Raw genomic sequence first — 72,089 nt, 5'->3', positions numbered from 1 at the left:
TACCCCACCATTATGTGCTGCCCCGACTAAGAGTTTCATGCGGAGGCGATAACACCCCCCATTAAGTGCCACTTTGACTCGTATTTCCACCCCTTCAAAATCCGAGTTGGGGAGGCACATAATGGGGGGCTATTATCACCCCCATGAAAGTCAAAGTTGGGGTGGCATGTAATGTGGGGTATTATCGCCACCCCATGAAAGTCTTAGTCGATGGGGTGCATAATGTGGGGGTATTATCGCTGCCCTATGAAAGTCCAAGTCGTGGCAGGACATAATGGGTGGTATTATTGCTGCCCCATGAAAACTCCGAGTCGGGGCTGCATGTATTGTGGGGTATTTCCACCACCCCATGAAAGTCCGAGTCAAGGAGGAATGTAATGTGGGGTATTATTGCCGCCCCATGAAAGTTTGAGTTGGAGCGGCATGGTATGAGGGGTATTATCACCATCCCCTGAAAGTCTGAGTCAGGGTGGCATGTAATGGGGGGAATTATCGCCGCCCCATGAAAGTCTGAGTTGAAGCAATACATAATGGGGGTATTATCACAACCGTATGAAAGTCTGAGTCAGGGTGGCATGTAATGGGGGTATTACCACCCCATTAAAGTCTGAGTCAGGGTGGCATGTAATGGGGGTATTACCACCCCATTAAATTCTGAGTCAGGGCGGCATGTAATGGGAGGTATTATCACCACCCCATGAAAGTCAGAGTCAGGGCGGCACACAATGGGGGAGTATTATCGCCATCCCATGAAAGTCAGAGTCGGGACGGCACGTAATGGGGGGTATTATTGCAGCCCCATGAAAGTCTGAGTCGGGACAGCCCGTATTGAGAGGGTATTATCGGCACTCCATGAAAGTCTGAGTCGGGGCGGCACGTAAAGGGGGTATTATCAAAACCACATGAAAGTCTGAGTTGGGGTGGCACGTAATGGGGGGTATTAAAGCCACATGAAAGTCTGAGTTGGGGCGGCATGTAACAAGGGGTATTACCGCCGCCCCATGAAAGTCCGACTCGGGGCGGCACATAATGGGGGGTATTACCGCCACCTCATGAATGTCCGAGTTGATGCGGCACAGAATGGGGAGGTATTATTGATGCCCCATGAAAGTCCAAGTCAGGTGGCACGTAATGGGGGGTATTATCACCAGCCCATGAAAGTCCAAGTCGGGGCTGCATGTATTGGGGTATTTTTGCCGCCCCATGAAAGTCCGAGTCAGGGCTGAACATAATGTGGGGTATTATCGCCGTCCATGAAAGTTTGAGTTGGAGCAGCATGTTATGGGGGGTATTATCGCCGCCCCATAAAAGTCCAAGTCGGGATGGCACGTAATAGGGGGTATTATCACTGCCCCATGAAAGTCCAAGTTGGGGTAGCACATAATGGGAGGTATTATCGCCGACCCATCAAAGTCTGAGTTGGGGTGGCACGTAATGGGGGGGCTATTATTGCTGCCTCCATGAAAGTCGAGGCCGTACGTAATGCGGGGTATTATCGCCGCCCCATGAAAGTCTGAGTCAATGCGATACATAATGGGGGGTATTATCGCAGCCCCATGAAAGTCTGAGTTGGGGCAGCATGCAATAGGGGGTATTACCACCCCATTAAAGTCTGAGTCGGGGTGGCACATAATGGGGGGTATTATCACCACCCCATGAATGTCTGAATCAGGGCGGCACGTAATGGGGGAGTATTATCGCCGCCCCATGAAAGTCCGAGTCGGGGCGGCACGTAATAGGGGGTATTATCACCGCCACATGAAAGTCCGTGTTGGGGAGGCACGTAGTGGGGAGTATTATTGCCGCGCCATGAAAGTCTGAGTCAGGACGGCACGTAATGTGGGGTATTATCGCCGCCTCATGAAAGTCCAAGTTGGGGCAGCTCATAATGGTGGGATAGTATCACCGACCCATGAAAGTCTGAGTCGGGTTGGCACTTAATGTGAGGGTATTATCACTGCCCCATGAAAGTCCAAGTCGAGGAGGCATGTAAAGGGGGTTCTATCACTGCCTCATAAAAGTCGAGTCAGGGCGGCACATAATGGGGGGTATTATCGCCACCCATTGAAATTCCGAGTCATGGTGACACAAAATGGGGGATATTTTCGCTGCCCCATGAAAGTCTGAGTTGGGATGGCACGTAATGAGGGAGAATTATCGCCACCCCATTAAGTACGAGTCGGGGTGGCATGTAATGGGAGGGAATTATCGCTGCCCCATGAAAGTCCGAGTTGGCGTGGTACGGAATGGGGGGGTATTATCACCACCCAATGAAAGTCCAAGTTGGGGCAGGACATAATGGGGGGTATTATTGCCACCCCATGAAAGTCCGAGTTGGGGCAGGATGTAATGGGGGGGTATTATCACTGCCCCATGAAAGTACTAATTGGTGCGGCACATAATAGCGGGGTATTATCGCCACCCCATGAAAGTCCAGGTCGGGGTGGCATGTAATGGAGGGAATTATCGCCGCCCCATGAAAGTCCAAGTTGGGGTGGCACGCAATGGGGGGTATTATCTCCCCTCGTGAAAGTCCGAGTCAGGGCAGCATGTAATGTGGGTTATTATCGCCACCCCATGAAAGTCTGAGTCAGGGTGGCACATAATGGGGGGTAGCATCACCACCCCATGAAAGTCCGAGTCGGGGCAGCATGTAATGGGGGAGTTGTATCGCCGCCCCATGAAAGTCCGAGCCGGGGCGGCACGTAATGGGGTATTGTCTCTGCCCCATGAAAGTCAGACTCGGGGCAGCACGTAATGGGGGTATTATTGCCACCCCGTGAAAGTCCGGGTCGGGGCAGCATGTAATGCAGGGTATTATCACCACCACATGAAAGTCTGAGTAGGGGTGGCACATAATGGGGGGTAGCATCACCACCCCATGAAAGTCCGAGTCGGGGCGGCACGTAATGGGGGGTGTTATCACTGCCCCATGAAAGTCCGGCTCAGGACTGTACGTAATGGGAGGGTATTATCGGCACCCCATGAAAGTCTGAGTCGGGGCTGCACGTAATGGGGTATTATCACCCCCCCATGAAAGTCCAAGTTTGGGCAGCACGTAATGGGGGTATTACCACCGCCCCATGTAAGTCCGAGACGGGGCGGCACGAAAATGGGAGCATTATCACAGCCCCATGAAAGTCCGAGTAGGGGAGGCACATAATGGGGGTATTATCACCACCCCATGAATGTCTGAGTAGGGGAGGCACATAATGGGGGGGGGTATTATCACTGCCCCATGAATGTCCGAGTCAAGGTGGCATGTAATGGAGAGGTATTATCGATGCCCCATGAAAGTCCAAGCCAGGCCGGCATGTAATGGGGGTATTGTCTCTGCCCCATGAAAGTCAGACTCGGGGCAGCATGTAATGGGGGTATTATTGCCGCCCCATGAAAGTCTGTGTTTGGGCGGTATGTAATGCGGGGGTATTATCGCCTCCCCATGAAAGTCTGAGTCAGGAAGGCATGTAATGTGGGGTATTATCACAGCCCCGTGAAAGTCTGAGTCAGTGCGGCAATTAATTTGAGGGGTATTATCACCACCTCATGAAAGTCCGAGTTGGGGCAGCTCATAACGGTGGGATAGTATCACCGCCCCATGAAAGTCTGAGTCAGGTTGGCACTTAATGGGGGGGGTATTATCACTGTCCCATGAAAGTCCAAGTCGAGGAGGCATGTAAAGGGGGGGGGGTTCTATCACCGCCTCATGAAAGTTGAGTCGGGGCGGCACATAATGGGGGTATTATCACCACCCTTTGAAATTCTGAGTCATGGTGGCACAAAATCGGGGGTATTTTTGCCACCCCATGAAAGTCCGAGTTGGTGCAGTATGTAATGGGGGGTATTATCACCACCCCATGAAAGTCCGAGTTGGGGCAGGACATAATGGGGGGTATTATTGCCGCACCATGAAAGTCCGAGTTGGGGCAGGATATAATGGGTGTATTATCACCGCCCCATGAAAGTATTAATCGGTGCAGCACATAATAGCGGTGTATTATCACCACCCCATGAATGTCCAAGTCAGGGCGGTGTGTAATGGGGGGAATTATTGCCACCCCATGAAAGTCCAAGTTGGGGCGGCACTTAAAGGGGGGTATTATCTTCGCCTTGTGAAAGTCCGAGTCGGGGCAGCATGTAATGTGGGTTATTATCACCACCCCATGAAAGTCTGAGTCGGGGTGGCACATAATGGGGGGTAGCATCACCACCCCATGAAAGTCTGAGTTGGGGCAGCACGTAATGGGGGAGTTTTATCGCCGCCCAATGAATGTCCGAGTTGGGGCAGCACATAATCGGGGGTATTATCACCACCCCATGAAAGTCCAAGTCGGGGCGGCATGTAATAGAGGCTATTATCACCACCCCATGAAAATCCGAGTCAGGGAGGCACGTAATGGGGGTATTATCTCCGCCCTATGAAAGTCCGAGTTGGGGCGGCACATAATGGGGGGTATGATCACCACCTCATGACAGTCTGAGTCGAGAAGGCACATAATGGGAGGGTAGTATCATCGCCCCATGAAAGTACTAATTGGTGTGGCACATAATAGCGGGGTATTTTCGCCACCCCATGAAAGTCCAGGTCGGGGCAGCATGTAATGGGGGGAATTATCGCCACCCCATGAAAATCCAAGTTGGGGCGGCATGTAATGGGGGGTATTATCTCCGCCTCGTGAAAGCCCAAGTCGCAGCAGCATGTAATGTGGGTTATTATCATCACCCCATGAAAGTCTGAGTAGGAGTGATACATAATGGGGGGGGTAGCATCACCACCCCTTGAAAGTCCGAGTCGGGGCGGCACGTAATGGGCGAGTTTTATCGCCACCCCATGAAAGTCCGAGTTGGGGTGGCACATAATCGAGGGTATTATCGCCACCCCATGAAAGTCCGAGTCAGGGCAGCACGTAATGGGGGGTAAAATCACCACCCCATGAAAATCCGAGTCGGGGCGGCACGTAATGGAGGGTATGATCACCACCCTATGACAGTCTTAGTCGAGAAGGCATGTAATGGGAGAGTAGTATCGCCGCCCCATGAAAGTCTGAGTCGGGGCAGCACGTAATGGGGGGTATTATCGCTGCCCCATGAAAGTCCGACTCGGGATGGCACGTAATGGGGGTATTATTGCCACTTCGTTTAAGTTCGAGTCAGGGCAGCATGTAATGTGGGGTATTATCGCCACCCCATGAAAGTCTGAGTAGGAGTGGCACATAATGGGGGGTAGCATCACCACCCCATGAAAGTCCGAGTCAGGGCGGCACGTAATGGGGGTATTATCGCTGCCCCTTGAAAGTCCGGCTCGGAACGGTACATAATGGAAGGGTATTATCGGCACCCCATGAAAGTCTGAGTCGGGGCTGCACATAATGGGGGTATTATCGGCCCCCCATGAAAGTCCAAGTTGGGGCAGCACAGACTGGGGGGTATTATCGGCCCCCCATGAAAGTCCAAGTTGGGGCAGCACAGACTGGGGGGTATTACCACCGCCCCATGAACATCTGACTCAGGGCAGCATGTAATGGGGGTATTGTTGCCGCCCCATGAAAGTATGAGTCAGGGCGGCACATAATGGGGGTATTATCGCCACCCCATGTAAGTCCGAGATGGGGCAGCACGTAAATGGGATTATTATCACAGCACCATGAAAGTCCGAGTAGGGGAGGCACGTAATTGGGGTATTATCACCACCCCATGAATGTCCGAGTAGGGGAGGCACATAATGGGGGGGTATTATCACCGCCCCATGAATGTCCGAGTCAAGGTGGCATGTAATGGAGAGGTATTATCGATGCCCCATGAAAGTCCAAGCCCGGCCGGCACGTAATGGGGGTATTGTCTCTGCCCCATGAAAGTCAGACTCTGGGCAGCACGTAATGGGGGTATTATTGCCGCCCCATGAAAGTCCGTGTTGGGGCGGTATGTAATGCGGGGGTATTATCGTCTCCCCATGAAAGTCTGAGTCGGGACGGCATGTAATGTGGGGTATTATCACAGCCCCATGAAAGTCTGAGTCAGGGCGGCAATTAATTTGAGGGGTATTATCGCCGCCTCATGAAAGTCAGAGTTGGGGCAGCTCCTAATGCTGGGATAGTATCACCGCCCCATGAAAGTCTGAGTCAGGTTGGCACTTAATGGGGGGGTATTATCACTGCCCCATAAAAGTCCAAGTCAAGGAGGCAGGTAAAGGGGGGGGGGTTCTATCACCGCCTCATGAAAGTCAAGTCGGGGCGGTGCATAATGGGGGTATTATTGCCACCCTTTGAAATTCCGAGTTGTGGTGGCACAAAATGGGGGGTATTCTCACTGCCCCATGAAAGTCTGAGTTGGGATGGCACATAATGAGGGGGAATTATTGCCACCCCATAAGGTACGAGTCGGGGTGGCATGTAATGGGAGGCTATTATCGCCGCCCCATGAAAGTCCGAGTTGGGGCAGGATATAATGGGGGGTATTATCGCCACCCCATGAAAGTATTAATCGGTGCAGCACATAATAGCAGGGTATTATCACCACCCCATGAATGTCCCGGTCGGGGGGCGTGTAATGGGGGGAATTATCACCGCCCCATGAAAGTCCAATTTGGGGCGGCACTTAAAGGGGGGTATTATCTCCACCTTGTGAAAGTCCGAGTTGGGGCAGTGTGTAACATGGGTTATTATCACCACCCCATGAAAGTCTGAGTCGGGGTGGCACATAATGGGGGGTAGCATCACCACCCCACCCCATGAAAGTCCGAGTCGGGGCAGCACGTAATGGGGGAGTTTTATTGTCACCCAATGAAAGTCCGAGTTGGGGCAGCACATAATCGGGGGTATTATCACCACCCCATGAAAGTCCAAGTTGGGGCAGCACGTAATAGGGGGTATTATCTCCACCCCATGAAAATCCGAGTCGGGGAGGCACGTAATGGTATTATCTCCGCCCCATGAAAGTCCGAGTTGGGGCGGCACATAATGGGGTGTATGATCACCACCTCATGACAGTCTGAGTCGAGAAGGCACGTAATGGGAGGGTAGAATCGCCACCCCATGAAAGTCCGAGTTGGGACGGCATGTAATGGGGGGTATTTTTGCTGCCCCATGAAAGTCTGACTCAGGACGGCACGTAATGGGAGGGTATTATCAGCACCCCATGAAAGTCTGAGTCAGGGCGGCATGTAATGGGGGGTATTATTGCCCCCCATGAAAGTCCAAGTTGGGGCAGCACATAATGGGGGGTATTACAGCCGCCCCAAGAACATCCGACTCAGGGCAGCATGTAATGGGGGTATTATCACCACCCCATGAATGTCTGAGTAGGGGTGGCACATAACGGGGGGGTATTATCACCGCCCCATGAATGTCCAGGTCAAGGTGGCATGTAATGGAGAGGTATTATCGATGCCCCATGAAAGTCCAAGTCAGGTCGGCACGTAATGGGGGTATTGTCTCTGCCCCGGGAAAGTCAGACTCGGGGCAGCACATAATGGGGGTATTATTGCCGTCCCATGAAAGTCCATGTTGGGGTGGTATGTAATGCAGGGGTATTATCGCCTCCCCATGAAAGTCTGAGTTGGGACGGCACGTAAGGTGGGGTATTATCACAGCCCCATGAAAGTCCGAGTATGGGCAGCAAGTAATGGGGGGTATTATCACCACCTCATGAAAGTCCGAGTCGGGGCGGCATGTAATGGAGGTGTTATCACCACCCCATGAAAGTCCGAGTCAGAGCAGCACTTTACGGGGGTATTATTGCAGCCCCATGAAAGTCTGAGTCGGGGCGGCACATAATGGGGGGTATTATCACTGCTCCATGAAAGTCTGAGTTGGGGCGGCAAGTAATGGGGGTATTAACCCCGCCCCATGAAAGTCCAAGTTGGGGAGGCACGTAATTCGGGGTATTATCGCCGCCCCATGAAAGTCCGAGTCGGGACTGCACGTAATGGGGGTATGATCACCGTGCCATGACAGTCTGAGTCGAGAAGGCACATAATGGGGGGTAGTATCACTGCCCCAGGAATCTATGAGTCGAGGTGGCATGTAATGGGGGTATTATCGCCGCCCCATGAAATTCTGAGTCATTTCAGCATGCAATAGGGGGTATTCTCGCCGCCCCATTAAAGTCTGATTCGGGTCGTCACATGATGGGGGGTATTATCACTGCCCCATGAAAGTCCAAGTCGAGGCGGCACATAATGGGGGGTATTATCTCCGCCCCATGAAAGTCTGAGTCTGGGCGGGACATAATGGGGGGGTAATATCTCTGCTCCATGAAAGTCTGAGTCGGGGCAGCACATAATGAGGGGTATTATTGCCACCCCATGAAAGTTTGAGTCAGAGCAGTACTTTACAGGGGGCATTGTCGCAGCCCCATGAAAGTCTCTGAGTCAGGGTGGCATGTAATGGGGGGGTATTATTGCTGCCCCATGAAAGTCTGAGTTGGGGCGGAAAGTAATGGGGGTATTAACCCCGCCCCATGAAAGTCCAAGTTGGGGTGGCACGTAATGGTATTATCACCACCCCATGAAAGTCCGAGTCGGGGGGCATGTAATGGGGGGTATGATCACCACCCCATGACAGTCTGAGTCAAGAAGGCACGTAATGGGAGGGTAGTATCGCCGCCCCATGAAAGTCCCAGTCGGGGTGGCACATAATGGGGGGTATTATCACTGCCCCATGAAAGTCCAAGTTGGGGAAGCACGTAATAGGGGGTATTATCGCCACCCCATGAAAATCCGAGTCAGGGAGGCACGTAATGGGGGTATTATCTCTGCCCCATGAAAGTCCGAGTTGGGGCGGCATATAATGGGGGGTATGATCACCACCTCATGACAGTCTCAGTCGAGAAGGCACGTAATGGGAGGGTAGTATCGCCACCCCATGAAAGTCGGGGTGGCATGTAATGGGAGTATTTTCGCTGCCCCATGAAAGTCGGACTCGGGACGGCACGTAATGGGAGGGTATTATCAGCACCCCATGAAAGTCTGAGTCAGGGCGGCATGTAATGGGGGGGTATTATTGCCCCCATGAAAGTCCAAGTTGGGGCAGCACATAATGGAGGGGTATTACAGCCGCTCCAAGAACATCCGACTCGGGGCAGCATGTAATGGGGAGTATTATCGCCACCCCATGAATGTCTGAGTAGGGGCGGCACATAATGGGGGGGTATTATCACTGCCCCATGAATGTCCGAGTCAAGGTGGCATGTAATGGAGAGGTATTATCGATGCCCCATGAAAGTCCAAGTCAGGTCGGCACGTAATGGGGTTATTGTCTCTGCCCCGGGAAAGTCAGACTCGGGGCAGCACGTAATGGGGGTATTATTGCCGCCCCATGAAAGTCCATGTTGGGGCGGTATGTAATGCAGAGGTATTATCACCTCCCCATGAAAGTCTGAGTTGGGACGGCACATAATGAGGGGTATTATCACTGCCCCATGAAAGTCTGAGTTGGGGCGGCAAGTAATGGGGGTATTAACCCTGCCCCATGAAAGTCCAAGTTGGGGAGGCACGTAATTGGGGGTATTATCGCCGCCCCATGAAAGTCTGAGTCGAGAAGGCACATAATGGGGGTAGTATCACTGCCCCAGGAATCTACAATTCAGGGTGGCATGTAATGGGGGTATTATCGCTGCCCCATGAAATTTGGAGTAATTTCAGCATGCAATAGGGGGTATTCTCGCCGCCCCATTAAAGTGTGATTTGGGTCGGCACATAATGGGGGGTATTATCACTGCCCCATGAAAGTCCGAGTAGGGGCGGCACATAATGGGGGGGTATTATCTCCGCCCCATGAAAGTCTGAGTCGGGGCAGGACATAATGGGGGGTAATATCTCTGCTCCATGAAAGTCTGAGTCGGGGCAGCACATAATGAGGGGTATTATTGCCACCCCATGAAAGTCTGAGTCGGAGCGGTACTTTACAGGGGGCATTGTCGCAGCCCCATGAAAGTCTCTGAGTCAGGGTGGCATGTAATGGGGGGGATTATCGCTGCCCCATGAAAGTCTGAGTTGGGGCGGAAAGTAATGGGGGTATTAACCCCGTCCCATGAAAGTCCAAGTTGGGGTGGCACGTAATGGGGGTATTATCACCACCCCATGAAAGTCCGAGTCGGGGCGGCATGTAATGGGGGGTATGATCACCACCCCATGACAGTCTGAGTTGAGAAGGCACGTAATGAGAGGGTAGTATTGCTGCCCCATGAAAGTCCCAGTCGGGGTGGCATAATGGGGGGGTATTATCACTGCCCCATGAAAGTCTGACATGGGACGGCACATAATGGGAGGGTATTATCGGCACCCCATGAAAGTCTGAGTGGGGGCAGCACGTGATGGGGGGTATTATCACCCCCCCATGAAAGTCCAAGTTAGGGCAGCACGTAATAGGGGGTATTACCACCGCCCCATGAACATCTGATTCAAGGCAGCATGTAATGGGGGTATTGTTGTCGCCCCATGAAAGTATGAGTCAGGGCGGCACGTAAATGGGAGTATTATCACCGCCCCATGAAAGTCTGAGTAGGGGAGGCAAATAATGGGGGGGTATTATCACCACCCCATGAATGTCCGAGTAGGGCAGGCACATAATGGGGGGGTATTATCACCGCCCCATGAATGTCCGAGTCAAGGTGGCATGTAATGGAGAGGTATTATCGATGACCCATGAAAGTCCAAGCCGGGGTGGCACGTAATGGGGGTATTGTCACTGCCCCATGAAAGTCAGACTCGGGGCAGCACATAATGGGGGTATTATTGCCGCCCCATGAAAGTCCGTGTTGGGGCGGTATGTAATGCGGGGGTATTATCACCTCCCCATGAAAGTCTGAGTCGGGACGGCACGTAATGTGGGGTATTATCACAGCCCCATGAAAGTCTGAGTCAGCGCGGCAATTAATTTGAGGGGTATTATCGCCGCCTTATGAAAGTCTGAGATGGGGCAGCTCATAATAGTGGGATAGTATCACCACCCCATGAAAGTCTGAGTCGGGTTGGCACTTAATCGGGGGGTATTATCACTGCCCCATGAAAGTCCAAGTCAAGGAGGCATGTAAAGGGGGGTCTATCACCACCTCATGAAAGTCGAGTCGGGGCGGCACATAATGGGGGGTATTATCGCCACCCTTTGAAATTCCGAGTTGTGGTGGCACAAAATGGGGGGTATTTTCACTGCCCCATGAAAGTCGGAGTTGGGATGGCACGTAATGAGGGGGAATTATCGCCACCCCATAAAGTATGAGTCGGGGTGGCATGTAATGGGAGGCTATTATCGCCGCCCCATGAAAGTCCGAGTTGGCGCAGTATGTAATGGGGGTATTATCACCACCCCATGAAAGTCCGAGTTGGGGCAAGACATAATGGGGGGTATTATTGCCACCCATTGAAAGTCCGAGTTGGGGTAGGATATAATGGGGGGTATTATCACCGCCCCATGAAAGTACTAATTGGTGCGGCACATAATAGCGGGTATTATCGCTACCCCATGAATGTCCAGGTCGGGGCAGCGTGTAATGGGGGGAATTATCGCCTCCCCATGAAAGTCCAAGTTGGGGTGGCACATAAAGGGGGGTATTATCTCCGCCTTGTGAAAGTCTGAGTTGGGGCAGCATGTAATGTGGGTTATTATCACCAACCCATGAAAGTGAGTCGGGGTGGCACATAATTGGGAGTAGCATCACCACCCCATGAAAGTCCGAGTCGGGGAAGCACGTAATGGGGGAGTTTTATTGCCACCCAATGAAAGTCCGAGTTGGGGCAGCACATAATCGGGGGTATTATCGCCACCCCATGAAAATCCGAGTCGGGGAGGCACATAATGGGGGTGTTATCTCCACCCCATGAAAGTCTGTGTCGGGGCGGCACATAATGGGGGGTATGATCACCACCCCATGACAGTCTGAGTCGAGAAGGCACGTAATGGGAGGGTAGTATCACACCCCATGAAAGTCTGAGTCAGGGCGGCATGTAATGGGGGTATTATTGCCCCCATGAAAGTCCAAGTTGGGGCAGCACGTAATGGGGGGTATTACCACCACCCCATAAACATCTGACTCGGGGCAGCATGTAATGGGGGTATTTTTGCTGCCCCATGAAAGTCCGACTCTGGACAGCACATAATGGGAGGGTATTATCACCACCCCATGAAAGTCTGAGTTAGGGCAGCATGTAATGGGGGTATTATTGTCCCCCATGAAAATCCAAGTCGGGGCGGCATGTAATGGGGGGTATTTTTGCTGCCCCATGAAAGTCCAACTCGGGACAGCACATAATGGGAGGGTATTAGCACCCCATGAAAGTCTAAGTCAGGGCATCATGTAATGGGGGTATTATTGCCCCCCATGAAAGTCCAAGTTGGGGCAGCACATAATGGAGGCTATTACCACCGCCCCATGAATATCCGACTCGGGGCAGCATGTAATGGGGGGTATTGTGCCGCCCCAGGAAAGTATGAGTCAGGGTGGCACATAATGGGGGGTATTATCGCCACCCCATGTAAGTCCGAGATGGGGCGGGATGTAAATGGGAGTATTATCACCGCCCTATGAAAGTCCGAGTAGGGGAGGCACGTAATGGGGGGGTATTATCACCGCCCCATGAATGTCCGAGTCAAGGTGGCATGTAATGGAGAGGTATTATCGATGCCCCATGAAAGTCCAAGCCGGGTCGGCACTTAATGGGGGTACTGTCTCTGCCTCATGAAAGTCAGACTCAGGGCAGCATGTAATTATCACAGCCCCATGAAAGTCCGAGTATGGACGGCACGTAATGGGGGTATTATCATCTCCTCATGAAAGTCTGAGTCGGGGCGGCATGTAATGGGGGGTATTATCACCACCCCATGAAAGTCCGAGTCGGAGCAGCACTTTACGGAGGGTATTATCGCAGCCCCATGAAAGTCTGAGTCGGGGCGGCACATAATGGGGGGTATTATCACTGCCCCATGAAAGTCTGAGTTGGGGCGGCAAGTAATGGGGGTATTAACTCTGCCCCATGAAAGTCCGAGTCAGGACTGCATGTAATGGGGGGTATGATCACCGCACCATGACAGTCTGAGTCGAGAAGGCACATAATAGGGGGTATGATCACCGCACCATGACAGTCTGAGTCGAGAAGGCACATAATAGGGGGTAGTATCGCTGCCCCAGGAATCTGAGTTGGGCTGGCATGTAATGGGGGGTATTATCGCCGCCCCATGAAATTCTGAGTCGTTTCAGCATGCAATGAGGTGTATTATCACCGCCCCATTAAAGTCTGATTCGGGTCGGCATATAGTGGGGGGGGTATTATCACTGCCTCATGAAAGTCCAAGTCGGGGCGGCACATAATGGGGGGGTATTATCTCTGCCCCATGAAAGTCTGAGTCGGGGCGGGATATAATGGGGAGTAATATCTCTGCCCCATGAAAGTCTGAGTTGGGGCAGAACATAATGAGGGGTATTATTGCCACCCCATGAAAGTCTGAGTCGGAGTGGTACTTTATGGGGGGGTATTATTGCAGCCCCATGAAAGTCTCTGAGTCAGGGTGGCATGTAATGGGGGGGTATTATCGTTGCCCCATGAAAGTCTGAGTTGGGGCGGAAAGTAATGGGGGTATTAACCCCGCCCCATGAAAGTCCAAGTTGGGGTGCCATGTAATGGGGGTATTATCGCCACCCCATGAAAGTCCGAGTCTTGGCAGCATGTAATGGGGGGTATGATCACCACCCCATGACAGTCTGAGTTGAGAAGGCACTCAATGGAGGGTAGTATCGCCTCCCCATGAAAGTCCGAGTCGGGGTGGCACGTAATGGGGGTATTATCGCTGCCCCATGAAATACCGACTCGGGACGGCACATAATGGGAGGGTATTATCGGCTCCCCATGAAAGTCTGAGTCGGGGCGGCATGTAATGGGGGTATTATCGCCCCCCATGAAAGTCCAAGTTGGGGCAGCATGTAATGGGGGGTATTATCGCCGCTCCATGTATGTCCGAGTCGGGGCGGCACGTAAATGGGAGTATTATCACTGCCCCATGAAAGTCTGAGTAGGGGAGGCACATAATGGGGGTATTATAACCACCCCATGAATGTCCGAGTAGGGGAGGCACATAACGGGGGTATTATAACCACCCCATGAATGTCCGAGTAGGGGAGGCACATAATAGGGGGGTATTATAACCACCCCATGAATGTCCGAGTAGGGGAGGCACAATGGGGGGGTATTATCGCCATCCCATGAATGTCCAAGTCAAGGTGGCATGTAATGGAGAGGTATTATTGATGACCCATGAAAGTCCAAGCCAGGGTGGCACATAATGGGGGTATTGTCTCTGCCCCATGAAAGTCAGACTCAGGGCAGCACGTAATGGGGGTATTATTGCCACCCCATGAAAGACCGTGTTGGGGCAGTATGTAATGCGGGGGTATTATCGCCTCCCCATGAAAGCATGAGTCAGGACGGCACGTAATGTGGGGTATTATCACAGCCCCATGAAAGTCTGAGTCAGGGCGGCAATTAATTTGAGGGGTATTATCGCAACCTCATGAAAGTCCGAGTTGGGGCAGCTCATAATGGTGGGATAGTATCACCACCCCATGAAAGTCTGAGTCGGGTTGGCACTTAATGTGGGGGTATTATCACTGCCCCATGAAAGTCCAAGTCGAGGAGGCATGTAAAGGGGTTTCTATCACCGCCTCATGAAAGTCGAGTCGGGGCGGCACATAATGGGGGTATTATTGCCACCCTTTGAAATTTCGAGTCATGGTGGCACAAAATGGGGGGTATTTTCACCGCCCCATGAAAGTCTGAGTTGGGATGGCAAGTAATGAGGGGGAATTATCACCACCCCATAAAGTACGAGTCGGGGTGGCATGTAATGGGTGGGTATTATCGCCGCCCCATGAAAGTCCGAGTTGGCGAGGTACATAATGAGGGGTATTATCACCACCCCATGAAAGTCCGAGTTGGGGCAGGACATAATGGGGGGGTATTATTGCCGCCTCATGAAAGTCCGAGTTTAGGCAGGACGTAATGGGGGGTATTATCGCCACCCCATGAAAGTACTAATTGGTGTGGCACATAATAGCGGGGTATTATTACCACCCCATGAAAGTCCAGGTCGGGGCGGAGTATAATGGGGAATTATCGCCGCCCCATGAAAGTCCAAGTTGGGGCAGCACGTAATGGGGAGTATTATCTCCGCCTCGTGAAAGTCCGAGTCAGGGCAGCATGTAATGTTGGTTATTATAACCAACCCATGAAAGTCTGAGTCGGGGTGGCACATAATTGGGAGTAGCATCACCACCCCATGAAAGTCCGAGTCGGGGCAGCACGTAATGGGGGAGTTTTATCGCCACCCAATGAAAGTCTGAGTTGGGCAGCACATAATCGGGGGTATTATCGCCACCCCATGAAAGTCCAAGTCAGGCCGGCACGTAATGGGGGTATTATCGCCACCCCATGAAAATCCGAGTCGGGGAGGCTCGTAATGGGGGTGTTATCTCTGCCCCATGAAAGTCTGAGTCGGGGCGGCACATAATGGGGGTAAGATCACCACCCCATGACAGTCTGAGTCGAAAAGGCACGTAATGGGAGGGTAGTATCACCACCCCATGAAAGTCCGAGTCGGGGTGGCATGTAATGGAGGGTATTTTCGCTGCCCCATGAAAGTCCGACTCGGGTTGGCACATAATGGGAGGGTATTATTGGCACCCCATGAAAGTCTGAGTCAGGGCAGCATGTAATGGGGGGTATTATTTCCCCCATGAAAGTCCACGTTGGGGCAGCACGTAATGGGGGTATTACCGCCGCCCCATGAACATCCAACTCGGGGCAGCATGTAATGGGGGATATTCTGCCGGCCCAGGAAAGTATGAGTCAGGGTGGCACGTAATGGGGGGTATTATCGCCGCCCCATGCAAGTCCGAGACGGAGCGGCACGTAAATGGGAGTATTATCACCGCCCCATGAATGTCCAAGTAGGGGAGGCACATAATGAGGGGATTATTATCACCGCCCCATGAATGTCCGAGTCAAGGTGGCATGTAATGGAGAGGTATTATCGATGCCCCGTGAAAGTCCAAGCCGGGTCGGCGCGTAATGGGGGTATTGTCTCTGCCCCGTGAAAGTCCAAGCCGGGTTGGCGAGTAATGGGGGTATTGTCTCTGCCCCATGAAAGTCAGACTCAGGGCAGCACGTAATGGGGGTATTATTGCTGCCCCATGAAAGTCCGTGTTGGGGCAGTATGTAATGTGGGGGTATTATCACCTCACCATGAAAGTCTGAGTTGGGATTGCACATAATGTGGGGTATTATCACAGCCCCATGAAAGTCCGAGTACGGGCGGCACATAATGGGGGTATTATCACTGCCCCATGAAAGTCTGAGTTTGGGGCGGCAAGTAATGGGGGTATTAACCCTGCCCCATGAAAGTCCAAGTTGGGGAGGCACGTAATTGGGGGTAGTATCGCTGCCCCATGAAAGTCCGAGTCAGGACTGCACGTAATGGGGGGTATGATCACCGCGCCATGACAGTCTGAGTCGAGAAGGCACATCATGGGGGGTAGTATCGCTGCCCCAGGAATCTACGAGTCAGGGTGGCATGTAATGGGGGTATTATCACCGCCCCATGAAATTCTGAGTCGTTTCAGCATGCAATGGGGGGTATTATCGCCGCCCCATTAAAGTCTGATTCGGGTCGGGACATAATGGGGAGGTATTATCACTACCCCATGAAAGTCCGAGTCAGGGCGGCACATAATGGGGGGGGCATTATCTCCACCCCATGAAAGTCTGAGTCGGGACAGGACATAATGGGGGTAATATCTCTGCCCCATGAAAGTCTGAGTCGGGGCAGCACATAATGAGGGGTATTATTGCCACCCCATGAAAGTCTGAGTTGGAGCAGTACTTTACGGGGGGTATTATCGCAGCCCCATGAAAGTCTCTGAGTCAGGGCGGCATGTAATGGGGGGTATTATCGCTGCACCATGAAAGTCTGAGTTGGGGCGGAAAGTAATGGGGGTATTAACCCCGCCCCATGAAAGTCCAAGTTGGGGTGGCATGTAATCAGGGTATTATCGCCGCCCCATGAAGTCCGAGTTGGGGCAGCATGTAATGGGGGGTATGATCACCACCCCATGACAGTCTGAGTCGAGAAGGCACGTAATGGGAGGGTAGTATTGCCGCCCCATGAAAGTCCAAGTCAGGGTGGCACGTAATGGTGGGGTATTATCGCTGCCCCATGAAAGTCCAACTCGGGACGGCACATAATGGGAGGGTATTATCGGCACCCCATGAAAGTCTGAGTCGGGGCAGCACGTAATATTATCGCCCCCCATGAAAGTCCAGGTTGGGGCAGCATGTAATGGGGGGGTATTACCACCACCCCATGAACATCTGACTCAGGGCAGCATGCAATGGGGGTATTGTTGCCGCCCCATGAAAGTATGAGTCAGGGTGGCACGTAATGGGGGGTATTATCGCCGCCCCATGTAAGTCCGAGTTGGGGCGGCACGTAAATGGGAGTATTATCACCGCCCCATGAAAGTCTGAGTAGGGGAGGCACGTAATGGGGGGTATTATCACCACCCCATGAATGTCCGAGTAGGGGAGGTACATAATGGGGGGGTATTATCACTGCCCCATGAATGTCCAAGTCAAGGTGTCATGTAATGGAGAGGTATTATTGATGACCCATGAAAGTCCAAGCCGGGGTAGCACGTAATGGGGGTATTGTCTCTGCCCCATGAAAGTCAGACTCGGGGCAGCACGTAATGGAGGTATTATTGCCACCCCATGAAAGTCTGTGTTGGGGCGGTATGTAATGCGGGGGTATTATTGCCTCCCCATGAAAGTCTGAGTCGGGATGGCATGTAATGTGGGGTATTATCACAGCCCCATGAAAGTCTGAGTCAGGTTGGCAATTAATTTGAGGGGTATTATCGCCGCCTCATGAAAGTCCGAGTTGGGTTGGCACTTAATGTGGGGGTATTATCACTGCCCCATGAAAGTCCAAGTCGAGGAAGCATGTAAAGTGGATTCTATCACCTCCTCATGAAAGTCGAGTCGGGGCGGCACATAATGGGGGGTATTATCGCCACCCTTTGAAATTCCGAGTCGTGGTGGCACAAAATGGGGGGTATTTTCACCGCCCCATGAAAGTCTGAGTTGGGATGGCACGTAATGAGGTGGAATTATCGCCACCCCATAAAGTACGAGTTGGGGTGGCATGTAATGGGAGGGTATTATCGCCACCCCATTAAAGTCCAAGTTGGCACGGTACATAATGGGGGGGTATTATCACCACCCCATGAATGTCCAAGTTGGGGCAGGACATAATGGAGGGGTATTATTGCCGCCCCATGAAAGTCCGAGTTTGGGCAGGACGTAATGGGGGGGTATTATCACAGCCCCATGAAAGTACTAATCGGTGCGGCACATAATAGCTGGGTATTATCACCACCCCATGAAAGTCCAGGTTGGGGCGGCACGTAATGGGGGGTATTATCTCCGCCTCATGAAAGTCCAAGTCGGGGCAGCATGTAATGTGGGTTATTATCACCACCTCATGAAAGTCTGAGTCAGGGTGGCCCATAATGGGGGGTTGCATCACCACCCCATGAAAGTCCGAGTCGGGGCAGCACATAATGGGGGAGTTTTATCGCCACATCATGAAAGTCCAAGTCAGGATGGCATGTAATGGGGGATATTATCGCCACCCCATGAAAATCTGAGTCGGGGAGGCACATAATGGGGGTATTATCGCCATCCCATGAAAGTCCGAGTCGGGGCGGCACGTAATGGGCGGTATGATCACCACCCCATGACAGTCTGAGTCGAGAAGGCACGTAATGGGAGAGTAGTATCGCCGCCCCATGAAAGTCCGAGTCGGGACAGCACGTAATGGGAGGGTATTATTGGCGCCCCATGAAAGTCTGAGTCAGGGCGGCACGTAATGGGGGGGTATTATCGCCGCCCCATGAATGTCCAAGTAGGGGAGGCACATAATGGGGGGTATTATCACCGCCCCATGAATGTCCAAGTAGGGGAGGCACATAATGGGGGGGTATTATCACCGCCCCATGAATGTCCGAGTCAAGGTGGTATGTAATGGAGAGGTATTAATCGATGCACCATGAAAGTCCAAGCCAGGGCGGCACGTAATGGGGGTATTGTCTCTGCACCATGAAAGTCAGACTCGGGGCAGCACGTAATGGGGGTATTATTGCCGCCTCGTGAAAGTCCGAGTCGGGGCAGCATGTAATGTGGGTTATCGCCACCCCATGAAAGTCTGAGTCGGGGTGGCACATAATGGGGAGTAGCATCACCACCCCATGAAAGTCCGAGTTGGGGCAGCATGTAATGGGGGAGTTTTATCGCTGCCCCATGAAAGTCCGAGTTGGGGTGGCACATAATCGGGGGTATTATCACCACCCCATGAAAGTCCGAGTCTGGGTGGCACGTAATGGGGGGGTATTATCGCCACCCCATGAAAATCCGAGTCGGGGCAGCACATAATGGGGGTTATCGCCACCCCATGAAAGTCCGAGTTGGGGCGGTATGTGATGGGAAGATATTATCAGCACCCCATGAAAGTCTGAGTCGGGGCGGCATGTAATGGGGGGTATTATCGCCGCCCAATGAAAGTCCAAGTTGGGGCAGCACGTAATGGGGTATTACCACCTCCCCATGAACGTCTGACTCGGGGCAGCACGTAATGTGGGGTATTGTTGCCACCCCATGAAAGTATGAGTTAGGGTGGCACGTAATGGGGGATATTATCGCTGCCCCATGAAAGTCTGAGTCAGGGCGGCACGTAAATGGGAGTATTATCACCACCCCATGAAAGTCAAAGTACGGGAGGAACGTAATGGGGGTATTATCACCACCCCATGAATGTCCGAGTGGGGGAGGCACGATATGGAGGGGTATTATCGCCACCTCATGAATGTCCGTGTTGGGGCAGTATGTAATGCGGGGGTATTATCACCACTCCATGAAAGTCTGAGTTGGGACGGCACGTAATGTGGGGTATTATCGCAGCCCCATGAAAGTCCGATTCTGGGCAGCACGTAATGGGGGGTATTATCACCACCCCATGAAAGTTCGAGTCCGGGCGACACAATGGGGGGTATGATCACCACCCCATGACAGTCTGAGTCAAGAAGGCACGTAATGGGGGGTAGTATCGCTGCCCCAGGAAACTATGAGTCGGGCAGCATGTAATGGGGGGTATTATCGCCACCCCATGAAATTCCGAATCATTTCAGCATGCAATGGGGGGGGATTCTCGCCGCCCCATTAAAGTCTGATTCGGGTTGGCACGTAATGGGGGGTATTATCGCTGCCCCTTGAAATTCCAAGTCGTTTCAGCAGGCAATAGGGGGTATTCTCGCTGCCCCATTAAAGTCTGATTCGGGTCGCCATGTAATGAGGGGGTATTATCACCACCCTATGAAAGTCCGAGTCGGGGCGACACATAATGGGGGTATTATCTCCACCCCATGAAAGCCCGTGTCGGGGCGGCACATAATGGGGGGTATTATCGCCACCCCGTGAAAGTACGAGTTGGGGTGGCACGTAATGGGGGATATTATCGCTGCCCCATGAAAGTCTGAGTCAGGGTGGCACATAATGGGGGGGTATTATCGCTGCCCCATCAAAGTCCAAGTCGGGAAGCATGTAATGGGGGGTATTATCGTTGTCCCATGAAAGTCCAATTAGGAGCAGCACATAATGGGTGGTATTATCGCCGCCCCATGATAGTCTGAATCGATAATGCACGTAATGGGGAGTATAATTGCTGCCCCACGAAAGTCTGAGTCGGGTCGGCACATAATAGGGGGGTATTATCGCCGCCCGATAAAAGTCCGAGTCGGGGCACCACATAATGGGGGGTATTATCGCCACCCCATGAATGTCTGAGTCGGTGCGGCATATAATGGGGGGTATTATCACCGTCCCATTAAAGTCTCAGTCGGGGAGCCATGTAATGGGGGGTATTATTGCCGCCCCATGAATGTCCGAGTTGGGGCAGCACATAATGGGAGGTATTACCGCCGCACCATGAACGTCCGACTCGGGGCAGCACATAATGGAGGGTATTGATGCTGCCCCATGAAAGTATGAGTCAGGGCAGCACGTAATGGGGGGTATTATCGCTGCCCCATGTAAATCCGAGTCGGGGAGCACGTAAATGGGAGTATTATCACCACCCCAAGAAAGTCCGAGTAGGGGAGGCACATAATGGGGGTATTATCACCACCCCATGAATGTCCAAGTAGGGGAGGCATGATATAGGGGTTATTATCACCACCCCATGAATGTCCGAGTCGGGGCGGCACATAATGGGGGGGTATTATCGCAGCCCCATGAATCTCCGAGTCAAGGTGGCATGTAATGTGGAGGTATTATCGATGCCCCATGAAAGTCCAAGTCGGGGCAGCATGTAATGGGGGGGTATTATCTCTGCCCCATGAAAGTCAGACTCGGGGCAGCACATAATGGTGCTATTATCGCAGCCCCATGAAAGTCTGTGTTGGGGCGGTATGTAATGTGGGGGTATTATCGCCACCCCATGAAAGTCTGAGTCAGGACGGCACGTAATGTGGGATATTATCACAGCCCCATGAAAGTCCGAGTCCGGGCGGCACGTAATGGGGGGTATTATCACCACCCCATGAAAGTCCAAGTCAGGGTGGGACGTAATGGGGGTAATATCTCTGCCCCATGAAAGTCCGAGTCAGGGCGGCATGTACTGGGGGGTATTATCACTGCCCCATGAAAGTCCGAGTCGGGGTGGCACGTAATGGGGGGGCATTATCACTACCCCATGAAAGTCTGAGTTGGGGTGGCAAGTAATGGGGTTATTAACCCCGCCCCATGAAAGTCCAAGTTGGGGAGGCACGTAATGGGGGGTATTATCGCCGCCCCATGAATGTCCGAGTCAGGGTGGCATGTAATGGTGGGTATGATCACCGCCCTGTGACAGTCTGAGTTGAGAAGGCATGTAATGGGGGGTAGTATCGCCGCCCCAGGAAACGAGTTGGGGTGGCATGTAATGGGGGGTATTATCGCCGCCCCATGAAATTCTGAGTCATTTCAGCATGCAATGGGGGGCTATTCTCACTGCCCCATTAAAGTCTGATTCGGGTCAGCACGTAATGGGGGGATATTATCGCTGCCCCATGAAAGTCCGAGTTGGAGTGGCACTTTACGGGGGTATTATCACAGCCCAATGAAAGTCTCTCAGTCGGGGCAGCACGTAATAGGGGGGTATTATCGCTGCCCCATGAAAGTCTGAGTTGGGGTGGTAAGTAATGGGGGTATTAACCCCACCCCATGAAAGTCCAAGTTGAGGAGGCACATAATGGAGGTATTATCACCGCGCCACAAAAGTCCGAATCGGGGCAGCACATAATGGGGGGTATGATCACCACCCCATGACAGTCTGAGTCGAGAAGGCACTTAATGGGGGTAGTATCACTGCCCCAGGAAACTATGAGTCGGGGTGGCATGTAATGGGGGGTATTATAGCCGCCCCATGAAATTCCAAGTAATTTCAGCATGCAATAGGGAGTATTCTTGCTGCCCCATTAAAGTCTGATTTGGGTTGGCACATAATGGGGGTATTATCGCTGCCCCATGAAAGTCCAAGTCGGGGCGGCACATAATGAAGGGTTATTATCTCCGCCCCATAAAAGCCCGAGTCAGGGCGGCACATAATCGGGGGGTATTATCGCCAACCCATGAAAGTCCGAGTTGGGGTGGCACATAATGGGGGATATTATTGTTGCCCCATGAAAGTCCAAGTTGGGGCAACATGTAATGTGGTGGTATTATTGCCGCCCCATGAAAGTCTGAGTCAGGGTGGCACGTAATGGGGGGTATTATTGCCGACCCATGGAAGTTTGAGTCGGGGCGACACGTAATGGGGGTATTATCGCTGCACGTGAAAGTCCCAGTCGGGGAGGCACATAATGGGGGCTATTATCACAGCCCCATGAAAGTCTGAGTCAGGGCGGCACGTAATATGGGGGTATTATCACCGCCTCATGAAAGTCCGAGTTGGGGCAGCACTTAATGGGGGGTATTATCATCACCCCATGAAAGTCCAAGTTAGGGCACCACATAATGGGGTGCATTATTGCCACCCCATGAATGTCTAAGTCGGTGCGGCACGTAATGGGGGGTATTATCACCATCCCATTAAAGTCTCAGTCGGGGAGACATGTAATGGGGGGGTATTATTGCCGCCCCATGAATGTCTGAGTCAGGACGGTATGTAATGGGGGTATTCTCACAGCCCCATGAAAGTCTGAGTGGGGGCAGTTCATAATGGGGGGTATTACTGCCACCCCATGAAAGTCTGAGTCTGGGCGGCATGTAATGGGGGGTATTATCACTGCCCCATGAAAGTCCGAGATGGAGCGGCACATAAGGGGGTATTATCGCCACCCCATGAAAGTCCGAATCGGTGCAGCATGTAATGGGGGGTTATTATAGCCGCCCCATGAAATTCCAAGTCAGGGAAGCACATAATGGGGGGGTATTTTCACCGGCCCATGAAAGTCCAAGTTAGGGTGGCATGTAATGGGGGAGTATTATCGCTGCCCCATGAAAGTTGGAGTCAGGGCGTCATGTAATGGGGGGTATTATCACTGCCCATGAAAATCTGAGTCAGGGCGGCACGTAATGAGGGTGTATTATCGCCACCCCATGAAAGTCTGAGTCAGGCGGCAGGTAATGGGGGGTATTATCACTGCCCAATGAAAGTCCGAGTCCGGGCAACATGTAATGTGGGGGTATTATTGCCTCCCCATGAAAGTCCGAGTCATTGTGGCATGTAATGGGAGGTATCACCACCCCATGAAATTCCGAGTCAGGGAGGCACGTAATGGGGGGTATTATTACCGCCCCATGAAAGTCCAAGTCAGGGCAGCACATAATGGGGGTATTATCGCCGCCTCATTAAAGTCCAAGTCAGGGTGGCACGTAATGAGGGGTTATTAATGCTGCCCCATGAAAGTCTGAGTCGGGGCGGCACAATGCGGGGGTATGATCGCCGCCCCATGAAAGTCCGAGTCGGAACAGCATGTAAATGGGGGTATTATTGACACCTCGTGAAAGTCCCAGTCAGGACAGCACATAATGGGGGGGTATTATCGCCACCCCAAGAAAGTCCGAGTCGGGGCGGCATGTAATGTCTGGGTATTATTGCTGCCCCATGAAAGTCTGTGTCAGGGCATCACATAATGGGGGGTATTATCGCCGCCCCATGAGAGTCCGAGTCAGGGCGGCATGTAATAGGGAGGTATTATCGCCGCCCCATGAGAGTCTGAGTCAGGGCGGCATGTAATAGGGAGGTATTATCGCCACCCTATGAAAGTACGAGTCAGGGAGGCACGTAATGAGGAGGTATTATCGCCACCCCATGAAAGTCTGTGTCAGGGTGGCACGTAATGGGGGGTATTATTGTCGCATCATGAAAGTCCTATTCAGGGCAGCACCTAATGGGGGATATTATTGCTGCCCCTTGAAAGTCTGAGTCAGGGCAGTATGTAATGGGGGGTATTATCACTGCCCCATGTAAGTCTGAGTCAGGGCGGCACATAATGGGGGGTACTATTGCTGCCCCATGAATGTCCAAGTCAGGGCGGCATGTAATGGGGGGGTATTATCACCGCCCCATGAAAGTCCAAGTTGGGGCGGCACATAATGGGGGTATTATCGCAGCCCCATGAAAGTCCGAGTCTGGACGGCACGTAATGGGGAAGTATCACCACCCTATGAAAGTACGAGTCGGGGTGGGACGTAATGGGGGTAATATCTCCGCCCCCTGAAAGTTCGAGTCGGGGTGGCACGTAATGGAGGGAATTATTGCTACCCCATGAAAGTCTGAGTCAGAGAGGCAGTTTACAGGGGGTATTATAGCAGCCCCATGAAAGTCTGAGTCAGGGCGGCATGTAATGCAGGGGTATTATCGCTGCCCCATGAAAATCTGAGTCAGGGCGGCACGTAATGGGGGGTATGATCGCCGCCCCATGACAGTCTGAGTCAAGAAGGCACATAATGGGAGGTAGTATCACTGCCCCAGGAAACTATGAGTCGGGGCGGCATGTAATGGGGGGTATTATCACTGCTCCATGAAATTCTGAGTCATTTCAGCATGCAATGGGGGGTATTCTCACCGCCCCATTAAAGTCTGAGTCTGCGTGGCAAGTAATGGGGGTATTATCGCCACCCCATGAAATTCCAAGTCAGGGTAGCACATAATGGGGGTATGATTGTTTCCCCATGAAAGTCTCAGTCGGGGAGGCACATAATGGGGGGTATTATCAATGCCTCATAAAAGACCGGGTCAGGGCAGCACGTAATGGGGGGTATTATTGCCGCCCCATGAAAGTCCGAGTTGGGGCGGCACGTAATGGGGGTATTATCCCCACCCCATTAAAGTCCGAGTCGGGGCAGCACATAATGAGGAGGTATTATCACTGCCCCATGAAAGTCTGAGTCGGGGCAGCACAATGGGTGGTATGATCATCGCCCCATGAAAGTCTGAGTCAGGGCGGCATGTAATGGGGGTATTATCTGCACCCCATGAATGTCTGAGTCGGGGTGGCATGTAATGTGGGGGTATTATCTCCACCACATGAAAGTCTGAGTCAGTGTGGCACGTAATGGGGGTATTATCACCACCCCATGAAAGTCTGAGTTGGGGAGGCACATAATGGGGGGGTGTTATTGCCGCCCCATGAAAGTTCGAGTCAAGTGGCCCGTAATGGAAGGTGTTATCACCACCCCATGAAAGTCCTAGTCAAAGTGGCACATTTCTGCCACCCCATGAAAGTCCTAGTCAGGCGGCACATAATGGGGGGGTATTATCACCGCCCCATGAAAGTCCAAGTGGGGGCGGCACATAAAGTGTTGGTATTATCGCCGCCCCATGAAGTCCAAGTCGGGATGGCATGTAATGGGGGTATTATTGCTGCCCCATGAAAGTGTGAGTCAGGGCGGCATGTAATGGGGGTATTATCGCCGCCCCATGAAAGTCCCAGTTAGGACGGCATGTAATGGGGGGTATTATCACCGCCCCATGAAAGTCTATGTCAGGGCACCACGTAATGGGGGAGTATTATCGCTACCCCATGACAGTCCAAGTCAGGGCAGCATGTAATGGGGTGGTATTATCGCCACCCTATGAAAGTACGAGTTGGGGAGGTATGTAATGAGGGGGTATTATTACCAGCCCATGAAAGTTCGAGTCGGGGTGGCAAGTAATGGGGGTATTATTACCGCCCCATGAAAGTCCTGTTCGGGGCGGCACCTAATAGGGGATATTATTGCCACCCCTTGAAAGTCTGAGTCGGGGCGGCACGTAATGGGGGGTATTATCACCGCCCCATGAATGTCCGAGTCGGAGCGGCATGTAATGAGGAGTATTATCGCCACCCCATGAAAGTCCAAGTCGGGGCGGCACGTAATTGGGGGGTTATTATTACCTCCCCATGAAAAGTCCAATTTGGGGCGGCCCATAATGGGGGGGCATTATCACCACCCCATGAAAGTCCGAGTTGGGGAGGCACGTAATGGGAGGGTATTATCGCTGCCCTTTGAAAGTCCGAGTTTGGGCAGCTAAAGGCTGCCAGCCTAGCCAGATAGAATTTTATAGATAATTCTGTAATTTGTAAATATTAATGTAAACCACAGGCTTGTCTTAAATGGTAAAAATAGAGTTACATGTGGAACTGAAAAGAAATGTAACAACAGTGTAATCTGCTGTAAAGAATCTAAGTCAAGCATTTCATGACTGTTTTTGATTTTTAAAGTTGGATCCGGACAGTCTAGGTGAAGTCATTCTTTTTATTGTTTTAACCAAGAGCAAAATAGCTAGATTTAAACATTCAAATGTATTTTTATTGCTCTGCTTCCTGACCAGCTGCAAGATAACACAAGGAGATGTTAAGAATGTAAATGTAGTTTTGTTAGCCTGGGAACCCAGGGAAGTGTGAAGAATGATGTAATGGGAACCAGGAATGTCATTTTAGAAACAGAGAGAGTCAGAGATTATTAAGCATCTTTGTCTTGACCATCCAGCTCATCAGCACTCTGCCTGTGTTCTATATGTAAGTTTATCTTAGAAATAGCTAGAAACTAGAACGATTAGACTGTGTTTTTCTGTGATGTCAGAACTGTACTACTGAATTATTTTAAGTATTTATCTGTGATCTCTGAACTCTTGACTAGCACTGTGTAGTAAGAAGTATTGTCTTGTGTTTTTATTATTTATTAAATATTTTAAAACCTTTCAACTGTGGCTGTTTTGTGTGGAGATAAGTTATGCTCTAAGAGTACATTGCATATATAGGGATCCTGTACTAAGTCACTCTAATAAGCCTTGACTGTTTAGTTATACTACCAATTGGATAATAATATTGCACAGTAATAATTGTACACCCTTTTAAGGGCCTTTGAGTAGCTGATAAATATTAGCTGGGTGGTGGCAGTGATTTCTATCATATAGACTGGGTAAAAGGGAAACAGCTGGAGAACCTGCGCCAGCCTTCCCTGGGAGTGTTTGGGTGGTTGTATAAACTCTTATCTCAAAGTGTGTGTGTGTCAGCTACTTGGGCAAGGACACAAAGCACTGGTTGGACAGAGAGGGTGCTGGAGATTTTAGCTTCCCCAGCTGGCTGAGATCTGGACCCTATAGTTGTGCCAGTGGGGAGTCTTATTGGGGATCTGGAGAGCAAGGGAGCGACCAGCCTCAGCCTGACTGTGTTCTCTGTCTGCTCTTAAGGGAAATTGCACTTTACTGTGTGCATTTGTTATCCTTTCCTCCTATATGAGACACCCCTCACTGGTGTTAGTGGTGAGGATTGAGGCTCCTTGATGGTTGGGCCAAGGCACGGGCATCACATATTAATTGTTTGGCAGTGGTGGGATATCCACATCACATATTAATTGGTGGCAAATACTAATTGGCTTGTAGTGGTGTGGTTAGAGTAAATTCCTGTAGCTTGTGTACAGTGAGCTTTGAAGGTGTTTTGTACTCTAATTCAGCCACACAGTGAATACTCAGAGTTCAGATCACAATTGTTTTATTTCTTTTATTAGTTTAGCTAGTCAGGGTGAGCAGGCAGCATGTCAGCAGAGGAGTATGGAAAGCTGACTAGGAGCCAGCAGGGCGGAGATGTGCCAGGCTAGGGGATTGGTGCATGGAAACCTGACTAAGGCAGACATAATTGCAGCCATGCTTACAGCTGCATCAGAAAACAGCAACCAGGAGGACAATCAGACTGGCAGTGGAGATATAATACCCTTGGAGGATGGACAGTTCAACCTTTCTGCAGAGGACTTAAAAATCCATCTGGAGCTAAAGAGACTTGAGTTGGAGGTCAGGCGTATGGAAATAGAAGCAAGTGAGAGACTGCAACGTTTGCAGGCTGAGGAGAATGAGAAACCGCTATGCCTGGTAGCTGAGGAAAAGGAGAGGCAGCATGAGAAGGAGATGCTGACTCTTTTCCAGAGTTATGGAGGTAATGGGGAAGGGAGTACCTGGACCCCAGAAGCATAACAGGTCAGTAAATTTCTTCCGCAGTTTAAAGAGGGGGATAATTTTGATAGTTTCATTCATATGTTTGAGAGGGTATGCAAACAGTATGGTGTTGACCAAAGGCTCTGGGTACAGTTCCTGACCCCCTTATTCCATGATAAAGCTGTAACTGTGTTGTCAAAAATGTCTGACATTGCATGTTTTGATTATACTGCTGTTAAAAAGCATTTGTTAGAATTGTTTAAGCTAACACCTGAAACATATAGGAAAAAGTTTTGTGAGCATAGATGCAAGGCAGATGTAAGTGTGTGTGAATATGTTGCTGAACTGAGCACTTATTTCCATAGATGGGTGAGTGGATGTCAGGTCACCACTTTTGAAGGGCTGGCAGACCTTTTGGTGAGGGAACAAATCTTTAGCACTTTGTATGATGACATGAGGATTTGGTTAGCTGATAGACAGTGTGCTACTTCAGATGAGTTGGGGAAGAAGGGAGACCTATACCTAGCAAGCAGGGCATCCCTGCACAGTAAAGGGACCCCCAGTGCTGCTCATGTGTCTAAAGGAACCCATGGTGAGCAGCACAGATTGCCCCAACAGAATCTGCCAGTAGCAGGGTAAGCCACTAGTCCAGGTACACGTGCAGGCACCAGGGTTAAATGTTTTGAATGCAACCAATAGGGCCATGTGGCATACAGGTGTCCATGGAGGCAAGGTGGGGAACAAAAGGTGAGGGAGCCACCAAGCGGAAAAGACAAAATGCCAATAGTAGGTTGTCTTGGGACAACAAGGGTACCAAACTACCACCAGAGGCTATATCTTATTGTAGTGAATTTCAAAGAGGTCCTTGCCAAGAGAAGCACAGCCTCTGATATAACCATTGTAAAGCCTGCAATGGTTACAGAGGAGCACTACTAGCTTGGGCAGTCTACTCCAGTCAGGGCTTTAGGAGGGATCCCATTCCAAACACCTTTGGCTAGGGTTCACCTTGACTGGGAGGGTGGAAAAGAAAGCCAGCAAGTAGGTGTGTTTGAGGATATACCTGCAGATGTCCTGATAGGGAATGATTTTGATAGTGCAGTACCCTGTGCTTGTGCAGTTACATGCAGTCAGGCTTGGAGACAAGCAGGTAAGTCTGGTAGCCTGGGGGAGACACAGACAGACTGCATACTTGCAGCCAGGACGGGTGAGGTGGTTACTTCAGGGAGTGAGCTACACTGTAGCAGTGAGACTGAGGGTGAGCCACAGCTGCTTGTGGGTACTGATGGTCCCTTGGACAGAGTAACTGCAAAGGTAGAGGTGAGTAGTAGTAGTATCCAGCCTGACAGTGAGGCACCACTGTCAGAGGATGCCAGACTTCCTGTGGAAGGGGACCTGGGAAGGGTTACAAGGAGAGAGTTGAGACAGGCTCAGCTCTCAGACCCTACATTGCAAGGCCTGAGGCAGGTAACTAGGGAGGCACCTGATTCTCAAGGAAAGGAGTAATCTGTATACTGGGACAAAGTGTTACTATACAGAGAATAGACCCCTGAGGGAGGGCTAGAAGGTGAGAGAGTACAGCAGTTGGTAGTGCCTAGAGCCTACCACCTGGTGCTTCTAGCCATAGCCCATGATATTCCCTTTGCATGTCATATGGGCATAAAATGTACAAAGAGGTGTATTATGCAGAACTTCTATTGGCCTGGAATTTCTAGAGATGTAACAGGGTACTGCAGGACCTGTAAGCAGTGCCAAAAGGTAGGCAAGGCAGGCGACAAAGTGAGAGCTCCTTTGATGCCTTTGCCTGTGATTGAGGAGCCATTTCAGAGGATAGCTATGGATATTGAGGGTCCTCTGAGTACTCCAAGTTCCACAGGGAAAAAGTATATCCTAGTGGTAGTGGATTATGCTACACAATAGCCTGAGGCAGTGGTTTTGTCCTTCATTGAGGCAGAGAAGGTGGCAAATGCATTGTTAGAGATTTTCAGGAGGGTAGGTTTCCGAAAAAAAATACTGACTGACAGAGGTGCCAATTTCATGTCAGACCTGCTGGCTTGTCTGTGGAAGTCCTGTGGGGTGAAGCACATGAAGACCACCCCCTACCATCCCCAGACTAATGGTCTTGTTGAGAGGTTAAATTTTACAGTCAGGTCCATGCTTCGGGCATTTGCAGATCAGTTTAAGAGGGAGTGGGACAAATATTTGCCCCATCTGTCGTTTGCTTACATAGAGGTTCCCCAGTAATCCACAGGTTTTTCACCCTTTGAGTTGCTGTATGGGCATAGGGTGAGGGGACCTCTAGATTTAATTTGAGATGAGTGGGAAGGTGAGTGCGAGTCTCACAAGGAGTCTGTTGTGGCATACATCCTAAACCTCAGGACAAGGCTCAGGGAACTCATGGGCTTGGCCCAGGAGAACCTGCAGAAGACCAACAACAGAAAAAGGTGTGGTATGACAGGAATGCTTGAGCTAGAGAGTATGCTGTGGGGCAGCAGGTATTGGTTCTCATTCCTGTCGGACATAACAAGCTGCAAGCAGCTTGGGAGGGACCATACAAGGTGGTAAGAAATGTAAGTGATGTTAACTACATTGTGGAACTGCTAGGCAGAAGGCAGGGGCACAAATTGTACCATGTTAACATGATAAAACCTTACCATGAGAGGGAGGTCCCTGTGCTGAGCATTTGCAGTGGATTGCAGGAGGAATCTAAGGGAGATCTGGGGACTGATCTCCTCAGTGAGGCTCGGGCTGACACCTCAGTGGAAGGGGTAGCAATGTCGAAGCAGCTACCTCCTACCCAGGTACAAGAACTCTGAGCAGTGTTGCAAGAATTTGCAGACATGTTCACTGGGAAACCAGGGTGCACCCACCTGGGGCAGCACCAGGTGGGCACAGGACCCCAAAGGCCTATTAGGCAGGCCACTTATAGAGTGCCTGAGAGAGTCAAACAGACTCTGAGGGAGGAGGTACAGGCGATGTTGGAACTAGGGGTGATTCAAGAGTCCAATAGTCCCTAGGCCTCCCCAGTGGTGTTGGTGCCAAAGAAGGATGGCAGCACCAGGTTCTGTGTGGACTACAGGAAATCAAATAGTGACACAGAGTCTGATGCTTACCCCATTCCTAGGACAGATGAGGCCCTAGAGCAGTTGGGTGGGGCTAAGTAACTTACAACCATTGATCTTACCAAGGGTTACTGACAGGTGCCCTTGACTCCCAGTGCTAGAGAAGTCAGCCTTTGTGACTCCTTTTGGCTTGTATGAGTTTACCAAGATGCCCTTTGGGGTGCAGAATGCCCCTGCAACTTTCCAGAGACTGGTAGATCATATCCTAGCAGGAGCAGGAGGGTTTGCCCTTGCTTGCCTAGATAATATTGCCATCTACAGCCATTCCTGGCCAGAGCACCTTCAGCATGTCAGGGAGGTGCTGGGCAGACTACAGAGGGCAGGGTTGACCATTAAGCCAAGCAAATGTCAGGTGGAGGTCCAGGAAAAAAGAGGTCATTGTTCCCCTCTACTTAACACTCATTAGACCCATTAGAGTACAATGCCCCTTTTAGAATGTACCTCACAAGACATCATGGGGTAAGCATCAGACTATGTGTGACTATTTGATTTCCTGTAGTCCACACAGAACCTGGTGCTGTCATCCTTCTTTGGCACCACCACCAGAAGTCCTTCTACGTGGCACACCTCATCATAAAAGGGTTCTCATCCAGGAAAAAAGAGGTCATTGTTCCCCTCTACTTGACACTCATTAGACCTATTATAGAGTACAACACCCCTTTTGGAATGTACCTCACAAGACATCTGCAGCAGCTGGAAAGGCCACAGAATTACCTCACAAAGAGGATTACTGGCCTCAAACAAATGCCCTACACAGACCATCTCAAAAAACTTCAGCTTTACTCCGTAGCATATCGCCTACTCCGAGGTGATCTCTGCCTAACATATAAAGCTATGTCAAATCCAGAGCTGTTGGACATGCTACACCTAAAGAAATCCCAATCCCTCCGAGCTACATGCTCTAGGGACCTAAACCTTGTCATCACAATAAACAGGACATGCTGGAGGGATAAGATTCCTGTCCCAGAGACTTCCCATACTCTGGAACAGGCTACCCATCTATGTCAAGCAAAGTTCTTCATTAGCACTCTTCAAGAAAAATCTTGATGAGTGGATGGGACATAGGAAATACACCCCAGGGATCACTTCTGTGTCTCTGCTCAACAGTGGCACAGGAAAATAACCTTCTTGGGTGGCAAAAGCCAGGGAATCTTGTTGGCTAGGCTTATGTAGGCCATTGGGCCGATAGCCCAGTACCTACCTATGAACCTATGGGTATGGCAGAGGTCTCCTACCTAGGACATAGAGTGGGGAGTGGTAAGATAAGGCCAGAACCTGCCAAAGTAGAAGCCATTCAGACATGGCCTGCACCTGTTACCAAAAAGCAGGGGAGGGCATTTTTAAGGAAAGCAGTTTACTACAAAAAATGTCATCCCCCGTTACAGTACCATAGCTGCTCCCCTCACAGACCTGACAAGGAATAACAGGCCAGATAAGATTGTGTGGACCCCAGCATGTAAGCAGGCATTCCAGAGTCTTAAAGAAGCTTTGGAAAGACCCCCTGTGTTAGCCAGTCCAGATTACGGCAAATAATTTGTTGTGCAGGTGGATGCTTCAAAACCATGGGGTGGGGGCTGTACTTAGCCAGATTTCTTCAGAGGGAGAAGAGCACCCAGTGGTTTATCTCAGTTGTAGGCTCCAACCCAGGGAGGAATGCTATGCAGCTATAGAAAAGGAATGTCTAGCCATAGTGTCGGCACTGCAGAAACATCAGCCTTATCTGTATGGAAGGAAATTCACTGTTATGACAGATCACAACCCACTAACATGGTTGCATAGAGCCAGCCAGCAAAATTCCAAGTTGCTAAGATGGGGCCTGGGGTTGCAAGCATATACGTCAGTGCAGCACCACAGTGGGATTAACAATGCCAATGCAGACAGGCTCTCAAGACAGGGGACGGGGTAAGGTATACTCAGATAGACCTAACCCTCTCAAGCAGCATTTCTCAAGGGGCACTTGAAAAACTAGCTTGAGTTCTCCAGGGGGCAGAAATGTGAAGGCTGACAGCCTAGACAGATACAATTTTATAGATAATTCTGTCATTTGTAAAGATTAATGTAAACTACAGGGTTGTTGTATTAATTGGAAAAATAGAGTTACATGTGGAACTGAAAAAATGTAACAACAGTGCAATCTGCTGTAAGGAAACTAAGTCAAGCATTTTATGACTGTCTTTGATCTTTAAAATTGGCTCTGGATGGTCTAGGTGAAGACATTCTTTCTATTGTTTTAACCAATATTTAAATTGCTAGATTTAAACATGCAAATGTATTTTTATCGCTCTGCTTCCTGACCAGCTGCAAGATAACACAAGGAGATGTTAAGAATGTAAATGTAGTTTCTGTTAGCCTGGGAACCCAGGGAAGTGTGAAAAATTATGTAATGGGAACCAGGAATGTGATTTTAAAAACAGAGGGAATCAGAGATTATTAAGCATTTTTGTCTTGACCATCCAACTCATCAGCACTCTGCCTGTGTTCTATATGTAAGTTTATCTTAGACTTGTGTTTTCCCTTAGAAATATCTAGAAACTAGAAAGATTAGACTGTGTTTTTCTGTGATGTCAGAACTGTACTACTAAATTATTTTAAGTATTTTTCTGTGATCTCTGAACTCTTGACTAGCACTGTGTAGTAAGAAGTATTGTCTTGTGTTTTTATTATTTATTATTAAATATTTAAAAACCTTTCAACTGTAGCTGTTTTGTGTAGAGATAAGTTAAGCTTTAAGAGCACATTGCATGTATAGGGATCCTGTACCAAGTCCCTCTAATAAGCCTTGACTGTTTAGTTATACTACCAACTGGATAATAATTTTGCACAGTAATAATTGGACACCCTTTTAAGGGCCTTTGAGTAGTTGGTAAATATTAGCTGGGTCGTGGCAGTGATTTCTACCATATAGTCTGGGTAAAAGGGGCACAGCTGGAGAACCTATGCCAGCCTTCCCCGGGATTGTCTGTGTGGTTGCATAAACTCTTATCTCAAAGTGTGAGTGTGTCAGCTACTTGGGCAGGGACACGAAGCACTGGTTGGACAGAGAGGGTGCTGGAGATTGTAGCTTGCCCAGCTGGCTGAGATCTGGACCCTAAAGCTGTGCCAGTGGGGAATCTTATTGGGGACCTGGAGAGCAAGGGAGTGACCAGCCCTGGACTGAGTGTGATCTCTGTGTGCTCTTAAGGGAAATTGCACTTTACTGTGTGTATTTGTTATCCTTTCTTCCTATATGAGACGCCCTTCACTGGTGTTAGTGGTGAGGATTAAGGCTCCTTGATTGCTGGGCCAGGGCATGGGTGTCACAAGGCTGTCTTTACGTACTGCTACAGATATAAACAGGTGAGGTTGTCTTTACGTACTGCGACAGATATAAATGGGTGAGGCTGTCTTTACATACTACTACAGATATAAATGGGTGAAGTTGTCTTTACTTGCTACTACATATATAAACAGGTGAGGTCATCTTTACGTACTACTACAGCTATAAACAGGTGAGGCTGTCTTTACGTTCTACTAAAGATATAAACGAGTGAAGTTGTCTTTACGTACTATTACAGATATAAACAGGTGAAGCTGTCTTTACATACTACTACAGATATAAACAGGTGAGGTTGTCTTTACCGACTACTACAGCTATAAATAGAGGAGGCTGTCTTTGTATACTACTACAGATATAAACAGGTGAGGTTGTCCTTAATATAAACAGGTGAAGCTGTCTTTGTATACTACTACAGCTATAAACAGGTGAGATTGTCCTTACGTACTACTACAGATATAAACAGGTGAAGCTGTCTTTGTATACTACTACAGCTATAAACAGGTGAGCCGGTCTTTGTGTAATACTACAGATATAAACAGGCGAGGCTGTTATTGTATTATACCACTACAGATATAAACAGGTGAGATTGCCTTTACTTACGACTGTAATTCATCCTACTCCTTTATGATCTCTGTCACTTCTGTGAATACAGTATCCAGAGGGAGCAGTTTCAGAACTGCTGTCAGTTTGTTTCACCCAGAACTCTGACACTAAATGAATATCTGGTTCATAGATGTAAATCCAGCTATGAATGCTGCAAGTTTTACTTTTCAAGTTATAGCATTAATATGAGCAATCACAAATCCATTATCCTTTGACCACCCATCTTCTGTAGGATCACTGGTAAAACGATTAACCCATGGGCCTAGATTTCTGTGAACATTACCTGAAAGGAGGACTGAAACAGGATAATACAAGATAAAGTACAATCATTTATAGTTTTTCCTTTCTACTTTCTGTGGTGCCCTCACTTTGGTCTGTTTATATGCAACTTAGAATGGACCAACATCTGTGTACTATTGAAATTGATGATAATTTTTACATTTTACAAGTAAAGCAATAATGACATAGTGACAGAACAAAGATTCACTCAGACAGAAAGGATGCATACAGGTAAACAAGGCAGCAATGTGAGTGAAGCAGGCAAGCAACCAAAGTTAACAACACAAGACCTGTGGTGTCCTGTCATCATTCACCTGGTTGAATAAGTCAAACATTTAATTTGGCAGTCAGTGTTGGGTTTGACATATCAGGATATATAAGACCAGTTAACTTGGGGGTTATCTGGGGTAGGTGAAGCTACTAACAATAAAATATCGGGTCTTTCACACTGTGTAGTGGATGATTCCCCCCCCCCCCCCACAGTTTCATCTGTGTTCCCTAGAGGACTCACAGAACATGCATGCTATACAAAAGGACAAGCCGCTATTAATGACTACTGTTTTTGGAGAATGGTGTATGAGAAAGGACCAGGTTGTTACGGAAGTGGGCCATCATCCAAAGCAGGGCCAGATTTGCCAATGAACTAAGGTAGATTACATGGAAACTTGATGGCTATCTAAAGAGAACAGTTTGAGTGCTAATAGTGTGAAACAGGTACTCTGAAAACCACTTTTAGTGAGCTGTGACCTTGCCCTTTTCTCCACTGTTGTCCAACTGTGTTGTTAGCATATATAAGTTAGAAGTGTGGTGTTCCATCAACATGGAGAGTGCAGGAAGTGCTTGCCCCCCAGAAAAAAAACATTACCTTGTTTTCATTCACTGAAAAGTCATTATCACAGTAACTACACTGAATTGTAAGCACTTGGAGAAAATGTATTCATTCATTCATCATGAAGCAATCATGAATCCGTTTACAGGTACTGAGTGATTCTGCCTAGGTAAGCTTCTTCTACCAAGTACAGATATGTTTACTGTAGACATCTGTGTAGGGATCACTTGGAATTGTACAATGACCCTTTCAGTAAGATTACTGATATAAATTTTAAAGAAACCAAAAATTAATCTCAAGGTATGCATGTACTTTATAGGAACAACCTAGTAAAAGTGAATATATAAACACATAAACTATGCCATATACATAGTTCAACAGCACTACTTGTTAAGCAAAAAAAAAAATGCTGATTATTAAGAATTCCCTAATAAAAGTAAAACAGAAAAATATTCAATAATTATCCACACAGGGAGAAAGTGTGGTAGAAAATAAGAGGGAGAAATATAGTACTAGGGGTTCCATTCAGTACTCGGTTAAGTCAATAGCATAGGTTCAGTAGGAAAGAAGCAGGTAGGGAGTGACAGTAAGCCATATGGAAGACATGGTAGGCAAAAGAAACAGAACAGTGGAGATACCTTGTTAGGCACATGAAGGATGGGAAAGTGATTAAATACCCCACGAGGAGGGAGGTAGTCAGCACAAATACTTTGAAGGACAGAGTGGTAGAAGTGGAGGGTGAAAGGTTACAAATAGAAAAGGTGGTGGTACAAGACAGGAGGTGAAGAAGATCAGTCAGACTGGGAATGAGGAATACTGATTTGGTGAGTAGAGACTCAGTCACAAAGGGTGAGAAAAGGGAGACCAGAATTAAGTGAAATTAATCTCAGGGATTAGACTTAGTAAGATTTAGGAAGAAGTAGCCAAAGTGATCAGCAAGGGGGAGAAGTGTTACATTGTGGTATATGTTGGCATTAATGGTGTTGGGGGGTTGGCATAATGGTTACAGTGTTTGTCTCACATTCACAGGGTTTGATTCTCACCTTGAGAAGCATGGCTAGGCTTAGAAAGGCCACTTGGGTCATTAGCCTTAATCACCTATGAACCTATGATCTGTTAGAGAAGACAGATGAGATGGCAGAGAGAGAGATGCCAGGAGAGAGGGGGGGTATGACAGTATGACATAGCATTCTCAGAAGTGTTACCTGTACCAGTAGTCAGCACATACATGGAAGACATGTCCTAATGGCCCAAATGGACAGATGAAGGGGTCTGAATGGATAAATGATAAATCAGCAAGCAAAGGAGAGTAGTATTGCTGGAACTGAATTCATCTTTAAATCTTGTTGAGTACCTTCATGAAGTAGACCCTATTTTTTACAAAATATCACCAATATGACACAGATATATAGACCATATTTCATATAGCATATATCATGGACAGGAGTATGTTAAAAATAAAAATGATAGCTGGGTACACAAGACCCAGGATAAAAAAATGCCCAATCCTGGTAGGCGCACTGGTGCCAGGACTGGAAAAAAAACAAGAATGTAGAATCTCCAAGAAACAGAAACATTCCTACAATGAGGCTAGGCCAGGCCCAGGGGGAGGATGGCCCACCTGTTGTAGAAGGTAGTAGTAGTCCACAAAAATCACAAAAAAATGATAAGCCAGAAACAGCCATAAAGACAATAGAATGGACTATTGAGGATAAGAAAAAAACATGTATGTATTGTTACTATTATGCAAGAACCCCAGAATTTCCAGACAGAAGATATACAAAAAGATTAAGAGAAAAAGTGGAGGAAAAAAATAATTGCGTAAGAAAAACTGTCAGATGCTTCAAATAAAATGTTGTATTCATTAATACAACAGATTTATGAAAAACATTATGTAGACCGAGAAACCGTGGGCTGTTTGGAAAAAGAAGTGACTGAAGAAGTGCAAACATATAAAGAACAAAATCTAGAGATTTTTGAAAGGTATAAAAAAGAAATGTGGACATGGGAAAGAAAGAGAGAGCTGATATGGTGTAATATTTATGCAACAGAGAAAGCCAAATTAATCAATACAAAAAAAGCAGCCCCAAAGATATTCAAAGAGAAAAACAGACAAAGGCATCCAGATATGAAACATTTCACAACAAAAAATAAGATCACAAAGAGGGAGCGTAGAACAGAAGATTAGTAAAGTAGGAGTTAAAAAATAGAAGTCGAAGTTATGGAATACCTGCAAAATGAAGGATTTAGTGTGGAAAGTCTAACACAAGTTATATCACAGCATGATGGAAAAATGACTCCCCTAAGTAACGAGAAACAGGAGGAGAAGGAGACATCTGAAGAAGAAATATGGACATGGGTAAGAAAATTTGATTTAATATGATGCAATATTTATGCAAAATAGACAGCAAAACTAATCAATTCAAAAACAACAACACCAAAGATATCTGAAGATAAATACAGGCAAAACCATCTGGATATAGAAAATTTTACAATGAAAAAATAAGAAAACAAAGAGGAAAAGCAGAAAAGAGGATTAGTAATGGAGAAGTTAAAGAAATAGAAACTGAGTTTATGTATTACCTGCGAAGTGAAGGATTTAGCATAGAAAATCTAACTCTGATAACATCGCAGCAGGATATAGCAATGGATCCCCAAATTAAGGAGAAAACAGTGGACCAGGAAACATCTGATCAGTTACCATATAAAGATACTTTGAAGCCTTCCACAGGAAACCAGTACAAAAGTTCAGCTGGAATTGCACAGTAAGGGAAAGAACAGGAAAAATTGTGGCAACTCTGATGCAGTCAGTGTTGGTTGTGGAGTGACAGGCCACTGAGCTCCCATATGAAAAAGCAACAGATGATACATGATGAAACTGAAGAGAATGTGGCACAAGAAGATGCTCTGGAACTTTCTATAGAATGCTAGCAGGAAATTGAGAACAAAGAATGTGCCCTCATTTTAGAAGAAAATGATCTAAGAGAAGAGTTGCTTGATTTAATAGAGATGAACAGACATAGGTTCATAGGTGTTTACTAGGCTAATGACCACAAGAGCCTTTTTAAGCCTAGCCATGCATCCCAAATCTCTGACAAGTTCTGATACCCTCGATAAGTGTAAGCATGGGCCTGGGAGATAAATCATTTACAGGCTACCTGTGTCCGTTAGACATAGGTGCCAAACCAGGGATGGATTTCCGGTTTCCCATCCAATTGTCCATGTTGCACTTGAATTGGATTAGGGAGGAACTCTGCTAAACATGGATGAGGAGCCTGTTCCATAGACGGGGTAGTCTCTGGGATACATACTTATCTCTCCAGCAGATCCTATTTATATCACAGACAAGGTTTAAGTCTTTAGAATCGGTAATTCTGGTGCTGTTTGTTTTGTGGAAATGCAGGAGGTCCATCAAAGTGGGGTCTGCCAATGCCCTGTATACCAGGCATAGATCTCTCCTCAAAAGCCTGTAGGAGACAGAATACAGGGATAGGGCCTTGAGGTGGTCTGCATAGGACATATTACTTACGCCCTGTATTCTTTTAGTGAGGAACCTCTGTGGACATTCCAGTTCTTGGATATGCCTGGTTAGGTACATACATATTAAGATCAATAAAAGAAATAGACTACAGAAAGTCAATAAAACCCAAAAAGTGATAAGTTTGATAAAACAAATGAACACAGTAATTAGGACTGTTCATAGAGATTCATGGGATATAACAGAAGTAAATAGGAAATGTTACTGTGCAGGTAAATTAGTAACAGATAGTCTCACCACAAAAACACAGGGCAGTAAGGGAAATGAAGGTGAGAGATCAAATGTCATCATGGAAGTACTGGATGGAGAAAACTATAAAGCAATTAAGACAAGAAGTGTCACTCTTAGAAGAATATGGAAGAGAGAACAAATCAACAAATATACCAAAAAAAGATAGACATGATAAAAGCAATGTGCAATATAAGAACAGATCAGGATCTATAGTGCACTATCACAAATAATAAACTAAAAATATCAGCACAAGGAGAAAAACTTAAGATGAAAGATATGCAGATAAATATAAAGGAAAAGTACAAAATAAGTAATTTATTGATGACCCAGAAAAGTTTTATAAAGAATTGGGAAACAAGGCAAAAAGAATTAAAACACCACCAAAAAAAGAAGAAATAGATACATTTTGGAGAAGTATCTATTAAGATCCAGTGGAACATAACAAAGATGCTAAATGGATAGAAGTAAAAGAAAAAAATAAGAAGTTCAAATGTACAGGATAAGAAACTGGATGAAGCAATGGCCAGAGAAATTGAAACAAAGTTAAGTAAAGCTCCTGAATGGAAAACCCCAAACCCAGATACAGTCCCTAACTTCTGGCTAAAAGTATTAACATCTTTACATAAAGTTTTAGCCATGACTTCTGCGGTGGTGCAGCAGTAGCATTGTTGCCTCACAGCAAGAGGTTCTCCAGTTCAATTCTCGGCTTGGGTTGGGAGTGCCTTCTGTGTGGAGTCTGCATGTCCTCCCCGTGGTTGAGTGGGCGTTCAAAAGACATGTGTTGAATGGGCATACCTTTGTTGAAGGTTGGGCGTCAGGCTGGCAACTTGACACCATAAAAACCATCTGCCAATCATTAGCAGACTGGAGTTCTGCTGTGGAGACCCCTAACCAGGAAAAGACAAACATGAAGATTTAGCCATGGGTAACAATTATTTATAAGCGCACCCCAAATAGACGCCAACCTGGATAACAACAGGAAAAAGAATACTCCTACTTAAGAGCGAACCTACAAGCTATCCTAAAAACTATAGACCAATAACTCGCCTTCCGACAACATATAAACTATACACTGGACTTGATGCCGACAGAGCTTATAGTCATTTAGAAGAAAACTCAATCATGGCAATAGAACAAAAGGGTAACAAAAGAATGTCATATGGAACAAAGAACCATTTGTTGCTAAACAAAGTCATAACTGAGAACTATAAAAAGGGGTAGAATCTAAGCATGGCATGGATAGACTACAAAAAAGCATTTGACAGTATCCCACATTCATGGATAAAAGCGTGCTTAAAAATGTATAGGATACACCCTACACTGATCGATTACATTACAGAGACCATGAAACAGTAGCAAACCACTTTGCAGTTAAGCCATGATAATGGACAAACTACAATTTCATGGATAAAAATAAAAAGGGGGGATATTCCAGGGTGACACTCTGTCACTACTGCTGTTTTGTCTTGCTCTTAACCCATAAAGCTGTCGACTTAAATTAGGTCATGGCTACAATTTGGCTTTCAGAAAACAACAAAGTGTTAAGATTTTTCATTTTCTTTTTGTGGATGATTTATAACCATACAGTTCATCAAATGAGGAAATGAAAGCACAACTGCAAGTGGTCAAAACTTTTTCAGATGATATAAGAATATTATTTGGTCTTGATAAATGTGCAAATGCAACCTTTAAAGCAGGAAAGCTGCAGCACCAAGAAAACATCAGCCTAGAACAGGAATGTGATATAGGAGAACTTGAGCAAGAGGAAGTGTATAAATATTTGGGAATTGATGAAGGATCAACAAAAGCATGAATAAATATGAATACAATTTAGTAAGGAAAATTTTAGAAGACTAAAATTAATACTGAAAACAGTGCTGACATCAAGGAACAAAGTCTAAGATATAAACCAATTTGCTCTTCCTGTGCTAACTTACAGTTTTAGAGTGACTGATTGACCTTAAACGGTGTTGGATCGTTTGGACAGGAAAACAAGAAGGATGCTTCATGCTTAGCAAATGATTTGTAAAAATTAGTGTATACCTAGACTATATATTTCCCATTCTGAAGAAGGTATGGGCCTACTTGAAATTGATTACATGTACAGATCTGCAGTCGTAGGACTGTATATATATCTGTTGACCTCACAAGACCCAAATGTAGTGAAAGTTCTAAAACATGAGGAGAATAAGTCTAAGATAACTTCCCTGCTTAGTTTAGCAGGAGCATATCAGTGTCAAGTGGGAACAGAAATCAAACCAGAAATAGACAAAAATCAGGCAGCAAATGAATGTGCCAAAAAACAAAAGAAAGAATATAAGGTGAAGGATCAGATGAAAAGGCAAGAAATGTGGAAAATGCATAAATATTGTTGCAAGTATAAAAGAGCTTTTGGAGCAACTTCATGTTGATCAGGACTGAATGCAGGAATGGTTAAGGAGAGGTGAATTTAACCAAAAGATGAAAGGTTAATATTGGTGGCCCAAGATAGCGGACTACTTATACGTTGGTTTACAAAGTCCATTGAATATGTGGGAAAAACAGACAAATGTAGGTTTTGTAAAACAGAATTGAAAACAATTGCACATCTTGTTGCTGGTTGTGACATACTAATGGCAAAAGGATGTATACTGAAAGGCATAATAATGTGACAAGACTGTTGCACTGGGGATTGTGCAAACATTATAATACTGAAGAAGCTGAAAAACACTGGAAACACAAGCCACAAAGTATTACAGAAAATTATTATAACCCATTACTAACAGTTCAAAAAATAGATGAGAGAAAACCAGATATAGTAGTCCATGAAAAGAAGACAAAAGTAGCAGTGATCACTGAAATTGTTACACCCAGTGACTACAGTGTCTTATGTTCGGAGAGACGGAAAGTCATAAAATACTAGGATTTTTGCAGCCAGAAACAAGGGCAATGTGGAAGAAGGATAGCTAGTAGGAGCAATGGGTCTTAAAAGAAAATAATTTACAATCATAATTAGATACGTCACCAATGGTTCCCATTCAGAAGCCTGAAACATCATAAGCCTGAAAATCAAAATCCTGAAACCAAAAGCCTGAAAATTCAGAATCCTGAAAACTCAAAATCCTGAAAGCCCAAAATCCTGAAAGACCAAAATCCTGAAACTCAAAATCCTGAAAACACAAAATAGACATACTGATGTCATTGTGGCTTTGCTATTGTTAGCCCTGTGGTGTTAGGTCATGCGTTGGGGTCAGGTAAGTGTGCGGTTGGTTTTATTTTAGGGTTAGGGGCGGTTTAAGTGAGTTAGGGTTAGGGGGCAGGTTAGGCATGTATGCAATAGTGACAAATATTGGGGTTAGGGGCGGTTTAAGTGAGTTAGGTTTAGGGCGCGGGTCAGGTGAGTGTGCGATAGTGACGGACCTTAGGGTTAGGGTTAGGGTCAGGGTCAGTTGGTAGATATTAGTGTCTTTATAGTGACATATTAGCATTATTTGTGTTTTCAGGATTTTGAGTTTCAGGATTTTGGTCTTTCAGGATTTTGGGCTTTCAGGATTTTGAGTTTTCAGGATTCTGAATTTTCAGGCTTTTGGTTTCAGGATTTTGATTTTCAGGTTTATGATGTTTCAGGCTTCTGAATGGGAACCGTCACCAATACATGTAACTCCGTATGAATTACAGGAGTCGTCATTACTGGGTATATTGAGAGTGCTGCGAAGAGTACTTCTGCCTAGCATCAAAGACTGAAACAATACCAATTTCATGAACTTTAATCATACTTTGACTTAGGAACAGGGTCCATTCCCATCATGGTATTAGAAACCCAAAAGACTTGGAGAAACTACAGACAGGAAGACATGATTAAAGAGTATAATAGCTGGCTAGGCTGTGACAGTTGACAAAGGAAAAAGGCTTGCAAGTCATACAAAGATGGGGGAGACAGAGAAACCAGATAAATCAAGGACAGGCTTTATATTAACCCAGAAGGGAGGACTATGCTTAGTGCTAGGTTGGAAAGAAACATATAAAATCCAAAAAAAGCCCAAAGCGGATGGTGAAGCAATAAAGTGCTGAGAACTATATGCTAAGCCACAAAGTTTATTCCACAAACAGACACATTAACACTCGCAAAATACATTTTTGTTTTACAATGAACTTCATCAGATGTGGGCTTATTAGTTCTTTTATAAAGTTGTTTCTTAAAATGATTTTAAATGCACCTATATGTGAAATGAAACACGACAAGATTAAATTTCTAGTCAGCAACACAAATGGATTTTATACATACTATATGTGTTTTTGTGTACAATTGGTCCAATGGTTCTTTCAATTAATACAATATGAGACTGGTTGGTTTTTTGGTTTCTCATTGGTTGAGTTGGAATGGGAGGGTTATTTTTATGGGTAGTGCTAAATCAAGCCCACATCTGATGAAGTTCATTGTAAAATGAAAACGTATTTTGCGAGCGTTAATGTGTCTGTTTATGGAATAAACTTTGTGGCTTAGCGTATAGTTCTCAGCGCTTTATTGCTTCACCATCTGCTTTGGGCTTTTTTTGAATTTTATTGGTCTTTACTGAGCCCATTTGGTTTGTTTGTGTTCTTCTTGGTGGATTGGATCTTACCATGGATGGTGAAACAAGCGGAGAAGTAGAGAAAAGAAAATGCAAAGAAGGGTTGGGCCAAGCAAGGAACTTGATTGGTCAGCTAACCCAACTGATCAACCCTCTAACACCACTAAGCGAATCAATGGTGCATCTAGTGTCTAAAATTCAAGAGGGGCGGAACCAGGAAATGACTGTCAATCACTGAGCGAAACGGCACAAAAATACAGCCCCTGTAGGAAATACAAACATTGGCAACACAGTGGATGGCACTGACAGTAATGACGAACAATATTTTAATCAAACCCCAAGAATTTTAAGAAACAGGGATGAGGAAAATAGCCCCAATGTGAGCTGCGTGTCCCATATTCCACCTGTGCAAGAGAAACAAAATTTGGGTCCTAGGAATAACGCTAAACATGTAGACCTCAAAGAATGGCTCCAGGTTAGTTTTTCAATAGATTTTAAGAATAAAACCTTTATTCCAGGGCTGGAAACGGACAGTTTTAAGAACCAGCTAAATAAATTTCAAAGACTGATCTTTAAATGTAAAAGTATAGACATAGAAAATAGTTACCCTAAAGAATGTATATCAGAATGTATTGTACCCAAGGGATTAAGAATTTGGAAGTATCCTAATAATGTGATCCCGGGAAGTATTTTTCACAAAGAGTTGTTAGAAATATTTAACAGATGTGGGCTTGATATTTTAAATTGTATTACTGATGAGAATAATAGAGTGAAGATGGAACTAATTAAGGAAATAGAAACAGTGAATGAATGTATTAAAATTATTTGATGTTTACAATTCCAGCTGAACAGGAAAAATATCACAGTATTCAAAAAGAGGTTGATGGACAATGTAGTGATCTTATTAAAAGAAAGATCAAGAAATTGGAGCAGGATAGTTTAGACTACAAGAATAATACTAGTTACCCTACACTGAAGTCTGGGGGTAGGTTTTGGGAGAGGAACAATAATAGAGAGAGAATAAATAGTAATAATGGAGAATTAACAAGAGTGGGTGAACAAGTCACAGAATTAGATATTTCTGAATATCCCCCACTACGTAGATCTGAGAGAATTAGAAATAGAATGGAACAACAGCAACAACAGTTTCCAAATTTTCAGGGGGGAGCGAGAAGAGGGAGAGAGAGGTACTAATCAATTCTTGTACCACCCACCCTGACTTGGTAAAGATTGATATAGAGCAGGATAAAGACAACCCTTTTAGATATATATGTGAAGATTTTAGTATTTATAATTTTAGCTCTGTGTCATTGACAAGAGAACATTTTAGACTTTTATCAAAAGGAATTAAATTTATCCCATTGAGAAAGGGAGATCTGGCAAAAACTTTGATGGATATAAAGGTTTTCACAAGAAAAATCAATTTTCAAATATTGTTTGATAACAAATTAAATATAGAACCTGAAAGATTAGTGAGCAAAAGTACTTATATTCCACCCTTACATCTCCAAATCAAAACTTTTGAGGTTTTGGTAGAGAAAGAGATCAGAAAAAACTATAGTAAAGTGAAATATAGAAGCAACTTGGACCCAGCTGAAATTAAAGTCCTTAACAAGCTCAGAAATTATATGAACTTAAGAATCATGAAGCCAGACAAGGGAGGGGGAATGGTTTTGATGGATAGTTTTAGCTATGAAGGAAAGATGAATGACATATTAAGGGACACCAATAAATATGTAACCGTTTCTAGGAATGAGATAAATATAGCATATCGAAGAATTGATATGATACTAGAATACTTATTAGTTGAAGAGTCTATTGACCAGAGAACTTTTCATTACCTTAAGGTGGAAAAACCAAGAATCCCTACAATTTTCAGGATCCCAAAAACACACAAAAATGGAAAAGATCCCCCCTTAAGGCCGATTGTATTAGCAGATGGATCTAAAACCTTGCCCCATGCAAAATATGTTGATAGTAAACTGAAAGGTTTATGGTTAAAAAGAAAGAACATTTTAAGAGATTCATGGGACTTCTTAAGGAGTCTCAAACAGGAAACATAAAAGGAAAGGTTATCCTTCATGACCATCAATATAGTTGACATTTTTTCTACTATACCTTACAGTGAAGGTTTAAATCTTCTGGAAGAAATTATTTATGAAGAAAATTATTTGACTTTGGATGAAAGGATGGTAGTGATGCAACTTATTGACCTGGTTTTAAAATACAACTTTGTTTGTTTTAAAGGTGAATTTTTTTCACCAGACAAAAGGTGTTGCGATGGGTGCGGCCTGTGCACCCACCTATGCCAATTTAGTCTTGGCAAAATGGGAGGAAGAGATGGTGCTGGAATCAATGTATAAGGAGAACTGGATTCTCTATAAGAGATTTTTGGATGATATAGTAATATTTTGGGTGGCACCAGAAAGTGAAGTGGTTAACTTTATTGATTATTTGAACAGAAGTACTAACTTTCTGGAATTCACATACAAGATAAGTAGGGAGACATTACAGTATTTAGATGTTGAAATCTACAAAGGCAATTATGAATTCAATTCCAGGGTTTCTAGAAAAACAACATATTCTGTAATTCATACCCACACTTTGAAAGTGCACACCCTAGACACTACAAGAAGAATATAGTAAAAGGGCAATACATAAGAACCTGCAGGATGACCTCAAAAAAATGAAGATTTTATATAAGAAATTGAATTTTTAAGAAGACTGCTCAAAACACGGAAATACCCCGATTATTTATTGGATGAAGTGGAAAAAGAAGATAGGACAGGAAAATATCAGACTATTCTAGGTAATGACAAAAGGGACGAGATGTCCACCAAATTGGTAAAAATAGACAATCTAGAAAATTTTGATAAGGCCCTGGTTTGAGAATTCAGTGCCGGTTCAACAATGGTAAGAGAGAGATTGTGAACAGTGAATGGGATAGGTTTGCAGCTTTCACTGACCTGGAAAAAATAAAGAAGGAAAAAAAAAAATCAAAATTGTATATAAAAATTCTAGGAACCTGAAAAACTTGTTAGAATCCAGTCATGATAAGGGAATTGTTACGAACAAAGAGGAAAAGAATTGTTAAGTGTGGGCATTGCTCAAAGTGTGGATACATTTACAACAAAGAGAGTATTTTTTTAGAATGTAGAAACACGGTGCTGGAAAGTAAAGAATTCATAAATTGTGATACTAGTGGCCTTGTTTATTTGGCAAAGTGTCAAGTATGTGATGCATTCTTCATTGGAAAAACCGAACATAGATTAAGAAAAAGAATATATGAGCACACATACGATCTTCAGAACAAGAAAGACACTAATGCCTTATATAAACACAGCCAAGAATGTACTACTGTCCACTACTTATTTTTTGTCCTGGAAAAAGTGGACAAAAATGAATGGGGTGGTCTATGGGAAGAGACTATTGAATATAAGGAGCTCTGGTGGCAGATCACCCTGGAAGCCAACAAAAAACAGGTTTGAATGAATATATATCTATTACTTCCCTTTTAAAGTTAAGGGCAGCTAAACTATAATGAAGCATTTGGAGCATTTCTCCCCAGGCCTCCACTGAAAATTGGCTTAGTTCCAAGTTGGACTTTTCCGGTTAACAAATGTTAAATAAATAAAATAAAATAAAATAAATGAAGGGTGAAACTGTAACCACCCAACACAATGATTTTTAGTTACACTCAACTGATTTCTAACATTTTTTTACCTCCAGTGAACTTTTAAAGTTTTTAACAAGACAATTTTCATTAAATGTCTGGTAAAAATGTTTTTTAATATGGCAATTAATGTTTTTAATGTATTTGAATGTATTAATGTGTGTTATTATTAACAATATTTTTATCTCCATTTAACTTGTCATTTCAAAATCATCCACAAGAGGGGGCAAAATCCTCTTTTTTAAAAATGGGTTTTAATGGGAACATTTATATTAAAGGTATTTTCATATGTTTTTATTTATTTTGTAAACATTACTAATTCTTTTATAAAGTTGTTTCTTAAAATGATTTTAAATGCACCTATATGTGAAATGAAACACGACAAGATTAAATTTCTAGTCAGCAACACATACAGATTTTGTACATACTAGATGTGTTTTTGTGTACCGGAGTAATGCTGTGGCGACCCCTAACTGGGAAAAGCCGAAAGAAGAAGATATGTGTTTCTGTGTACAATTGGTCCGATGTTTTTTTCAATTAATACAATATGAGACTAGTTTTTTTTTTTTATTTTTCATTGGTTGTATTGGAATGGGAGGGTTATTTATATGGATAGTGCTAAATCAAGCTCACATCTGATGAAGTTCATCGTAAAACGAAAACGTATTTTGCGAGCGTTAATGTGTCTGTTTGTGGAATAAACTTTGTGGCTTAGCGTATAGTTCTCATCTCTTTATTGCTTCATCATTCGCTTTGGGGTTTTTTTTGGATTTTATTGGTCTTTACTGAGCCCATTTGGTTTGTTTGTGTTCTTCTTGGAAAGAAACATCCTAACATTCATACTGTTAAACTAAAATGGAAGGAGAGAGTGTCACAGAAGCAGAAGAGGAGATTAAGCATTAGGAGACCGTAGACAGAAGTTAAAGCAGATGCAGAATGGCTGGGTAGCATCTCTTTAACACAATAAGTTTGTGTAACAGGATGGGGAGCTATACCCAGTGATGCAGGATAGGAAGGTAGACACTGCTATTATTACTAAAACATGAGCCATTGATATGGCGGGGTAAGGCATGGAGGCACCTGGGTATTGGGTGTTTATGAATGACAGAGACAGCAGAGATGGGGTGGAATAGCAATCTACATCAAATAAAGCATCAGATGTGAGACCAGACAGGAAGAAAAATACCAAACTAAGAACTTGGCAAGTTTGACAAAGCTTAAGACAGGAGGAGAAAAAGTGAAGGCATAGGTGGAGATAGAGAAGAGGTACAATTGCTAAAGTCACTTAAAAGGGCACACTAGATAAACTCAGTCTCTTTCTCCCAGCAGATAAATGCATTGTAATTAAGGAGAATCAGAAAAAAAGATATCCCATCGGAGCTTAAAATAACTTCAAAAAAGAAAACAGCATACTTGTGTGCATATATATATATATATATATATATATATATAGATATATATATATATATATATATGTGTGTGTGTGTGAGTCAGTAGTAAATCATCACTATAATTTTTTAAAACCACTTGTACTGTGGGGATCATTATGGTAGCAAGATGAGCAGGGTACACTAGACCTCCTTATTCCTAGCTACAGTTTGCAGCTCATGTGGTAGGATCCTCTTTCGTTCCTAGGCAAGATAAGAAATACACTCCCTCAAACAGATCCTGGTTCTGCGCCAGATTTTGTCTTCACAATGTCTTCCTACTTTTTCTGTCAGTTTGTCAAGTCCATGTGGCACATGTGGAGCTTTTTTGCCTGGGTAACATCCGATAGTGTGCATCACCTGGGAGAGGCAACTGAGTCAGCAAAATAACATAATGATTATGATGATGGTGATGATGATGGCAATGCCAAAAATAATAGTAATAATAAATAACTGAGGGTTACTGTATCACAATGAAAATGTTACATATAAAAGGTATAGTTCTACACTTTTATTAGAGACAATATAGTGTTGTGAACTTGATAATCTATGTCACTCACTCATAATAGACAGAAATTCTTGTGGCCCAACAGAAAGGCTGGTTAGTGACAGAAATTTGACTTTGAAGAAAACACTAACCCCCAGCTTTACTAATCTTCCATGTAAGACTAGATTAGTCTTACACGGAAGCGCCAGTGTAAGAGTATGATGGCAGCGTGCCATGCATATTAATGAGGGTGCGCTGCCTCAACTCTAAAGCTTACATGGAGCATGGACGAGTGTAGGGGGCATATCGGACTGCCATCCACGCCCCTGCAATGAAGAAACGCCACAATTTCGAGTTACATGAGCGAGTCTGCTCACATGTGTACAATATAACACTACACTCCCCCATATGTGAAATAACTGACAAAATTAAAAATAAAGAGAGTTTTTTTTTGTTTTTCATCCGATATAGCTGCCCGTATTTGCACGGGTTTGCGCGGGTTTGCCCATTGCTTAGCTACAGTTATCAGCTTAGATACCAGAAGAGGATAATAAGAAAAATATATGCAAATTAAGCAAAATAGTGATAGCGTAGTGGTTAGAGCCTTCGCTCAAAGAGGAGGCATTCCCGGTTTGAGTCCCACTACTGCACGTTTCATTTTCTGTTGGAAATCTGTATACAGAAATATTTCCTGACATTTTTATGTATAAGTTTTGTAAAAGGCATTGAAATGTTAAATGTAGTAGTGAACGAATTATATATATATATATATATATATATATATATATATATATATATATATGAAGGTGAAATGGTTATGCATTCTGAGGCATGAGTACCATATTTTAAGCAATATAAAGCACTGCTAAGCACATTTTTTCATTATTGAGCATTTTTAAATACAATTGTGCATAGCTGCGCACCATGCTAACCAGTGCAACGCAACGTATTTGCGCACAGCTGTGCCCCGCGCTAACAAGCGCAGCGTCGGGCAACGCCAGACAATGTAGAGCAAAGTTGGGCAAAGTCAGGCAAAGTTGAGCAAAGTCGGTTAAACACGTTCACACCTCCTTTACTGTACCTTAACCAGTCAGGTCTGCCCAGTAGGAAAATAAAAAAGCAGTGACAGGCTCAAACTCAGGATACTGTGCACTACAGTCACAGTACTTAACCACTAAGCCATGACAGCATTTCATAAACATGCACTTTCAGACACATATCTATCAAAGGAATTTTAAACATTGCCAACATCAGCTAAGCAGGTATGCCAACAGCTGAGTTTTTCCAAAACTGGCCAATCACAAATAAGTGCGGGAAATGAGGCATATTTAAGCTCCACAGGTGGGAATACTTGCTATAACTGGTTGAAGCTTCCTTCTGCAGTCAGCATGGCCGGTGTTGGAAAAGGCACTCGATTTAAAGCGCAACGCTGGGGCATCCAGGAGTCCAAAGTAATGGTTTGGCTCCTTGCCCACAGTCATGAGGAAAGACTCCTGCGGGGCCAGTACCAGGGTACCCAATATAAAATGGAGGCCTGGAACAGTCTTGCCTGCGATCTCACCAGTGCCACTGGTGTTCCTCGGGCTGGTGAGCAGGTCAGGCACCATTATTCTGACTTGAAGCGACGTAGGGAGGATCAACTGGACCAGTGGATCCAGGAATCACGTACAATACCTAATGTCTCAGTACTGAGTAAGTAGCCATTGTATTAAGTAGTTAAGAATTGCTATGCTTGTCTATACTATGGATAGGTATGTTTCAATATCACTGCATTTAATTCACAGCTGCAGGTGTCCGGGCTATGAACCAGCAAGCCCATGAAGATAGGCTGCAAAGGCTGCATCTTCAGGCAGGTTAGTAATTATTCTGCATGTACTGTTATATAAAATAAATGAGAGAGTCTTCAAAAAGTCTTTTAACCCAATAAATAAAGGTGCAATAATCCTTTAATAAATGTATGATTCATGGACTGCGTCTGTCATTTTCTTTGATATGTTGTTGTACTGTTGCATTGTACAAATAGTAGTGTTGTATTAAACAGTGTCAACCCACACTTGGGTAGGCCCATATAATGTGGATGAAGGGAGTGCCAGTAGCTTGTATGCATATGTACAGCCCTCAACTGTTGGATCATGGCCAGCATGTACAGGTTAAACTGGCACATGAGTAGCTCGGTATTGTGTTCCCCAGAAATGTCAGTGTGCTGCCAGAAATGTAGGGAGCTGTTAACATATAACTGATACTTTCACCTGAACATATCTAAATAATTATATGAAAGTAGATCTGTCAGTGTACCATCTTAGCAGTAGTGTGTGTGTGAGCAACTCCCAAAATATGTTGCAGTAACATTTGCATCTTGGACAGTTTGTATGTAAGATACAGCTCATGTATATAATGATCTAGCAAAATCCAATAGCACAATATAAGGACATTGGGTAGTGTAATAATACATGTAAGGGGCATATAACTGCAGTTAATAGGAATGTAGTGAAAACTAGAAGGATATATAAGTTGTCAATTGAGCTATCTTTCCCACCCTACTGTATGTGCATAAAAAATGCAATTCCACACCTCAATCGGTATGTCTAATCTCAAAACATTTGTTGGGACATATGTCCTATTGGTTTATAAATATTTGCATTAATTTCTATGCATGTGCCCTGTTAAAATACCACAATATTGGTGGCCTGTTGCCATAAATTCAACCTGCATGCTGTTGTAATGTCCACTATTGTTCTATATATGCATGTGTTATGCTTGCTTTTTAACTGTTGAAAATATGGTGTGTTGGGTTAATGGGAATACTTCTGCATGCTGTTATAACTAATTGGGAATGCTGTTGACTGTTACTAACCCATATCTTTATTAAACTCTCCAAAACACAGTTCGTATGGGAAGGTTGGTCCCAGCGGACCCACCTGTCCCACCTCAGCTGGCCATGGCACCTGGCACCAGCAGATCTGGTGCCCAGCCTGGGACCTCCTCCTCCGTTGGCCCTGTGCCACCTTTGGGTGGAAGTGCTGCAGGGGATGGGGCTCGCCCCCCCCCCCGTGCAAGCGTGGGCAGAGGGTCACCTATCACCCTTCGAACGGTCCGGGCTGTGGTGCATAGAGAGATTGAACATTCTGTTGCAGAACCTCTATGCCAGCTTGAGGCCCGAGTGGCGCAACTCCCGGGTCAGCCTGCCCCTCCTACACAGCCCCTAGCACAGCCACCCTCTGGGCCGTGAAGGTGCAGTTGGTGACTGCCCATGGGTGGGGACCTTAGTTCCACTGTTTCCATCTGGGGGCTCATAGGCTTGCGATTTCCAAACATCCCTCCCCGTCAAAGGTGTTCACCCACCACATGTCATATACTGCCTCTGTTTGCGTCTTGTTTGTCTTGTCTGTTTACCTCCCCAAATATACCTACTTCCCCTACCCCACATTCCACTCTCACCGGAAAAAAATAAAAAGGGCAATCTGCTCCCAAAAAAAATTACGCCCCATACATAGCTGCCCATTTTGCACACATGTCCACTGGACACAGAAATGTTATTTAATTGGCATTACAGCATACTTTGTTGTCCTCACCCCTCTCTCAGAGGTTGAAGGGTTCATATCTACCTCCAAATTTATTGCATATGCACAGCTGTTGCTGTTGAAGAAATGGGCAGCTGTGGACCTTCCCTACACCTGTCCTGCACATCCCGAGCTATTTTTCATACTGTCTTTCCCACTCTTCACCACTTTCCTATCTCCCCATTTTTCTTTTCTTTCAAAGAAATTAGCGCGGGTGTGAGTAAGCACTATTAAGCAGTAGTTAGTGGGTTTGCACTTGTTTGTGCTTGGCTAAGCAATGTGCAGCAATGCACAAACTCATGCAAACCCTCTTACAACTGCTTAAAAGTGCCTTAGTCACTCTGTATGTGAGGGCCCTTGTTCTGCTCAGGAGCAAAATAAAACACTTCTGTAAGTCTTGAACCCCAGACCTTGCACACACACTACACAACATGAAGTACCACTAAGCCACAGTAGATATACATCAATTTGGTGCTTAAATAATTATATCATGCATCAAAATGAGTGAATGTAAAGGAAAAATATGAATACCATACCACACAACTTGTTCTGTGGATGTTGTCCAACAGTTATTGTGGGATTACATTACATGACTGTGATAAGAGAAGCAGCCATTCTAGCAGGAAATAATGTTACACCATCACTTTACAACCCCCCACAGTATCACAGCAGGACAAACACTGGCATATCTGTTTAGGGCAGAGGCCATACCTCTCAACTGTCCCTAATTTTCAGGGGTGTCCCTGATTTTGACACAAATTTTATCTCTGTCCCTCTGAATCCCTCCTAAAACGGCTGCCTTTAGCCAGAAAGGTGGTGAATTACACTTAATGAATAATGACAATAATTAAGAGTTAGACACTTCTTTTACTTCAGAAAAGGTGTATTAATCCATATGCTCTGATTCTTTCAATGTCTCAACTTAATGGCACTAATATTTTAAAGGTGTACCTGATTGTCCCTGACTTTTCCCTGAGTCTGTTCAAATATGTACCTGATTGGTTGAGAGGTCTGGCAGAGGCAGAAACACAGAGGCATATCAGCCTTTCTGCTGTTACACACTGTGCAAATAGCTTTGGAAGGAGTTTCAGAAGCATACCCTTATGTAGGAATACAACACTGAAATACAAACGGATGTAGCCCTGTACTGGTAGCAACCAACTGTAAGAATGCCATTGCTCTATTGCTGAAAAGACCTGTGTGGTGCACAGACAAAAAATAACAGGCTATTCTCTGGCTATCATGTGGATAGGTCCACAGTTGGGAGTTACGCAGACAGACTACTTGCCTTGATAAACTAACATGTACACAGCAACCCTGTAAGTCCAGCAAGATAAAATCTACACAATACTACTTATGCTCTCTGTACTTCTGCAACCCTGCCCAAATGTAGAATATACCTGTGTGTGCAGGGTATACCAAGGATAAGGTAAGCATACTCAAAAGTATTGAAATGTGTCCAGTTTTCTTGAGCAGCTTGTGCTAATGTCAACACTAAAAAAGCACAAACTGTTTAGAACTGAGTAAATGAATATTCACAGTATAGCAGTTCACAAACAATTCTTGTGCCAAAGGAATACATCTCTATAACTAGCTTTGTATGGCAGTTAATTGTAACAGTAGAAAAGAAAGTACATCTTTCCATGTATCTTGGGGTAGTATTTTGAGGGGTGAGTACATTTCTACACTGACAAGTGGGTACTGGAAGCAGCAACATTAGGTCTGAGTACAAAATGTAAATCTCTGATGACACCTCTGGCTTCTGATATGAGCACTATACCAACCTTCTGTCTTAAACAATGATGTCCACACCAAACAAGGATGATCTCCATCTTGGAAAGCTGAAAGGGCCACGCCCACATGAGTCAGCAATTTATAGTACTGGGTTGTTATGACAGTGATTGCTGCAATTACTACACAGCAGGCTGCATGCAATTAGCAAATGGTGGCCACTAATTGGTGCAGAGGCCATCACATGCTCATGTGCAAATTCCTACAAAAGCAGGCTGCAATCTCTGCCAACAAACTCAATCACTCTATTGCAGAGACTGACAGAGAGAGAGAGAGAGAGACAGAGAAAAGGAAAAAGAAATATTACCAAATCATACAAAGGAAAGGTATGTGACACATATGTATTTACTGGTATGTAGTATATGTTATTGAAGAATAGTCTACATAATGTGAAACATTCATATGTGGCAACAGTACTTTTTTATGCACAGATGTTATGCTTAACTACTGCTATGGACAATACTGTGTGCACCTGTGGGCAGTGAGACATACCTGTGAAATGTGTAGCTCAGCATTAAATGTCAAAGATCTGATCCAAGTTATCTGTGTTCTGTACAGTAGTGTGGCCAATGGCTGTTGGGGGGATTAGTGCTGACATTATATAAACATGGGTGTGACAGAACAACACATGCATGATAGTCATATTAAAGTGTAGCCTAGCATTGGCAACTGCTGTAGCAGTCTAGTATGCTTATCTAGCATCTGCTGCCATACATACCCCCCCTAATGTTAGAGTGTGTTCATATGTGACACCTGTTTGTGTTGCAGCAAGGCCCAACAGTTCAGCTGTGAGGTCCAGGGACTTACAGCAGTGTGGACCTTGTGTGTGTATGCCACACACATACGGAGAAATATCTATGTGTCATATATATTCACATCTGTATATGTGCATAGAGCAGGGGACATATTGCAACTGTTTGTGAAGGGGGGAGATATATATGTTGGTAAAGGTTAGTATGCGCATATTTGTATGTAGGTTTTAGTGTGTGACAAACAAGACAACATACAGTGCTGGTATATGACATGTGGTCGTTAAAGACTGTGGGTGGTTTGTGAAGTATTGCAATGCTGAAGCCAGTAAGGCCTGCTAAAGCTACCTGGGCTGTGAACACCTTCAATGCATTTATCACAAGACTGTGTGATTTTATTACATTACTATACACCTTACATCCTTTGTATAATTGATATTCTCACTATGAAAGGTGAAATGTATATGAGCCTACATATATATGTTTATGTAGACAAATGGATGTGTATATGTTTATATATATATATACACATATATATATATATATATATATATATATACACACATATATATATATATACATATATATATATACATATATATATATACATATATATATATATATATATATATACTCATATACACCTACATCTACTCATTGCAATAGATTCTCTGTACTGCTGACTGACTGTGATGGTCAATATGTTTGTGAATACGTCAAAGATATGTATCTGTGAGATAGCTTAGTGGGAAACTGTTTATTATATGGTATTATGGGTCCTTGCTTTGATCCTAGCAAAAGCTGTGTATTCTGTTGCTAGGCAGAACAAGTGCTATTGCATACAGTGTGATTAAGTCCCTTGGTTTTAACTAGGGTGTGTCTTTGGAGGCTAAAGAACTACATCTATGATTATTACTGATGTTGAATGCGGTGGTGGTGCTGCGGTAGCGTTGTCACCTCACAGTAAGACGTTGTCCTGTTCGATTCTCAGCTAAAGCGTCTTCTGTGTGGAGACATGCGTGAATAGGCGTACCTTCGTTGAAGGTTGTGCATCAGGCCTGGCAAGTCGGTACGTAAAAATCTACTGCCAATCATTAGTGGACTGGAGTTCCGCTGTGGTGACCCTTAACCTGGAAAAGCCGAAAGATACAACAACTGATGTTGAATGCAAATCCTGTGTGTACTGTAGTACTACTTGAAGCTCTGAGCCTGTACAGCAAAGTATGGTGTGTGTCCACATTGCTTGTAGCCACTGTTTTGTGTGGTCCCTGTATTCATCACAGATTACATTTCTCAAGACTAAGGTTGTGTAAGTACTGACACACAGTACTGTATAGTACACACTGAAAGCTTATCTGGGTTGTCATACCTTTGTGCCCTGTAATTATGTCTGATGTGTGTGTGTGGGTATGTCTGTAACATGTCCTTTGACATGTGTGGTAAAACATATAACTGCGTATCTATCAACATTCATAGTGTACTACAGCAGTATGTGACCTATATTCCCAATTGTGCACATATTTTGGCCACGGGTTTTGCATTAACAAGTTTTGTGGTATAATAGTAATACATTTACTGGACCTTACACTGATTGTGATGGATGATATATTTCTTTACACATCAGCTTGATGTATATCTGCTGTGGCGAGGTGGTGCATCGTGTTGCATACAGTATGCCAGGTACTCTTGTATAGTCTTATATAGTGATTTTATTTTGTTGCTGTGCAGAACATGGTTCATTAGATAGAGTGTGAGCAAGGCACTTTCAAGCAGTTGTGGGGTGAGCAATGATAAGTGGCAGTTACAGTGTTTCACTCTCGGTTAGCTTATAGGTTGCTATATATGGCAGTTCAGTGATATCTGTACTGTATAATGTTAAATGTGCCATATGACTTGCACAGACATATTTTTGTATTTATGTCTTCCAGGGATCATGGCCCACCACAGGAACCCAAGTTACAGTAGTGCTGAAGATGATATCATTACTAGCAGTATGATTCAGCACTACCGACTCATGTTCTCACGAACCAGCCAGGACCAGCAGGAGCATACTGCAATGTGGCAAGATGTTGTCCACAGGGTCAATGAGGTAGGCCTGCATAATCGGATATAAGAGCAGATACACCACCACTGCAGTGATCTTCTCAGACATGTCCGTCAGCATGCCACTGATGTGCATAGACAACAGCTTGCAACAGGAGGTGGTGTTAATATCCATCTCCCCCCCACCAGAGTGAAGGAGCTGCTCATGAGCATGATGACACCTGCCCAACATCAACAGCAGCAGCAGACATAGACCATGATAGAGGCTGGAGCCACCCAGCAAGCACACATGGAGCATGCAGGTAACATGGCACATCTGTAGACTACTGTTATCTGTATTGGTAGATCATGCATATGTGAGATGTGGAGTGTGCCATTCAAAGATGTGGAGCCTGTTGTTGTGCAATACTGATCATTTGGAACATAATCTGTATCCCTGTGAATGTAAACTGTTGTTGTACTGTAAGATTGCAAACACACAGTAGCAATGCCACAGTTGTGGCCACTGACAAACTGTCTCATCTCTATGTAGGTCCCTCTGGGGTGACATCAAGGCAGCGGACAGATGCTGGTGAGTGTGTTCTACATTTATTATTGTAAATAAAAAGTGCATGTCATAGTTAAGGTGTAGGCCATGTACACATGTATCACACCTACCCATAATGCATGCTGTGCATGTTTGGTGTAAGAGCATGCACATCTCACTAATGTGATTAGCTGCCTCAATCACATGCAACACCAGACCATCTCAAACAAATGTGGCTAGACTATAGTGACCATTGGATAGGCACAGTTGATACTCAACATGCACATAACATACACATCTATATCATACACAGAGCATTTTAACATGCTACACATAAAGGATTTCCTCTGTAAAGGCACACTCCAGTATCCAAAATCTCATCTACACATTACACATAATATACCTGAGGGGTAGAGGCCTATCCTGGGGCATTTAAACACTCTGCAACGCACTACACATTCATGTCAGGGAATGCTCCTTATTGGCCTCCTTACAAACTCACGTAACAACTGGTTGTGAAATTGTAAATTTAGCCAAGGTAGTACAGTTCCAGCACAGCATGACTAGTGCTGGTTTGTGAAACAATTGTAGCCTTGAGTGACCACATGATGCTTCATGATGATGGTCTATGGTACTATACCCCATCCAGTTATTGTAACCACAGTACTACACATAGCTGTCATTGCTACACACCATAATGATGCATGTGTGCACACATATGCACCTCTAAACAGTATGCATACCAATCACCATTTGCACAACTGACACATATATGTCTTGTGATGCTATTGAGTGGCTAGGTCATATGACACATATTGGATATGTGTAGTGTTTAAATATGCAGTTGTGTTTTAGCATGCCATGTCATGGATGAGACTGGCATGTCCACAATATGATCTACACTCACCATAAGTACAGTACGTTGGGTATGTGGCCGAATGGTATTCCATCAATTATCCATGCACCACTGATGATGTTGTGTGAATACTCATCATGCATGTGCTAAAAATGTGTCCACAATTAGTTGCTAAAGACACAGAGGCTGTAATCAGTATTGGATACCTATCTGACACACAGATACACATCCAGCAATGGTATGTACACCTGTGAGTTATGGTGCACAGTACATTACAGGGTTATGAATACCTACACAGCAATGTTGTGTCCATGTATGCATTGTGTTCCAGGGGGAGGGCCATCATCTAATAACAAAACACATGCATCAAAGTCATGTATGCTGTTAGTAACAAGGACTGACTACACTTGCACTGCATGCTGTTGAGCAACACATGCTGACATGTGTGATATGACTGTTTTGCTTGTGATACTGTACCCCACCATCACCTGTTATTGTGTATGTTCTGTGATTGCTGGTGTTGTGTGTGTCTGCTTTAGGGAGGAGTGTAGTTTTGTGTGTGTGCATGTGTGCATGTGCACATGTGTGCATGTAGTCTGAAGTTATGTTCAGGTCTTAAAATGTGTTTCCTGTTTTCCTCTCACAGGTGGTGAGGTGGGGCTGGTTTAGTACAGCAGGGAACCTGATGTCACTGAGACAGACAGTGATGATGAGGATAGGTGTGTTGAGGCACAGGCAGGTTTGTCAGGGTCTGTTGTTGGGCCACCAATTGACAGTACACAAGTCTCCACCCCATCCATGCACACAGTCATACTGCCTGTACATCCATCATCACCATTGCCCTTAGCTGAGGGACAGTGTACGGTTGGCACTGTCCAGGACAGTGTGGTATCTATGGCACATGTATTAGGACACAGCAGCCATAGCCAGATGTCTGGAATGGTACCACATAAGCAGATGCCCACGGGTTCTCATCAGAGCACTGCTGGTCATCATGCCCCTGGCAGACGTGCCACACCTCTTTCTACCACACGCATGTTCCAGGCTGTCATGGAGGCACAGACAGGAATGGAGCGGTACACCAGACAGGGGCTAAGGGCACAAAGGGCTCATTACACCTCTGTAAATGACAGTATCCGTGACCTAGCCGGTGCCATATGTAACTACACTGAGGTCATTGATAGACATTGGGGTGAGACATTGGATGTCCTCCACAATGTCATGTTCATGTGTCAGGACAGTGCAGGAAGGTTGAAATGTTGACGTGGACGTATCTCAGCAACATCACCAGCTGGAGGTCGCCGTGGATGTCCAGCAAGTCACAGCCGCTCCCGTAGTGCCAGTACCAGCCCCAGCAATGTTGTGGGGGGGTGTCCATAGACCGTCCTAGCAGACCGTGTGCACATGGCTCTGGCCAGTCCCAGCAGGGACCTGGATCCAGTGGACATATGTCAACCTCTTTGGATAGTACCCAATCTGGATTAGTACCTGATACTGTCTGTAGCACCCCTGATAGGCACAGGTTCTGTATCCATGGCCAGAGATGGTGATCTGTAAAGCCTGCCAGGTACAGTCTGTAGCAGTCTCACAAATCCCCGTATATGGCAGCCACATGCTGGAACTGTGTGCATGCAGACACACACACACATAAACCAGAAACCTAGGGCAAACACATACCCGCACACATGAGATCAACATTGGCCCATAACAGTACACATGGCCCTCACACACACGCACTCACACACACATGTCAATTGTATGGCTCAGTGTAGGCCTCTGGCAAACCAACAACACACCCTGTGCATATGATGAAACTGGTGCCACCTCCTGTCATCTGTAACATTGATGCAGGAACAGGCTAACATGCTGCTGATACACAGGGTGACTTTAATAAAGTATAGCAATGGTTGGATATGTAGCATGTTGTCAGCAGTAAAGTGTAATGATATCATTGAATGTGTAGCTGAGCAGGCATGATGCATTAAAGCTGTAATTAGCAATGTTGTATTGTTTTCACCAGTGTTTATTCCAATTGTGTTTTGTTTGCCCATGTGCCACTTGGCTGATGTGTGTAGTTGTGTCAGCATGCATTATACAGTGGACAGTAAGTGTGGGGTAAAGTGTGGGGTGTGTGCAACACAGGTTTGCAGGTGTCCATTTGTGAACATGGTGGAGGTGCACTGACTGCATGTACATGCTTATTGGACACATGGGCAGGGTGACATGCCCTGTATTGGCCAGTGTTAACACTCCATAGTTTCTATTGCTGGCCAGTATGCATTGTACTACACACATTTTGAACTTGAGTATGCATGTGTGTGTATGACACGGGTTGACACTGTTCTGTGGGTGATGCTGTTGTTGCTATCTGTCATTGGTTTGCATTAGCAAGGTTAACACTGTCCCAGCTGCATAATCCTTTAGTAATGCACACTGTTCACCTACAGGGTTGCATGGACCGGGCTATCACAAACACAAGAAATTCTCACTTATACATTAAAAGTGCATTAGTCTCATGGACCCCTGCCATAAACTAAATATATAATAGAAGGTGTGAAGTTGTACCGAAAAAGAGTTACATACCAAGAAGGGATAACCTCTCTGGTCAGTATCATTGGGAAAATACATTCCCTCAATAAACATACAAGGCAAGCTTCAAAATACAAAATGGCAAGGATTCCAAAGACAACAATAAAGCTTTCTTTAGTGTTGTTTATAATCTACAGGGGAAATCTCAGATCGGGTCACAGTTAATGTAAATGGTCACAAAGTATACTTATCTGACTGACATTACCAATTTCTTGTCAGACAGTTTAAATGCGGATTTCACCACCCTGTCGTTACACAAGGGCCACATTTCCAGACCTGAAGAATGTAAAACCTGATGAGTCACAGACACTCTAGTTAAAACATCTCTTTACCAAAGTCCAAACCACAGTGGCAATGGTACAGGGCAGTGTCCCTGCCTGTGTCATACACAAGCTGACATATGAAGTCACCACTCACGTAAACACTCTGTCCAGATGCAGCCTTTATACAGGTTACATAGTTGTGGAATAACACATGGTAATGGTGTTCACAGTCCACAAGGGTTGAGCTACAATGTCTTCTTCTTCTTCTCCTTTCGGATGCTCCCATTAGGGGTCACCACAGTAGATCATCTGTTTCCATTTCTTCCTGCTCTCTGCATCTTGCGCTGTCACACCATCCACCTGCATGTCCTCTCACACCACAGCCATAAACCTCATCTTAGGCATTCCTCTTTTCCTATTACCTGGCGGCTTCATCCTTAGCATCTATTTCACAATATACTCTGCATCCTTCCTCAGCACATGTACAAACCAACTTAATCCTGTCTATCTGGCTTGGTCTAATAACCTTCAAACCTGGGCTAACCCTCTAATATACTTATTCCTAAACCTGTCCACCCTCATCACACCCAGTGCAAATGTTAACATAAATTGATTAAGGGTAGAACTACAACAGATTCTGGAAACTCACACCCTATAAGCCAGACAAATGTTATCTGGAAGGCAACGGAGCACAGCATTATGGAACTCATTAACAGAGACATTATGAACCTGCAAACACTGCACCATACCCACTGAGGTTCTCTAAAGGCCAGATCATGGCTCCTACACCTAGTAGACTTCAAGCCAGTTAACAAGGCTATAGGTGAGGGAGGGGAGGTCCACACAGCCAAGCTATAGCTTACCAGCAATTCATACCCATCCCACATTCTGGTATTATACATAACCTCAACAGACTGACCATAAACGATTGTTAGATGATGGATTGACAACTGATGCACAGATGTAGGACACACAGTAACATTTGCAGCCTCCATGTACAATTCTATGCCAGTAACAAGTGGTATTCACCTGCACTCAGTCCTGGGACCACTCCTGCTTGGCATATAGCTTTCTTAGGTACAAGCAAACACAGTAGGGATATGTTTGCCCACATTTGATGAAAATGCATACTGTGGGCTATACTTTATTCTCCAGATGATACACACATCCTCCAAAAGGGTATTATAGAGACAGATACCTGGTGTCAAACTCATGCTGTAAAGCTATAAGCCAAAGAAAGCATAGTTATCCACTTTTAGAAAACAAAGTATCCCCAGAGTACCACATTGGTAGTAGCCCCCAAAATGTGGAACAGGTACTAATGTATACATAGAGTCATGTGTTTAGTCATCTCTCCTTTGATAATCACATTACCAAAGGGATTTGGAAATCCTTCTGTGGAGCACATAAGCAATAAAGGGTTTGCATGCAGATCCACAGAGGTTGTTGCACACTTATAATGATTAGTCATCTTTGCCAGACTTTGCTTGCTTTGGAACAGGATTCAAATGTACCTCAAGCATAAACCCTCACTCACACTCTTCAATAGAAACCGTGATGAGTGGATGTGAAACAGAAGATGTAGCCCAGGGATCACTGTAGTGGCTAAGCTTGTCACAAGCATACAGAAGTGACCTAAGGTCTGGAAAGTGCCAGCACACTCTGGCAAAGATAACAGATGCTTTCATGGAGAAAGCAGAGCACCCACCTATAAAATAATTGAGGTCACATGTATGTATATGGCTTTGCCCCACAGCTACCTTACATGTGTAATGCACATACAGTTGTCATTGTGATATGTCATACACTAGAAAAATCAAAACCCACTCCACATTGACCAATGGTGTCACACACTCTCACACACCTGGAACACACACACACAGTCAGCAAGTGCGAGATTCAAATTCCTTCCTAAGTACATTATGATACTACAGCAGTATGCATTTACACAACGTGCTATACACATTACTGGGGTTTCACCATTCCACAGGTATATTTGTAGGATGGTGACATCATCAGACTTGACAAAGATGAGTATACCACTTTTAAGGGGTGTGAGTATTCTCCAAAAAGGTTGCTCCTCCCCAGGGAGACGCACACACTCACTTGGCAAGTGCAGGACTCAAACTCCTACCTAACTACATTATGATACTATAGCAGTACGCATTTACCCAATGCACTATACACATTACTGGGATTTCACCTTTCCACAGGTATATTTGTAGGATGGTGACATCATCAGACTTGACAAAGATGAGTATACCACTTTTAAGGGGTGTGACTAGTCTCCAAAAAGGTTGCTCTTCCCCAGGGAGAGAGACACACACAGTTGGCAAATGCAGGATTCAAACCCCTGCCTAACTACATTATGATACTACAGCAGTACACATTTACATGAAGCACTATACACATTACTGGGATTTCATCTTTCCACGGGTATAGTTGTAGGATGGTGACATCATCAGACTTGACAAAGATGAGTATACCACTTTTAAGGCGTGTGAGTAGTCTCCAAAAAGGTTGCACCCTCCCCAGGGAGAGACAGACAGACACACACACACACACACACACACACACACACACACACACACACACACACACACACACACACAGTTGGCAAGTGCGGGGTTCTTAATCCAAACTAAGTATGTCTTTACACTTCAACAAGCAATATGGAGTTACAGGGTGCAATACAGACATTACTTGCTGAAAGTTTGCCCAAAGGTTTTTTTCACATTTGCTAAACTCAGCAGGCTTATCATACTAGGTGTATTGTGAGTGTATTGTATGCATAGGCCATGACCATATCATATATGGGTTGATGCACCACATGCTGGCACACACAGGATCAAACCGGTGGCTAAGCTCTGTCAACCCAATACTGGACAATACAGTCAAGAGGAGTAGGGTCATACAAACAACACCAACAGTCTCACATAGACCTACAATATAAGCACCAGCAAAACACACACATAAATACACATTACCATTCTCGGAGAATACAAATATTAATCTGAAAAAGACAGAGTGTCCTCCTAAGCAGACAAGCGAGCAACATGCATCTCCAAGCACACGCCAGAAAACACATAATACACCAAAGCAGTGTGCCTCACAACAGGCCCTAAGACAAAACAACATACCCAACACACTAGTAATTGGTGACTTCATAGTCAGGCACACAGATGTTCCACTCACTCGGCTGGACAAGGGGAAGGTTACTGTCAGTTGTCTGTCAGGTGCTATGATCCTCCACATAACACAAGCACTTACATCACTCCAGAACAGGTACATATATGACGTGTTCTTTGTACATGTCAGAGTGAATGATCTGAGACATATCTCCCAGGACAACATGACAAGAGATATATAGTAGCTCTATGATCATGTAGCCCAGGCTGGTATGACCCTGACCTTGAGTACCATCTTACCTTCACCTGCATGATACTGCAATATAACAGAAAGACGATAAACTTCAACAATTGGCTGAGCTTCTGGTGTCATTCAAAGGGGATCCAGTCTCTGTCTGCCTGTGATGACATGATAGACTAGCCTCGTTGCTTCTCTACAGATGGTTTGCACCTGTCGCCCCTATGCTTCTGAATACTGGCCAAGGCTCTTGCTGTCCCCATATTACCTTTTTTAGGCAAGGCTCAAAGGTTCATAGGTTCATAGGTAGGTACTAGGCTATCGCCTCTGGGGCCTATACAAACCCAGCCAAAAAGGTACACTGGCTTTTGCCACCCAAGAAATTTATTTTCCTGTGCCACTGTCGAGCAGAGACACAGTAGTGATCCCTGGGGTGAATTTCCTATTTCCCATCCAATCATCAAGATTTTTCTTGAAGAGTGCTAATGAGGAGCTTTGTTTGATACAGATAGGTAGTTTATTCTGGAGTATGGAAAGTCTCTGGGACAGGAATCTATCCCTCTGACATGTTCTGTTTATTGTGGTGACAAGGTTTAGGTCCCTAGAGCATGTAGCTCGGAGGGAATGGGATTTCTTTAAGTGGAGCATGTCCAACAGCTCTGGGTTTGACATAGCTTTGTATGTTAGGCAGAGATCACCTCTGAGTAGGCGATATGCGACAGAGTAAAGCTGGAGTTTTTTGAGATGGTCTGTGTAGGGCATGTGCTTGAGGCTGTTAATCCTCTTTGTGAGGTATTTCTGTGGCCTTTCCAGTTGTTGTAGATGTCTTGTGAGATACATACCAAAAGGGGCGTTGTACTCTATAATGGGTCTAATCAGTGATGAGTAGAGGGGAACAATAATGTCTTTTTTTCTGCATGAGAAACCTTTTGTGATGAGGTGTGCCACATAGAAGAATTTCATGACCACTGTAGCGATGTGATTATCAAAGGAGAGACTACTGTCCACCTGTGTCCCAAGGTCTCTTATCACACATTCACTGTTAAGTATACTACCACCTATGTTGTAGTTCATGGGTACAGAGTTTTTACCAAAGGGAATGACAATGCACTTTTTGGCATTGAGCTTGAGGCTATGGCTTTGACACCAGGCATCTGTCTCAGTGAGGCCCTTTTGTAGGATGTCCACATTGCTAGTAGTTTCGATTATGGCTCCTAGTTTGCAGTCATCTGCAAACTTCATTAGCCAAAGACCTTCTGTGTTAGCCTGTACTTCAGGGAAGTAGATACCAAACAGGACAGGACACAGGACTGAACTCTGTGCTACTCCACTTGTCACTGATCTGAAGTCGGATTTGGGGTCTGCTACTTTCACAGTGTGAGTACTGTCAGTGAGCCAGTTGGCAACCCATCTTGTGACATAGGGATTTATACCTAGTTTAGTGAGTTTATCTATAATTCCAGAGTTGGAGATGGTGTGAAAAGCCTTGGCAAGATCTAGATAGGCTGAACCACCTTACCCTTGTCTACGGCTTTGGTGAGTGCTTCAAAGAACTCTATCAGGTTTAGGAGACATGATCAGCCTTTTACAAATCCAAACTGGTTGGGGTCCAGAGTTTGGAGATTACCAATGTCTTTGTTTATAAGTTCCATGATGATATGTTCCATGGCCTTGTAGACCAGGCTCATCAGGCTAATGGGGCGCTAGTTCCCGGGGTCCGTGGTGGCTCTCTCCTTGTGTAGTGGGATAAGCGTCGCTGTGCACCATTCAGCAGGCAGAAAGCCTGAGGTGAAGCTATGATTGAACATGATACTTAGGTGTGGTGCCAATTCGTTCTGTAGTTCGTGTAGAATGCAGCCTGGGATGTTGTCTGGTCCCATGGATGCTGTGTTCCTGGCTTTGGAGAGTGTGGTTTTTACCTGTGCAGCCATGATTACAGGAACTTTGCATTCTTCCGGTATAGAGATGGGCTCTTTCATGGGTGAGAGGGGAGTAAAGTTAGCACTGAACCGATCTGCCAGGATGTTGGCAATATCAGTTGGGTCTGTATATTTAGTGCCATTGTGCTGTAACTCAGAGCAGATCTGAGTGTTGCCATTGATATTCTTGACATAGCTATAGAATGCTTTGTAGTTGTCTTTGGAATCAGTGGCAGTTTTGTTTTCATAACTAGCTTTGGAGGATTTTATCAGGGATCGCAGCTTCTTACTGAGGCTGACCAGGGAGCTCCTCCACTCATGGGATTTTACTCTCTTTTGCAACAGTTTCTTCCTTCTGTTGTACAGTTTGTTTATGGCAGGGGACCACCAGATTGGTTTCCTTTTCTTCGAGGATAGCATTTTGGTTCTGTTTGGGATAGCACGATCCATGCACTCATGTAAGTGCTTATAAAGTGCAATTGTGTAGGATTCAGTAGTTGTAATTGTATTGTCCATCTGCATGGGTGTCATGAAGTTCACCACTTCTGTCTTAAGAAGCATGAAGTTTGCTTTGGAGAAATTTTTTTTAACATGGTTTCCTTAATGGGGGGTGGGGGAATAATGTGGATATGTAGGGTAATTAGCTTATGGTCAGATTGGACCAATGAGGCATTGACTTCAGGTGTGGAACACTGGTCACGCAGGACAAACCAAACCCCATAACCAACACAAATAACCACAAAGTGAGCTAAATGCTACTCATTGCCAGAAGCCTCAGCCTCCAAATGCACACACTTGAGGCACTTCTCAGTATGGAGAATATTGATATCTGTGCAGTAGCAGAAACCTAGTTCAAGGCTCCAGAGAGCACACCAGATGGGAGAGTGAGAGGATGGCATAATGGTTAAGGTGTTTACCTGGCAAACACAAAGTGCAGCGTTTGATTCTCATGTGGGGTAATTGGCTAGGTTTAAAATGGCCCACAAGGGGTAATTTGCTTAGTACTAACCTATGTAGTTAAGTATGTAGTATGCATATGAGATGTGTAATTGTTTGATTTTTAGGTATATTAAAATGCAGTTTGGTCTTGAAGTGGTGGTGTCTCTGTAATTGAAGAGTGATGGTGAAATATCAGAGTAACTATTTTAAGGGTTGGGAGGGTGGCCTAATGGTTAAGGTGTTTGTCTTACAAACACAAGGTGCAGGGTTTGAATCTCACAAGGGATAATTGGCTAAGCTTAAACTGGCTTGCAAGGGCAGTTAGCTTAGTACTAACCTATGAACACCAGCACCACCAGGATACTACTCATTCCATACCTTCCAGCATCAATACCTGGATCATAGCACATAGGGTGGGGATGTATCCATATTCATCAAGGATACTTACACCTCTCTCTACAGGATATGTACCCATAGAATGTTGGACAGTTCTTCCCACTCCACAGGGGTGGGGCCACAAAAGACCCTTGGCATTCATGCTCTATGAGCCTGACGAGTCTGATCTGCAAGGCAATATAGCCAATAAAGACTTTGGGAACCTTCACACAGTTGAGCACACCCAGTCTGGCATTTTGTCAAATGCAGATCATGCCCCCCCTGAACTGGGTGGATTTCTTTGAGACAGTTACCCCAGGCTACAGATGATTGAAAGGAGCTCCACACAGCCTACCTATACCTTGCTAAGGCCTTTGACACCATTCCCCAGTCAGGTATCATAGATGAACTCACCAACCTCGGCATGAATCCATACATCACAAGATGGATTGCAAACTGGCTCACAGATAGATCCCACAAATTAAGAGTTGCTGGCTACATGTCAGATTCTACACTGGTAACAACTGGTGCCCCCAGGGTTCAGTCCTGGGGCCCCTCCTGTTTGGTATAGACTTCTCAAAAGTACATGCCAACACAGGAGGGTTGTGGTTGACTAAGTTTGCTGGGAACTGTAAAGTGTTTGCCATAATAGATTCCCCGGATGACACAAATATTCTCCAGAAGGGACTCTATGAGACAGATATGTGGTGTCAGAATCATGGCCTCAAGCTCAATGTGAAAGAATGCATAGTACTCCCCTTTTGGAAAAACAAAGTACCCACAAACTACCACATAGGTGTTACCCCCTAAAAACTGACAAGATAATAAGAGATCTGGGGACACAAGTAGATAGTCACCTTTCCTTTGACAACCATGTTGTCAAAGTGATTAGGAAATCCTATGTGGCCCACCTAATCAACAAAGGGTTTGCATCAGGATCACAAGATGTAGTGGTGGCCCTCTACTCTTAAGTCATCAGACCCATCATTGAGTACAATGCACCATTTTGGATGTACTCGACTAAGCATATTCCAGCGGCTGGAGAGACCACAGAGGTACTTCACCAAGAGGATTACTGTCCTCAAACAGTTGTATTATGCAACACAACTAGTAAAACTAAATCTGTTCTCCGTTGCATACCACCTACTCAGAGGCACACTCTGCCTAACATACAGAGCCATGTCCAACACATAATTGTTGAACATGCTCCATCTACGGATAGCAAAACTGAGTTGCACTACACACTCCAGGGATATGAACCTCATCACAACAATGAATACAACATGCTGGTGAGATAGAGTACCATCCTAGACACTTGCCTTACTGTGGAACAGAGTCCCAATGTACATCAGACAGAGCCCCTCACTGACACTACTCAATAGGAACCTTGATGAGTGGATGGGAAACAGACAATTCATGCCAGGCATCACATCAGCAGCCCCACTAGAAAGGGGCTTAGGGTACTATTAGAACTAGGGCTTAGGATACTACCCAATGGGGTGGTGAAAGCTGCACAACTTGCCTAGGCTAATATATGTCTTCGTGAAGATAGTCTACTACATACCTATGAACCTATGCGACAGGTACATGTCTACAGATAGTAGATGTGTACTTCATTGTACAGTCATGTTGTACAGCAGGCACATGCACCACATACACTGTAATGCTTACAGATACTGGTGGCTATTATGTACAGTGGGTGAGATGTGCACCTCATGTCGTTTGTGCCAATGGGATGTGTGCTGGGTGGGACAGTCCTGGATGGCTCCCTGTCATGGTCACCCTCTTACACACATCTCTGCCCATCCATCTTTGGATTATTATACTGTGTTCCCCCTACATATATATATATATATATATATATATATATATAAAAGCAGACTGGAAACAACAAATAAACTGTTAAAGCACAAAAAAAACAGGCAACCTTAAGTCCGGAAAGCAAGCTTTAACCCAAAAGAAAGCCAGGAACCAAAGTTTCTCCTTAACGCTAACATTTTTAATGTTACAAAAAGAGCGTTTTCGCCGTGACTCCTGTCACAGCTTCATCAGAAGAATCACATATGAAACAGCTAAAAAACCTGTTTATATACTAAAACATGAAGTGAACAAATGATTGCATTTCCTGCAGCAGCTCAATTTACAAGTTAGTATTAAAAACCAATCTTTATAATTAAAAAAACATAAAAGGTATGTATAAATATACATTAAATGATTAAATAAACCAAAAATACAAAATACACACATTAAATGTTTAAAATGAAATATAAAGAAACCTCATCTTTTTACTAATGTGAATGGAAAGTGTTCTAAAATACCACTTTGGGACTCCCCTTCAAATGTGTTAAAACAGGAAAATAAGGGGAATAGTCACCTGAAATAACTCTTTAGTTTTAGTATACATGATATATTGCAGTTTTCATTCAGACCAGGTGGTCTGAATGCATCTAAATTTAACTGCCAAGTCAATTCCACATTTTCAAGAATTAATGAAAATGGGCCGCCCCTAACCGTTGGAAGGACCTGGTCTATACCCATAAAACTAAAGGTGTGACCTGGATTGTTGTT

Source organism: Protopterus annectens, chromosome 13.part0, assembly GCF_019279795.1.
Source record: "Protopterus annectens isolate FY-2018-M chromosome 13.part0, PAN1.0, whole genome shotgun sequence".
NCBI classification, from domain to species: domain Eukaryota; kingdom Metazoa; phylum Chordata; order Ceratodontiformes; family Protopteridae; genus Protopterus; species Protopterus annectens.
Note: the sequence above shows the minus strand (reverse complement) of the source record.